We start from the raw sequence: 72089 nt of genomic DNA on the forward strand, positions 1-72089 counted from the left end.
GAGGGAAGTGGAAACTCAAAGATTTGGAGAAAAGTACCCGCCTGATCACTTCTACTTTCCCTATGGAGGCTTCAAGTCTAGTGGGATGATAAAGGATGAAGTTTGGGATTGCTATTGAACAGAAGGAAGATGGAATTAATTGGGCATTTTCAGATATATTACACGGTAATGCCGTGGACCCTATGATTGGGAGGGGGAGAGTAATAGCTCATATTCCTGGAGCAAATATTATAGGCCAGGCACTGGAGCTGGTGCCCTTCTTACTCGCCTTTCTTTCATCTTCGCATTCACCCAAGAGGCAGGTGCCTAAGTAAGGACGGCCCAGGTGATGTTGTAGCAATTAACAACAACAATAGAACATTCTAAGTGGCTTACAAATACAAACACTGTATTTCTTGCTTGAACTCTAGGTTCATCCATCAATGTGTCAGAAGAAGAGGATGGCAAGACTGTGATCAGAAAGGCTGGGGAGGGAAGGGAGGAGGTGCCCAGAGCCTGGAATTCAGGCAGAGGTCAAAGAGCCAGTGTGGTGAGAGAGTTCTGGAAAGATATGAGGGAGGGGTCGGAGAGTGGGACGCTGCTATTTGAGGTTTCAGGGGTGGAGCAGTAGCCAGCCAAGATAAGAGCCAGGTGTGGCTTTGCGTGTGGGTAGCTGGAGTGGCCTAAAGGTGAAGGTCCCCGGAAATCAGGAGGTCAAAGTTCTGACAGATGGAGCCATGCTTCCATTCCCTGGGGGAGAGCGAGGTCCCTGGAAGGCTATTCCAAGCCACTGGCTAAGTATCTTGCAGTATATTTGCAAGTATCCCTGGGCTGTACATTTTACCAGGAGATGAGGTTTAGAAATGATGTTTCAATAGTCAAACGTGGAGATATAAAGTACAAGGCCCCAAAGAAAGGTATGTGGGGAAGCCCATTCCCTTCTCCTGTGCAAAGGTGGAGAAGCACAGGATGTAGGAGAGTCACTGAAAAGCTGTAGATAATGACAACCAGGAGGATCCGAGATGCAAACATTGTACAGCCAGGGGTCTACTGAAATTTCCATTCAATGGTAATGATAATAAAAGTTCACAGTTCATGAGCCCTTATGCCATGCACTAGTCTGAACCCTTTACACCCATAGCTGCTTCAGTTCTGTTGGAATCCCCCCCCCCCCCCGCCGCCTCCAGAGACGCATCATCTTTATTCCCAGCACAGGAAGGGTTACATAACTGTGCCAAAGTTGCATACTAGTGTGTCAGAAATGGGATTTGAACTCGGGCCAACTTGCTTAGAGCCCATGCCCTTAAAGGCCATGTGAGGGGGTCTCCAACATGGGTGAGCATCAGAATCTCTGGAGGGCTTGTTAGGAATCCCCTTGGGCCCCTCCCTTGGAGGGCTGGGCTGGGACTCAAGAATTTTCATTTCTAAGAAGGTACCAGGTGACCTCAGGCTGCGGGTCCCAAGACTACACTTCTTACTGCCTCACAAATAGATACATAGCAACTGTTCAGGGCACAGCAGGTACAGCATCTCTTTCCAAACATGACTATCAAATGCCTGGGAGTGTGTGTGTGTGTGTGTGTGTGTATGTGTGTGTGTGTGTGTCACAGAGGGCAGAGGATTATGGCCTATGTAGCACTGGGAGACAAGGAAGAAACCTGATCCTGCCTCTTGGCCTTGAGGTATGCAGGATATGGAAAAACAAACCATCTCCACAGAGAGCAAGGGAAACAGGCTCTACTTAAGGTCTGGAGATGAGGCACACAGAGCAGGCAGCCCATGTATTAGGCACCTTACATGGGCTGTAGTGGGCAGAGTGGGAAGAGGGGCAGAGAGGGAAGAGGGGGCAGAGAAGGTGGCAGCCATAAGCCGGAATGCCTGGGAGTGGGGTATGGGTGGGTGGGTGGGTGGGGTGGATAAAGAAAATAGCAGTTGAAGATGGCCACACAGGGAAGAAGTGCAAACTGGAGGCCTTCCTGAAGCTGACACTCTCCCTTCCCCTTCTGGAACTTTCCAAGGGCCAGTGATGACAAATAAGACAAGAGCTGATATCTGGATAGCAACTGAAGAATTTGAAGCTTCTCCTGGAAAGGGGGGACCCACAAACAGGTGTCTGTCAGCCTCTGCAAAACCAGCCTTAAATCTTTTTTATTTCACATCCATGGCATGTGGAATTTCCAGGGATCAAACCCATGTCACAGAAGTGACCCAAACTGCTGCAGTGACAACACAGGATCCTTAATCCACTGCACCACAAGGGAACTCCCAGGCTTAAATCTTAAATTCAGGGGTCACCAAAACCACCAACTCTGCCTCTGGAAGAAAAAACCCCTGCCTTCCCCTTTCGTTGCCTTTGTGTGAGCGTGTGGGCCACCTCGGTTTCCCAGCCGCCGTCCCTCCCACAGCTTGGGGTGCAGCTTAATTAAGAGCCCAGCCGCTCGATTAGTCTTGATCACCTCTCTAATTGGGCACCAGCTGTGTTTTCTCACAACAAGGCCTCCTTTATGGGACTTCTCAAATGCCTTACATGAAAAACCCTAACAGTTTCAGGATTATAGAATCATAAAACCAGGAATGCCTGTTTTCTACAGAAGTGGAGAGTGCATCTCTCTCTGTGTTCCAGAAAATATTTTTTTGGGAAAGTTGGGAGGGAGAGTATTGAACGTCAACTTCTCCATTTGTTTATGTTCTGGATACGAAGGCCGATTGCGGTTTTAAACGGAGTTTTGCATAATCACAGGTGTTGGTGCATAAAGGACTCGGGAAGTTTCCTGGCAGAAATGTGAGACTTGAGAAAATTGAACCATGAATGGCTCCATTTATGAACAGACACCCATGATTGACAGAATGACTATTAATAGCTAACATTAGCTGAGCCATTCATATAGGCTCAACATTATGGCAAGAACTTGGAATGGATTGTCTCATTTAACCTGGCAACGGCCTTCTGAGATGAGTCTAAATGTTCTCCCCATTTTCATAATCAGGAAAGCAAGACCCAGAGAGGTGAAATAATTCATGTTCAAGGTCACATGGCTCACCATTTAGGGACTGAAAGGGGACTGAAACTCATGTGTGTTTCATCCCAAAATTCCCATCTGTCTCTCTCCAACTAAACAATGCAATTAACTTGGCAGAACTCAAGTGCTCTGTTTGCAACAATTACAGTATCAACCCTACTGTATATAAAATAGGTAACGAGGACGTACTGTAGAGCACAGGGAAATCTACTCACTACTGTGTAACACCCTGTATGGGAAAAGAACCTGAAAAGGAATGGATTATATGTACAATTGATGTACTTTGCTGCACACCTGAAATGAACACAACGCTGTAAGTCAACTATGCTCCAACATTTCAAAAAAAAACCAATATCAACAGCAATGACTCCTAATTTTTGTGCAGAGTTTCATAGCAATGAAATTCACTTATGTTTGCTCTCTCTCACTTATGATAGCACTGTGAGAGAAACAAAGCAATCTCTGTAACCCCATTATCACAAATTGGGAACCTAGGTAATAATAAGGTGCTCGGTTATAGACCCAGAGATGCACCACCAGCAAAGAACAGAGTCAGACTGTTCTAATTCCTACTCCAAACTCAGGGCCCCTTCCATTATTTCTCACCCCTCCCCCAAGGTGATACTTTGCCCGGAGGAAGCCAGAATATTTACGTATGTTTTTTCCATTCATTCATTTATTCATTCATTCACTCCTTCTTTTGTTCATAAAGTCATATTACATTTTTGTTTTCCGTATCCTGATTATTGCTATTTACTTAGTTGCTGTCTCTCTCCCCTCCTTGGAAGATAACCTGCATGACCCTTGCCCTTATTATGGACAATTACATTTCCTCCCAAACAGTGCCTAGAAGTTAAATTATTTTTCAGTGAATTCAAACAAATAGTAATTCATTCACTCAGACAGTACTTATTGAGCATCTACTATGTGCCAGGTATAGGTAGGTCCTAGGCATACTGCACAGAATAAGACAGGCATAATTTCTCACATCCATGGAGTTTATATTCTAATTTGGGTGGGTGCGTGGGAACTAATACACAAGTAAATAAACAAGATAATTTGTGCAGTGTGGAGACGTCACAGAGTGATGTGATGGAAAGTCACAAGTCACTGGGTACTTGTCCCAGAGCTGTTCCCATGCTGGTTGGACAGACCACGCAACCAACAAGGCAGCTTCCATTTCCCAGGAACAGTGGGGGGTGGGGGGGGGTTGCAAGCTCAGAGGCAGTGCCCTTTGCTCAGAAGACTTGGACTGGGTGGAGGCAGGGAAGACTTCCTGAGAAGGCAGCACCCAGTGGTTTTAAGACAAATAGAAGTCATCTAGGAAAGGGGAGGGTAAGATTCCAAGCCTGAGCAGGGACAGGTGGCAGGAGGCCAACTGGCACAGGACAAGGGGTGACTGAGCCTAGAGTGTGAGGTGGGGACCAGGGGAAGAAAAGAGGTGAGGGCGATGAGGATGGACCAGATCCAAGAGTATCACGCTGTGATGCTCAGTTTTATGTGTCGACTTTGTGAGGCTACAGCTCCCAGTTATTCAATCAACACTAATCTGGGTGTTGCTGTGAAGGTATTTTGTAGACCCAGGTAACATCTACAATCAGTTGACTTGGAGATTTATCCTCAGTAATCTGGATGGGACTCATCTAATCCATTGACAGCCCTTAAGAATAAAACTGAGGTTTCCCTGAGAAGGGAGAAATTCTGCTTGCGGACTGCAGCGTCAGCTCCAGCCTGGCCTTCCCAGCCTTCAGCCTGACCTACACCTCTGGGGCTGGCTTAGCCAGACTCCATGACTGCAGAAGCCAATTCCTTGAACTCTATCTCTAGAGATAGTTAGAGATAAATAGGTAGATAGGTAAATAGACTGCTAATCCCCTCCCAGTTTTCTTTCTCTAGTGGACACCTGGCTGATGGACAGCCAACTAGCCAGCTAAGTGGACTTTATCCTTAAGGTGGAGGCTTTGAGCAAAGGAGAATAACCAGATTTGTGTTTCTAAAACATACTGGCTGCAGTGTCAAGTGAGTTAGAAGGGCAAGACTGGAGGGTGATAGATCATGTCAGAACCCAAACTAAGTCACTGGCAGTGAGAATGGCCTGGAAGAACAAGACCCATTCAAGTGATATTAGGAAAGCAGAATTGACAAGTCCTACTGTGCAGTTTCATATAGATGGTGAAGGCAGTACCAGTAAGTGCCAGGTCACTGGACATCTTGGTAGATGGAACATACATGCCACGAGAGCAGAAACTCTGACCTGTTCCCTGCTGTCCCCTTGGCACCTGGAGCAGTGCCTGTCACCCTGAAGCTGCTCCTTGTGCATTTAATGACCGGATGGTGGTGCAGTTCCCTGAGACTCAGTGCGGTGTGTATGGCTGGGTGGTGAGAATGAGGGATCTACAAGTGCAGCATAGGGCGGGCAGAGTTCAAGGTAGCTGTCACACAGCCAGAAGAGAGGCTCAGATGGAAGCTGGAGAGATGGTCTGAGAACGTGGAGACCTGTAGGATGCAGGCTGAGCATTGTGTCCTAAATACGGAGATGGACTTGAAACCAGGGCTCAGGGTACCCTTTGGGGGTGTGGAGTATGGAGAAGAGAGGTTGGGGACTGGATCTTGGAGAAATTGCAACTTTTAAGGACTGGGGCAGGGGAAGGACCCCTCAAAGGAGAATGAGAAGGAGTGGCCAGAGTGGGGGGGAAGCAAACCAGAGAACACAGTGGCAGGGAGCCAGCAAGAAGAGAGAACTCCCACTGCTGCTGAGAGGTAAGAGCCATTTGGACTTCTAGTAGTGATCTTGGCCAGCTCTGTTGCAGTGGGGGTGGAGGGGACAGAGGTCAGAGAGCAAATGCAGACATTTGAGGGGGGCAGGGCCAGTGCAGTCGGATAGAGGGTGTCTGTAGACCTTTCTCCCGGCCTCCCTTCCCAAGAGTTGACCAGACATTACCAGCCCACACTCAAGAGTGTAAAACTGAGGTCTGGAGAGATGAGGTTGGTGAAAAGTCATCAAAGACCAAAGGCGACTGTACTCTAAGACAGCAGCTAAACAGGACGCACTCTGCCTTTTATGACTTGGCAGGAGGCAGACTTTGAAAAGAATGATGCTTGGGCAGGGCAGGGCCGGGCCCTGTCGGGGCTGATCTGGCTGATCTCTGCCGACTACGTGCTGGGCAAGAGCCTCCAGGGCGTGCGAGAACATTTTCTCAAGGGGAACCACCTTCTCTTGAGACAGCCTGTTCTGCTGAGTTGACAGGAGAGAGGGCTGGGGACTCCTCAGTCCCAGGCCGGGTGCCAAAACTGGCGAGAAGGTGGAAGGCGCTGAGAGACTGGTCGGGCTGCAGTTTCCCTGGGCCCTGCATGGGTCAGACCAGCTTCTCTGCTTTCTCCGGGGACTGCAGAGAGGCTGCCTGTGCTCGATTTGTTTTTAACTAACATCGGTGAAGCACTTACTATGAACAACACTCTGTAATCACTTTTACATACTTGAGTTTATTTGATCCTCCCAGCTTTTCTTGAGGAATGTATGCTGATTGTTCTTAGTTAAGAGTGAAAAAACTAAGGCCCAGAGAGGTTATGTCGCCTGCCCAGGGCTTCATGGCTTGGGCAGGTGACATAACCTGCCCAGGACAGGACAGGAAGGCTTAACTCCTGACTCTGTGGAGTGGACGACTATTTAGCCCTGGAGTGTGGGCTCAGATTCTCAGTGGGGGTAGGGATGAGGCTTCAGGCTTCTCTCTCCAGCTCTGGGATCTTAGGTGAAGGCCATCACGGCTCTGTTTCCTCATCTGTCCAATGGAGGTAATACTGCCTACTTCATGAGGCTAGCATGAGGATCAAAGGAGGTGCCTTTTGTTTGTGAAGCAGCTCTCAGAGAGTGTGCAGCCCAGGGAAGGTGCTCCATAGAGGTTCTCTGCCCCCCACCCCGTCCCACCCTTTCTTTCTGTAGAAGCTTTGTTTTGAACCTATAGGTCAGAAAACTAAGGCAGGAGCACTAGACTCTGAATCAAATTGTCAGGAATCGAGTGTTGCTTGTGTTATCTATTAGTTACTTGATTTTAAACAAGCCATTCTTCCTGGCTGGGGCCACAGTGTCCCCAGCTATAGAATATGTGTTCAATTTTGTGCAAGATGGCACTCAAGCCCCCACACCCTCTTCCACCCCCATGCAGGAATCACTAATTGATCACATCTTGGTTTCCACTGAGCCACGGCAATACCTGAGAACCCTTTTGGTATGAACTTCCTATAATTTGGCTCTAACTCTACTAGTAGGCAATTATGCATGGATTATATTAGCATGTTTCGAGAAAGCACCTCCTGAAGTACAAGGCCCCCTGATGAATAGAACATATTAACCTTGGCATAGATTTGGATCACTAAGGACAATGCTTTCTAGAGCTCCTTCTTATCACTGAGGAGCTCTAGAAAGCACAGGTCAGGTTGTTGTCGTAGCTGTATATTTTGTATTTCATTCTGTTTCAAGTAGTGTAGAATGCAGATGACTAATCCTAGGACAGAGGGTTCATCTGTCTGTTTGGAGGAAAACAAGTAAAGTGGCTATTAGGCTGCCGTCCTGGGCTCTTGGCCTCCTTCATCAATGGAAATTGATAAGAGGCCAGGCAGGAAAGTTCAGGTAAAGCTTTACTGGGGCTGCAGCAGGGGGAGTGACAACAAACAGCAGGTTTCCTTGCTTGCCTGCTCACCGGAGGCTGGGGCAAGCTGATGCCTTGTATGGGGCAAAGGGAGGGGAAGGTCCCGGGGTAGGGCCAGAGGAGTGGCTTAGGAGGTCTGCTAACCCCTTTAGCACTGTTGGGTGCAGAGAGCATGCATAGTACCCTGCTTTTGCCCCAGACACCATGCTTTTGCTCTCAGCTCTTCAGAAGTGGCAGTTGGGTTTTTAGATTTTTTTATACTTTCTTACTCATAATTTGCTCCAACTGCACATGCTGGCAGTTACTTTTAGTCTCTTATAGTTTCTTGGTATTTTGTTACTTGAGGAGATGTTTGTCTAGGGGCAAGCATCACAGCCACTGCAGCAAAGGATCCCAGGTCCCAAGTCCCAGCTCATCTCAGTTAGTGTGAGAGAAATTACCATTGACCACAATGTACAAATGAGAAAAGTGTACAGAAACATGAACCTGCTGAATGACTTGCCTGTGGTCACAGCTAGTAAATGGAAGAGCTGAGAGGCAAACCCCAGCACGTCTGCCTCCAGAGCTGCAATCATGCCATCAATGCAAAATCCACTGATTTAGTCTGAAAGTGATTACTGGTTGTCTGTTCTGTACAAGGCCCTGCTTTCAGTGTGAAAACTCAGGAGTGAATAAAATCTTCCAAATGCCTTGCCTTCAGAGAGCTTACAGTCTGGGGTCACATTTATTAGCACTCATTACATGCCTCGTACTTCACCAGCACCGAAGGCAGACAACAAACACAATGTCAGTGGCTCATCTGGACAGAAACATGCATTTGAATCTTAGCTCTGTGGCTACTAATTAGGTGAGGGAAGCTATTCCCTCACTTTTCTCCTCAGTTTTCTCATCTGAAACATGAAGATAGTAATAGCTACTTCCAGGGGGTTCGATGAGGTTTAAAAGGAAGAAATATTTATAAATCATGCAATACTGAAATTTTTATAGAGTCAATCAATAGTAGTTGGTATCATTAATTCTGTACCCTCTTAACAACGTTGTGATGGTACTATTTTCTCCGTGTTACATGGAAAAAAAGTGTCAGCGAGTTTAAATCTCAGAGAGGTTAGGTCACTTGCCCAAACTCACACAGCTAAGCAGTGGCAGAACTGAGATTCAAATCCGAGTCTACTTGACTCCATTACCCAAATGTGATGCTGGGGCCACATGTTTCCCAGCCTCACAGTTGGACTAGCTACAGGGCAACAGAAAACCGTGTTCCTCTTTGGCATCTTATGCAACAAACCATATGGACCCTCAAGCTCTTACATAACGGGCCCAATGCTAACGAGAGGAAGTTTAACAACAACACAAAAAACAGATCGCATTCACAACAGACCACCATATGTCGTCCCATTCCCTGACAGCAGCCATCCCGCCGCCTACATGGGCGCCCACAGAAATCTTCTCGACAAAAACAGTTTTATTCCCAAGTGACTCAAAGGATGGATGCCTCTAGAAAAAAGAAGGAAGGGATGCAAGAACCTGAGCTTCTTCAAAAGAAATTAATTGTGTTAACTCCTCAGGAAAGCCCGGAAACCTCAGCCTCCCACTCCTTGGCCCTGGAACCTGGGGAAAGTCTGGCCTCTGTGACCTGGTGGCTGCCTCGCTCAGAGTGAGGGCACCTATGGCGATGTCTGGTTGCTGAGTCTCCACGTAAAACTGCCCAGGTGCCTTGGGTCATCCTCTTCCCTTGGTCTCCACCACCTTGTTATGCTCATGCTCATTTTAAGAGTCTCAATTTGGGGAGTTCCCCGGTGGCCTAGTGGTTCGGACTTGGCACTTTCACTGCTGTGGCCAGGGTTCAATCCCTGGTCTGGGAACTGAGAATGTTTGCTGAAGGTTTCTGGAACTGCCCCTCTGGAACAGTTCTAGAAGGGTGGTTTCACCTGTGGACCCTGGAAAGAGGGTTTCTGCAGATGGTTCCGGGCCAGCCACCATCTCTCTGCTCTTTGTCTTGTGCTTAGTCTCCCACCTCTTTGACTCCCTCCCATCCATCTCCCTGTCTTGCAGCCAAAGCAACCCTGATAATATGCAAATCTGACCCTGCCACTCCAAACTCCTTATAGCCCTGTGATCCAGCATGCGCCACCTCCTCACCCCACTTGACACTACTCTTCTGCTTGTCCTCCCGGCTCCAGTCACTTGGGTGTTCTTCCCATTCGTGACTTTGCAGTGCACTTCCTTCTGCTCCATCCACTCACCCCCCTTCAACTTATTCTTCATCTTCCGAACCTCAGCCACATGTGGCCACCAGACCCTTGACATATGGTTTTGAAGACTGAGGAATTAAACTTTTCATACAATTAGTTTAAATTCATTGAAAATAATTTTGGATTAATTCTCAGGTTGCAAAGGAATTTTCTGCCATATTTTCTTCCTATATTTAGGGATTCACTGTTTCTATTAGAATACATTGGTTTCTTCTTATTTATTTATTTATTTATCGTCCTTTTAGGGCCGCACCCGTGGCATATGGAGGTTCCCAGGCTAGAGGTCAAATTGGAGCTGTAGCCACCGGCCTACACCACAGCCACAGCAACACAGGATTCAGCCTGCATCTGCGACCTACACCACAGCTTATGGCAACATCGGATCCTTAACCCACTGAGTGAGGCCAGGGATCGAACCTGCATCCTCATGGATGCTGGTCAGATTCATTTCCACTGAGCTACAATGGGAACTCCTGGTTTCTTATCTTAATATGAGGTGGGATACACAAAAGTCTGCCTGTGACACTTTATATTTTCCAAAAAATGCCCTTGTGCATGTCTGAAGGTAGAAGCTGAAGCATTGATTTGGGATTGTTCTTCTTTACTAATATAGGCAGTCAGTGCTGTATATTTTCCAATAAACACTGCTTCAGAAGCATTCTACAAGTCTTAGTATTTTTGCTTTCATTAAGTTCTAAGTACTTTATAATTTCCCTTTTACTCATGCCAGAGACTGAAAACTATCTCAAGCTGGTAAACCAGGACAGGTGCGAAGCTCACCTCATTAGTTTCCTGTCTTTCAGAGGTCACTCTTCTTTGTTTCCAGATATCTAGAGTCTTGAAAGACACTGTTTCATGTGCTTTGTCTGTTTTTTTTTTTTGTTGTTGTTGTTGTTTCTGGGTGGGAGAGTAATTCAGTCCCTCTTATTCATCCTGGCTGTAATCAGAAGTTAAGATAGTTAGCTTTTATTTACTATTTATGTATGTATTTATGTCATTCACTATAAAAACTCTTTTGATTGGTTATTTTTTGCATATAGTTTTTCTGCTCTTTAGGATGGTTTGTATTTATGATCCGGTGATTACCATGTTAATTGTATCTTTATATAACACCCTTAGTTCTACTTTTTTGACAGTGTCTCTTAGTTCATTACTCTAAGCGATGCCGCAATCAGTGTGCTTTTCTTTCTCTTTCTCTTCTTAAAAATAAATTTCAGGAGTTCCCATTGTGGCTCAGCAGAAATGAATTTGACTAGTATCCATGAGGATGCAGGTTCGATCCCTGGCCTGGCTCAGTGGGTTAAGGATCCAGCCTTGCCATGAGCTGTAGTGTAGGTCACAGACATGGCTCGGATCTGCCATTGCTGTGGCTGTGGCATAGGCCAGTGGCTACAGCTCTGATTTGACCCCTAACCGGGGAAACTCCATGTGCCATGGGTACGGCCCTAAAAAGACAAAAACAAACAAACAAACAAATAAATAAATAAATAAATTTATTTCAGTCAATAATATTACCTTTCTTAATATGTATGTTTTCATAGATACTTAGGTAATTAAGCTTCTGTTTCACGTACTTGAATCGTCAGTCTTTTCTCCTCCTGTTCTTATTGTCTTAGCATACTTTCTTAGTAGAATAACGGGGGAAATGTTGACTTAGACATATTTGCATTGAAAAATCCCAAATGCATCAGTTTAGGGTATAGACACACACATCTGAGCCCAAGATCTCTTAATTACTAGCTCTATTGTCACCTTGGAGTCACTTAGCCTATTAAAACCTCCATGTCCTAGCCTCTAGGATGGGATAATAATATCTTATTTTTTAAAGTTGTGATGAGACTTAAACAATACATTACATGTAAAATGCTTAGCATAAAGCCTGATGTATAGAAATCACTTAGAAAGTGTTAGACATTGTTATTATTAGTGCAAACAAAGATCCATAAGCCAACATCAATGTAGAATGTACCACATACCAGGTTCTATGCTAACCGCCTTACATTGCTTGTTTCACTCACTGTTTACAGGGAATCTGTGGCAGATGTATCTCCTTCGTATTACAGGTCAGGGAGGGAGGCTACAAGAGGTTTAAGAACATAACCAAAGTCATCCGGTACAGAAGTGACAATGGTGGGAATTAAGACTCCAATATTCTGATGCCAAGTTCAGGGCTCTCACCACTGCTCCACAGCTGACTTTATTATCCTGAACTCTGCCCTGCTAATGAAAGCACACACGCACGTGTGCATGTACACACACACAAACACACACACTATTCTGAGAACAAACTTGGCCTCACAGCTCAGTATATAGACAGGATACACCTGGACGAATATAATTTGCCTGTTTTTCCAAACTCTAGGTTCAGAGTCTGGCGGCCAGACAAGGTACAGATGGAAATCTTCCTGGACTCAGACCAAGAAGAGGAGAAAGGGTGGGAAAGGTTTGCCCCATGGCCTTAATGGCACTGAGTAAACCCAACTTAGTCTGATACTTGGAGATTAGCTAGAGCCTGGAAGAATGATGCTTTTGACCCCCCACTGACCTATCTGGCCCTTCACAAAATTCTTCAGCATCTATGCCCTTTTGGTCTTTTCATAGCAGTATTATAGCTGGGGAAATGGAGGATCAGAAATGCTAATGTCGGAGTTCCCATTGTGGCTCATCGGAAATGAATCTGACTAGCATCTATGAGGATGCAGGTTCGATCCCTGGCCCCGCTCAGTAGGTTAAGGATCCAGCATTGTCATGAGCTATGGTGTAGGTCGCAGACGCTGCTCAGATCCTGTGTTGCTGTGGCTGTGGTGTAGGCCAGTGGCTATAGCTCCGATTTGACCCTTAGCCTGGGAACCTCCATATGCCACAGGAGCAGCCATAAAAAGATAAAAAAAAAAGTTAATGACTTGACCAGGGCCACAGAGTTAATTGGTGGTAGGGCCCAGACAGCAACCTCAGATCTCCTAACTACTTGTTCAGTGCTCTTCTCATGATCTGTTTCTGACTTCCATAGTTCTGACTGTACCCCACAGACGTATTAAGTCCATATTTGATAAATATGTCCATGCCTGCCACACTATACTGTGAGCTGCAAGAAATAAAAAGATACAAAAGTCCTTGTTCTCAATCTAGGTGCCAGGCCCTGTTAGGAGGGCCTAATACTCCTCAAGGGGCTCACAGTGTAACGGAGGAGACAGAATCAGAGGTCAACTGCTCAAATTCAGGGGAAGAAGCTAAAATAAAATATCTGGGATGCGATGAACGTGCTGTTGGCAGTACTTCACTTTGACTGTGGGATGCAGGGAGGTGTCCTGGGAAGGAGTTAGGCCTGGAAGGATCCACAGGAGCTGAGGGAGTGGGATCTGACACCTGACACTGACAAAGCCAGAACTGAGTCCTTTGCACTAGAGCTCAGAGGACCACAAGTGCTTCCCTGTGACTGAGGCCAGGGTGGGGGTGCTGGGGGTGGGGGTGGGGGCATAGGGGAGCGAAGCTGAGTGCGAGGCAGTGGTTCTATGGGCTTTAGACTCTCTTCAGTAGATGGGAAAGACATTCTAAAACAAAAGCAGAAGAGTGGTAAGACGGTTGGATTTTTTTAAAAATTGAGGTAATGTATATATAATATCATATAAGCTTCAGGCATGCAACATAGTGATTCACAATTTTTAAAGGTTATATTCCATTTGTAGGTATTATAAAATGTTAGCTATGTCCCCTGTGCTGTACAATATATCCTTATATCTTATTTATTTTACACATAATAGTTTCTTCTTTTTCTTTTCTTTTCTTTTCTTTCTTTCTTTTTTTTGGGGGGGTCTTCCTAGGGCCACACCCTCAGCATATGGAGGATGCCAGATCCTTAACCCAGTGAGCAAGGCCAGGGATTGAACCTATGTCCTCATGGATACCAGTTGGGTTCATTACTGCTGAGCCACAATGGGAACTCCCCATAATAGTTTCTATCTCTTAATCCTCTACCCCTATCCTGCCCCTCCCCCAAGACCCTCTACCCACTGGTAATGACTGGTTGGTTCTCTTTACCCATTAGTCTGATTGGATTTGACTAGAAAGCTCAATGGTTCAGATAGGAAGAATGTACTAACAGAGAGGGCCAGTGAAGAGGTTGGTCCAGATTAGGGCCCACGCTGGGGGGTGGCAGTAGGAATGGGGAGGATTGCTCTGGTTGACTAACCTCTACTCACATCTTAAGGCTCAGCACAGACAGCAGCTCAATGGACCTTCAGTCTTAGGAGCTCTTCCTCTGGCGCCCTGAAACCCTTCTCCCATAGCCATAAGCACGGGCAGAGTTTGGTGGTGGTTAATAGCAATAGTTCAGCTGGCTTTAAAGCTTTTTAAGCCATTGCTTCTTGCCTGAACTGCTGACTAGTTGTGTGACCTTAGGCCAATTGCTTATTTGCTCTGTTGCCTAGGTTACCTTATCTATGAAGTAAAGATAATAATAGTACCTATCCTTTAGGGTTATTGTGATGATTAAACGACTTAATGAGTTTAAAGCACTTACACAGTGTCTAGCTGTGATTAAGTGTGCAGTAAAAGTGGGTTTTATTACCATCACACCACTCTGCTGCAGGGGAATCGCGTGTTTACGGTTCTGTCTGACCAGATGGAAGCTTCTTGGGGATAGGTCTCCTTGTGTCCAGCAGAAAGCCTGGAACAGAGCAGGCTGTTGAATGGAACGGAGATGATGGGGAAGACACATTCAAGATCCATTTAGGAATTAACTCATGAATCCTTGGGGGACTAATGGACATGAAGGAGAGGGTTCATGAGGAGAATAAAATCATTCCCAGGTTCTGGGACAGGAGGGTGATGGGGATGCCATGGCTGAGACAGGGAGTTTGGGAGAAGGAGTTGGTTCAGAGGATAAGTGGCTAATCTGTCCAAGATCAAATCTATAGGAACTAATGAAGCTGAGCTTGGAACCCAGGTCTGTTCACATTCCATAGACAGTTTATATAACCTGCATGTCTACACCTGGCACGGTACCTAACACAGTGGGTGTTTAATAATATATACCAGATGAGCTTGTGAATGCTTGAATGAATGGATTTCTTTGGTAGATGCCAGGGTATCAGGGTTGCTTTTATTTTATGGCCAAACAGAGGTCTGTAGAGGTGGAGGGGGTGGGGCGAAGAAAAACAGAAAGAAGAAAAGAAAGTCACCATGAAAGATGAATGAAGGAAAAACTGGTCACCACTATTTCATGTGAATAAACACGAGGAGCCATCTTCCTTCTTGTCCCCTTTTTCTGACATTTCAGGACTTTTTTTTTATGATCTCCAGCTTCATAACATACTCTTGCAAACTGCTAGGAGGGATGACTAAAACTACCCACCAGGAAGTTTTGCAAAGTCCAAGCCAAAAAAAAACACAATATCAAGGACTCTAGGAACATAGGAAAAAAATGCCTGATGACAAAGGAACCAGTCACATAGGCTCCTCTCTGTACAATTCCTGTGTCAATCACCACCTCCTCTGAAACAGGTTTCTTAGGTCAAGCTGCTTGTGGGACTGGCCTCTGAATGTGAGGGCAGGAAGAACTGTCCACCAAGTGCATCTCTGAAACTGATACCCTCTCCTCCAGTGCAAGTCTGGGGAGTAGGGTAGTCACAATTACAATAATTCTAATATAAAAGATAATTATATATTACAATAGTTAATATATTAATAGAGCAAGATCATGTAATTATATTCATATCTATAATTTTTGAATGTTTACTGCTTCCAGAAACTGGTGAGTGCTTTCCATAGGCTATTTCATTTAAACCTCACCAAATCCTACAAGAAACATACTCTTCTCCCCATCTGAGATGGGGAAACTATGCCTCTGTGAGATTAAGTAACCTAAGCCTCAGAGAGGTTAAGTAACTTGACCAAAGTCACTCAGCAAGTAAGTGGGGAATCAGGATCTGAACCCCAGCTTGCCTAGTTCCAAAGCTCATGATGCAAACCCTAACCATGCACAATTTTTCTCGACACCCCTGAATTTGGAGCTGTGCAGAGTTTAACTTTATCCACGTAAACCTAGTTGTAGCAGGGAGCTCACCATTCTAACTCCAGGTAGGACAAGGGTGTCCCAGCTCAAATGCTCTTTGTCAGTCCAAAAGCATTAAAAGGGTGTTGTGCAGGGCTCAAGAGACATGGATTCAAAGAAATGGGTCCACATAGTGACTTTGCTGCTTACTGGCTGTGAGGCTCTGCCGTGTGACTTAAATACTCTGGGCCCTTGTTAGTTTCTTAGTTTTCACGTGCCCCCTCCCATCCCCCAGTGCACACACTCTTTGGAATATAGAATGAAAGAATTTATCTAAAGAATCTCCAAAGTTTTTAGAAAACTGATTTTTCTCTCATTTCAACATCTGTATCTTTTCTGATAAAAACTTCTCTAGTTAAAATACAAAACATACTTACTAAAGAAAAAACATACTCAAGGAAAAGTATAAGACAAAGGAATACATACTTGCTTACGAAGGATACAGAAGAGGGAGTTCCTGTTGTGGCTCAGTGGTAATGAGCCCAACTGGTATCCATGAGGACTCGGGTTCAATCACTGGTCTTGCTCAGTGCGTTAAGGATCCAGCATTGCTGTGAGGCTCTGCTGCATGACTTAAATACTCTGGGCCCTTGTTAGTTTCTTAGTTTTCATGTGCCCCCTCCCTTCCCCCAGTGCACACACTCTTTGGAATATAGAATGAAAGAGTGTGTGCACTGTGGTGTAGGCCGGAGATGCGGCTCAGATCCCGAGTTGCTGTGGCTGTGGTGTCGGCTGGCAGCTGCAGCTCCGATTCAGCTCCTAGCCTGGGAACTTCCATATGCCATGGGTGAGGCCCTAAAAAGACAAAAAAAGACCAAAAAAAAAAAAGTAGAAGTTTGATTCTTTTTAGTGCAAGTGCAGTGACTATTCAAATGATGGATTTAAAGGACTATCAAAGAGGTTGGATATGTATTTAACAACAATGAAAAATCATGTTTGGGCACTTGTCATTTGCCTAAATATTTCATATTTAAAGGCTTTTGTATTTCATATCTACTTTCTGTGTTTAGATATAAAGACAAGTTCTTATAAAGCCTTTTTCATTCTTTTGATGAATGCAAATAAAATAAATACAAACAAAAACCTCTTGGGGAATTTTTTTTTTTTTTCCAGAATAACTCACTCCACAACCTCTTGCTAAGAACCCGCTGTGTCTAGGACTTACACAAGGAAATGGTAGTTGATGAGGAGGCCCAATGCCTCATGGGAGAAAGAATGAATAAAGGTAAGTGTCCTGAGCATGTGTAGGCAAGGTTATTAATCTGTCACAGAGGCGGGGACGACGTCTGGATCTGGAAAAGTGGACTGGCATCCAAGATGTGGCCCAGGCTTAGAAAAGCAACCACCTAGACAAGTTCCTGTTTAGTCATCTAGCGCTGGAGTGACATACCATTTATCTTCCACATTACGGTACTTGATAATAAAAGGGGAATTACTGATAATGATGTCGGGACACTGGGTGAAAACCAGACCTCCCTGGGCGAATAAGATCAGATGGCTACCTGACTTCATGCTAACGCGCTGTTATTGTGAAGAACTGGGCTCTGAATCACCTACCTTCCACCTTGGAACCTGTGATGAAACGGCATGTTCAAAATGTCCCCGGGAAAGCTTCCCCCTGGCTAACATCCTGAACAAGTTACAGAGGCTCCCCTAATGATGCCTCTTAGACCTGTCATTGGACAGCAACATAATATCAACACAGCAAACTGTTCACACGTAGGAGCACATTTTTGGATCATCCTTAAATCAGCTTCGAAGTCATGCAAGATTTTCCAAACCACACTGATATACAGCTTTCTGAGTTTTGGTTTTACCACTATGATTTGGGGGACCCACTCAATGTTTCCCCTCGACATCCCCTTGATTTTGTGTGGACATGTTTTCAGACGGGACTGATGTCATCTGGATGTGACATCCTTTGGTGTGTCATGGGCAGAAGGAAGAGCATGTCAAAGACATGGGGGCGGGAACAAACATGGGGTATTTAGGGGACCGCGTGGAATTCTCTGGCTTGGAATGGGATGGAGAACATGATGGGAGAAGAGGCGGGAAGAGTGAGTTGAGACTACATAGTGAAGGGCCTTGAGTGCTGCTCTGAGGAGTCTGGATTTCATCCTGTTGGGAATGAAGGCTTTCAATAGCTACTCAAGAGGGATATTTATTTTTGGTAAAAGGGCAAACCCAGCAAGGCAGGGCCAGGCAGAGTCAGTCACCCTGGAGCCAATGGCTCCCTTCAGTTTTGCAGTCCTGATTTGCTCCAAACTTCTTGTTAACCTGCTCCCTGAGATATTACCCCCAAGGGAAGGTATCTCGATTGACTGGTGATGACAGATACAAATTTCTGATGTTTTGCTTTCAGCCCAATCTCAGTCTAGGCTGTACTGGGATATTTCAGCATCCACCCTCCCACCCCCCCAGCTCTATCCCAGGCCACATCTGTGGATCAGGGGCCTGGGCCAAGCCCAGAAAGGTGAGAGCAGAGGCTTCGGTCTTCTGACCTCTCTGTTGTAAACAGCTCTGGAAGACTTCCCTGGGGGGGAATTTATAACCTTCCTTCTCTTAACCCTCTACCCAAACCATGTCTGCCTTTGTTTTTTTCTTTTCTTTTCCTTTTACGGCCGCACGCATGGCATATGGAAGTTCCCAGGCTAGGGGTTAAATCATAGCTGCAGCTGCTGGCCTATGTCACATCTATGACCTACACATCTATGACCTACACCATGGCTTTGCAGTCACACTGGATCCTTAACCCACTGAGCAAAGCCAGGGATCAAACCCACATCCTCAGAGACTACGTCGGGTCCTTAACATGCTGAGTCACAATGGAAATTCCTTATGTCTGCCTTGAGTCTAAGTCTAAAATCATGAAGCGAATGTAAAAATGACATCTTTACCCTTTCCAGCTATTCAAGATGCTTTATAATGGACAGGCTTGAATGCTAATAGCTTCCTTGTCTCAGAGGGTATTGAACAGGCAGGCTCTAGGAAGGATTATTGTAGGCAGCAGGGAACTGGAGTCTGAAAAACAAGGACTCTACTCCCTGTCCAACTACTTCCAACCTCTAAGCCTCTGTTTTCTTAGCTGTAAAATAAGGATCACAGTAATCCTTCTTTATGGGGTTCTCGAGAAAAAATAAACAGGACCACAATGGGACATTGCCGAATGCCTGGCCTTAGTACATGCTCAGTAAAAGCTGGCTATAATCAAGTTAGCGCCATCACCTACCAGCGGTTGAGGTTTGTGCTTCCAGTGGTGAGCCGGTCCTTTATTTCTGGGTATGACCTCTAACTTAGAACACGACTCAAGTAAAAGTCCTACAGGCAAGGGACCGGTCATTAATACCATTGAATATTACCCTTCAAAGTCCATCTACCTATAGGAGCCAAACTTCTCTTTTGGCAGAAGAAATAACTTCCGAGAGAGGAAGAGTTAGGTCCAAGTCCACACATTAAATTAAGAGACAGGTTCAGGACCAGATCTTGGGTCCCTTGACACTGACCCCATGCTCAGTGACAGTCTTTTTACATTTCACTTTCTGTTAACAAGGAAAATTCAAGACTTTAGCAATCTTGTCTTCATTCATTGGACATCTATCACTCAAGAGATTCACAGTAGGGTATCTAGATCTATATTGATCTAGATCTAAATGTCCATTCAATCCAACAGCAAGTCCACACAAGATGGATTTTTTTTTTTTTTTTTTTTGGCCATGCCCAGAGTATGGGAAACTTCCTGGGCTAGGGATCAAACCCTTGCCACAGCAGTGACTGGAACCAAAGCAGTGATAAGGCCAGATCCTTAACCACTAGGCCACCAGGGAATTCCCATGAGGCTGTTTTTAGTGTTAATTTCCATTTTTACGGATAAGGGGCGTGAGGCAGAGAGAACTTAAGTTTCTTACTCAAGCCCACAGCCAGCAAGTAGTAAAGCCACGATTTGAGCCAGGGTTTGAGCCCAGGCAGTTGGGCTCCTAAGTCTGTACTTAACAACAACAGCGTACAGACCTTCCCAACATGCAAAAAAGTGTACAGTGTCTGCCTCTGAGAAGCACACTCCCTGGAGAAGAGAGATAGCCCACAAGGGTGTGTAGTCACATGCTACCCGCACCAGGAGAACAAAAGAGGGAGCGTTTGTTCTACTAGGGGAGGAGAGAGAGAATTAAGAAAGCAGCCTGAAGGAGGTGACTTCTATCCAGTTTCCAGAGTTTTCCTTTGTTGAGGTGGGGAAGTTTGAGGTAGCTAAGGCTTAGGGAATATCATCACAGAGCTCCGGAGGCCAGGATACCAGGTATGAACAGTGTGTGACATGGCCTAGTTACTTAACTTCCAGGGGCCTCAGCTTCCTCACCTGTATAATGGGGATAATAACACCTGCCTTGTGAAGCTGTTTGAATACTAAATGAGATCATGTGCTCGCGACCCAGTGTTATTCCAATCTTTATTTACCTCTCATAAAACTATTTACCTCAGTAAAAAATTTTAATTGAGCCCATTTTTTTTTTACACCCATGCTCCCAGTTGCATTAGTAATAATAATCCTAAGTGTCATTATTAGTCATTTGTAGTAACAATATGATAAATAATAATGTTAATTGGCATTGATTGAGGGCACTAAATACTTAATATGTATAATCTGTATTTATCTAATCGACTCCACAGAACCTATCTTAGAGATAGGTAGCATTATCCCCATTTTAGAGATGAGAATAATGAGCCTCAGAGAGATGAAGAAATTTACACGAAGGTCTCCTGGATAGGAAGTGGCAGAACTAGTATTCAGACCCGAGTCTGTCTGGCCCGAAAAATGTCCGACAGAGAATGCCCTGGGTTTGGAGTTCACGCCGGCCTTGGCCTGTCCCTCAGCCTCTTTCTCAGAAAGAAAACAAACATTCTAAGCGTTCTGCGTACACGTTGGAACAGGAACGCCCTGGAGAGGCAGGCTGAAGCAGGAAGATCTGTCCTTATTTGGAGGGTGGGGTTGGGGCCGTCCCTCAGCCTTGTCACCCAGCCTGGAGGTCCCGGCCAGAGCCGGACTGGAACTGGCACCGAGGTCGTCTTGGCGGGTCAGCGTGTGCCTTCTCCGGCTTCGGGTGGCTCTGGGCAGCCAGGGGCGACCGGCCCCCCGCAGGGACTGTCTGCCTGCCAGGGAGGCCGCTTGCTGGTGACCCAGCCCGTCCCCACGTGGGTGGCTCCCAGGCAGCAGCGAGTTAATCTGCTATCTGTTGGGAAGGCTTCCAGAACCCTCCTCCCAGCCCGTGTTTGCTCAGGGCTGGGCTCTTCAGAAACTGAAACCAGCGGGGCGCCAGGCCCCGCCAGCTCTCATGGGATCCTGCCTGGGTTTACCTTCTATGGGGAGGCCCGCGAGGGCTGGGCGGAGCGCGGTGTGCAGCCAGGCCAGGGCCGGCGACGTGGCGACCGGGATCCCTCCCCTCCTCCCAGGAGTCACCCCGCCCCCACCCCGGGGACCTGCTCCAGGCCCGGGGGAAGCACGTGGGCTAACCGGCCACCAGGGGTGGCTGGAATCCTGGCCCAGCCCTGCACCCTCTGAGACACTGAATGCTCCACTAAACCTCAGGAGTTTGGCTTTCTTTCACTATAAAATGGGGGTAAATAATACCTAGCCGCCAGAATCAGTAGCATCTGTACCTTAGTACCTCTGATCCAAAAGAAGGAGTTCCCCTCATGGCTCAGTGGATACGAATCTGACTAGCATCCATGAGAACACAGGTTTGATCCCTGGCCTTAGTCAGTGGGTTAAGGATTCCGGGTTGCAGTGAGCTGGGGTGTAGGTAGCAGCGCAGCTAGGATCTGGCGTTGGCTGTGACAGTGGCGTAGGCTGGCAGCTGTAGCTCAGATTCAACCCCTAGCCTGGGAACCTCCATATGCCATGGGTGCAGCCCTAGAAAGACAAAAAAAAAAAAAAAAAAACCTCTATATATGGTCACTGTACTGGTGTGCTTATTATCAGTATGGCTGTTGGGTTGGGCAGCCTGCCTTGTGAGGTGGTAAGCTCCCATCACTCAAAGTGTCAAGCACGAGCTGAGTGAGATGGGGACAAAAAAGGAAAAATTAGGACATTAAGGGACCCGTACTTGCCAGAGCCAGGTACTGACTTGGTCATCTCAGAATCACCCGGGAAGCTCACTCCATCTCAGATCCACTGAATCAAAACCCCCGGTGGCAAGTGTTTTAAAAGTACAGCTTTGCTTTCTTTTTAAAACCACTGATCTAGACCAATAATCCCAACATTGTTCCTCTTCAAAAGACCCTTATGTTCTTCCCTCCTACCCCACTGATTGCACAGTGGGAAAGATTTTATTGACCAAACTAGATTGGTTAACTCGCAATTAATTTATTTGCTTTCTACATAAATTATTAACCAAAGACCCAGAGTCGTTCATTCAACAAATTTATTTCCTAAGCAACTGCTTGTGCCAGGCACTGTGCTGCGTACTGGGGGACAGTATGGGAGCTCTGTCCTCAGGGGCTCTCCAGTCTGGTGTGGGATGTAGACAGGGAATGAGGATTCAGATACTGGCCCTGAAGCCAAGAGAATGTCACTGAACATGACACCCAGAAGCCTCACAGCGACCAGATAGAGTTCTAGTCAAAGGCAAAGTTGATGCACCATTCCTCTTTATGGCCTCGTTATACAGAAAGTTGGATGGCCCTCTCTGACACACACACACACACACACACACCTGCACTCATAAAAACACCTACATACACATATAATGTACAATGGCATTATTACTTTTACGGATTCCATAAAGTCCAGGACCCTTAGATCACGAACATCTAAGGCCTTATGAAGAAAAGAAGACCTTTTGGACCTAATTCCTACTTATGTGGCCAGGCTCCTCACCTGCCATGCACCCCTGAACACTCAGAGCAGAGTGGCTGAGAGTATGGGCTCAGAAGCAAGACTGCCTGGGGTTGAATTCCAACTAGACTCCTTACTAGCCATCTGGAGTTATCATGGGCCAGTTACTGTGTGATCCTAGGCACACAGGCAAGATCTCTATGTGCCCGGGTTTCCTCTTTGGTAAAGTGGTCCAAACAGAAGTACCTGCCTCACAGAGTGGTGGGAATTATAAACAGGGCCCTGAAAGCAGGTGCTGGGCACTCACTATCTGAGCTGTTACCATACTATATCACGGGTTGCCTTTGATGCTCTCTCTGCCTAAACAACCCCACCCTTTCTCTACCTGGAGAGCATATAGTTATTGGTGTGATGTCTCCTCCTCTCTAGAGCTTTCCTTGCTTTACTTCACTAAGCAATTGGATACTTTTTCCTCTAAGTCCCCAGAGCTCTTTTTATAGACTTCTTAGGTGCCTCTCATCCTGCAATCATGTTTCTAATTGTGGTTTAGGTGTTTCCCTTCCTTGCTGGATGATGAGTTCTTGAAGAGCAGGGGCCATATTTTATACATCTTTTCATCTCTAGGGACATGACAGTCTCTGGGACAAAATAAGCTCTTGCCATTACCTGTTGAATTAATGAATGGGCAGATGATGGATGGATGCATGGATGGATGGATGGATAGATGGGCAAAGCGACTTGCCCAGGAGCACAGATTTCAAATGGATCTGCATATAGTTTATGTGGGGAAATTACTTTTCTGAGCTTTTAGTTTCCGTCTGGAAAAGAGTTCTGATAATAATAGTCAATAATAAGGTCTTGGGGTTGGGAGGGCTAAACCAGGTAGGTATAGGTCAGCGTTCAAGAGTATGAGCTCTGGAATCAAATTGTTTTGGTTGAAGTCCCAGCTCTACCACTCAGGAGCTGTGTGATTTCTGACAAGTTCCTAACCTTGCTGTGCCTGGAGAAGAAAGATCTTAAACCAGCCAAAGAACACATTAATGGGCTGTTCAGAGAATTGAAAGAGCAATGTTTTATAAAGATGCTTGGTACAGGGGAGTTCCTGCAGTGCCAGGACACAAGTTCGATCCCTGGTCCATCACAGTAGGTTAAAGGATCTGGCATTACCATAGCTGCAGTGTAGGTTGCAACTGTGGTTCAGATCTGATCCCTGACCTGGGAACTTCATATGCCACGGGGCTGCTAAAAAAAAAAAAAAAAAAGCAAGGAGTTCCTGTCGTGTTTCAGCGGGTGATGAACTTGACTAGTCTCCTTGAGGTTGCAAGTTCAATTCCTGGCCTTGCTCATTGGGTTAAGGATCCTGCATTTCTGCAAGCCAGGGTAATTTCCATATGCTGCAGGTGTGGCCCTGGGGAAAAAAAAAAAAAAAAAAAAAAAGCCTGCACAGGGTAGGTATTAGGTAAATAACTCTTGGTTCCCTCCCCCAACTGTCTCCAAACCTGGACTCTGAATGCCTGGAACAGCTGTTCAGATGCCACATTTTGCTCCCAGTGACTAATGTCCCTTAAGCCAAGGTTAGAAAGCTGACTCCAGAACTAAGCTTACATTTGAGCGCTGAATTAGGAGGAGGGAATGTGGCTGACTGGGTTATTTAATTAATAAGGAAATTTTTAAAAGGGGGCAGTTTCGAATCAACACACATGCCAAGGAAACTGAAAAGCAAGAGCTAACCCACAATTTCATATGTGGGTTCCATTCATCATTGGAAGGGTCCCTTACGTGGAGTCATGAATAACAGCATCATCCAAACCCAAGTTAATGTTTTACAAACTATAACAGCAGCCAACCAAATTGCTTCTGGACCAGATTAACCAACTAATCAGTGTGCACCAGTGTAACGATGCTTGAGTTTCTTCTTGCTGTATGACAATATAGTTGAAGAAAGTCATTATTCAAAATTTTCCAGTGATTGTGTGTCTATTTACTAAGCCAAAGGGTACGAAAGGGAAAAAAAAGCTATTTTCATTTTGTACCTAGAATCGCATCACACACCCACATGCATCCCCCCAAACCTCCTTCTTTTTGCGGGATTTGGAAGGGACTGAAATAAGGGTGCCCGGGGCCCTGGGAGCTGGGGCTGTCGATGGCTCACCCAGCAAGCACTTGGCAGTTCAGTTAAGAGAGGAAATCGGAGAGGGCAGAGAGGGGGCCCAGCCAGACCTAAAGGGATGAGTTGCACAGTGGGGGAGGGAGAAGGGCAGGAGTCTTATTAGCAAAAGCAGCTGCCCGCCAAGTAGGGCAGGTGTCTGACTTTCCGAAGAAAAGGAGAGAATAGCGGCTGTTTTAACCTCAGGCCTTTAAGGATGCAGAAGAAAGTGGGGGACGGGGAGGAGGAGCGCACCCCGCTCTATTCCCTCAACTCCTTGCATCATCCACCTTCGTCTTCCTTGACCACACACCTCCCTATCCATCCCTAGAGCCACATGGGACACCTGTTTCAAGAACTCTTTCCTGATCTTTACAACTCAGAAAAGAATCTCTTCTCTCCCAAGTGCCTGCGGAACTCTGTGTCCCCTTTTAAGTCTTCTCAGGGTTCTTTAATTACTCTGCCAAACTCCTGCATTCTTTTTCTTCTCTTCTCTTTCTCTTTTTTAATAGCTTTATGGAGGTATCATTGAGTGCAATAAACTGTGTGAATTGAAGCACACAATTCACTACCTACACACCTGTGAACCCATCACCCCCACCTCCAAGTGTCCTCCTGTCCCCTTGCATTCTCTCCTCCTCCCTCCCTTCTCCAACCACGGCCCATCTGCTTTCTAACCCTGTACATCAGCCTGCGTTTTCTAGAGTTCTAGATGCAGGAAATGATAGAGTATGACAGTTTTTGGACTGGCTTCATTCACTGAATTATGTTGAAATCCACCCATTTGGCACTCACTCCTCCTGGGAATGTGGGTTCCCGGTGGTGGTGGGGCGGTAGGGGGGCGGGGCGGGGCACAGATGCTGGGCACAAAGGAAGACCACAATAGAGGACACTGGTGTGATGGGCAGACCTCTGGATTTGGTGCCAGAACAGATGTGGATCTCAGCCCAGACTCGACCACTGCCAGCTGTGTAGCCAGGAGGAAGTCATTCAGGGTCCAAGCCTCAGTTTCCTCATTTAGAAGTTGGGGGCAGTGATCTAGTCCCTTCTCTCAGCAGAGCCCTGTGAGACACCACTGAGCCAAGAGATAAAGTGCTCTGTAAACTGTGAAAGGTCAGTCCTGGGCAAGGGATTAGGCCTGGATCAAGGCAGAAGCACACTGGGAATGCCCCAGCTCCCAGGGCTATTTAAAGGCTGCCTTGAATCCAGGGATTGGCAACTCCTCACAGAAATGGCCAATAAGAGCTAGGCCTGGTGGCCTTTAATCCCGGCCCAGTCACCAAAATGTCAAGGATTCTTTTCCAGCGACCCTCCTCCCTCCTCTGCTGGGGTTGTGCTTATTTACAAGGTCTCCTGCCCTGCGGGGAGCCGCATGTGACCTGAGGATTCCTCCTCTGGCCTGGAGCTGGCTGATAAGGGCGGCCCATCTGCTGGGGGCTCTGAGAACCACAGGAACAGGAACTGGGAGGAGGAGGGGAGGAGAGGGGAGCCCGCCAGGCCCCCCCTGCCGCTTCCTTTGGCCGGGATTGACACAGAGGGGACAAGGCTGGAGGGAGAGAAGGAAATGGTTGTCTCCTGTTTAAAACCGACTTGACCTATAAAATCACACCAGATTTGAAGAGACTTCCCATCTCCTTTCATGAACTGGGTTTCTTTGCTGTTGATTTAGTAAAGAGAGGTGAGGTGAACCAGAAAGACCCAGAGAAGGAAACTCAAGGCTTAATACTGTCATTTCTTTTTTTCCTTTTTTTTTAAAATGATTTTTAAATTGCAGTATAGTTGATTGACAATGTTGTTTTCGTTTCAAGTGTCCAGAAAAGTGATTCGGTTATATACGTGTGTGTGTGTGTGTGTGTACACATATTTTTTCAGACTCTTTTCAGAATCTTTTCTCAGATTCTTTCCCCTCATAGGATATTACAAACCTGTAAGGTCCTTGTTAGTTATCTATTTTATATATAGTAGTGTTAATCTCAAACCGCTCTTTTATCTCTCCCAGCACCGTCATTTCTTGTGTGAGCTTAGCTTTAGTTAAGCCACTCAGGCTTTAGCTAATTAGAGCTGCCAATTTTTGAATACCTACTATGCCTCAGGCATGACACTGAATTTTCTATATACTTTTTCAATGTAACCCTCAAAGCTACACTGAGGTGAATAGTCTTCCTCTCATTTTACAGTTACTAAAGTGAAATAGCATGTCAAGGGTCATCTAGGACTTGAGCCAGAAATTTAACTCAGTGCTGTTTGATAACAGAACCTGTGGTTTTGTTTTGGTTTTTGTTTTTTCTCTTCAGTTGGTTGTTTCTTCGTTGTTGGTTTTGTTTGTTTGTTTGTTTTTAAATTTATTGTATTGTCTTTTTAGGGCTACACCCGTGGCATATGGAAGTTCCCAGGCTAGGGATTGAATCAGAGCTACAATTGGCGGCCTACGCCACAGCCACAGCAACGCTAGATCTGAGACGCATCTTCGACCTACACCACAGCTCATGGCAATGCTGGATCCTTAACCCACTGAGCGAGGCCAAGGATTGAGCGAATCCTCTTTCCATGCATACTAGTCAGGTTCATTACCACTGAGCCACAATGGGAGCTCCCGAATCTATTTATTTATTTTAATTTTTTTTAAGAACTTGAGGCCAGCAATTCTTAAGGAATGAACTTAATAATAAATTATTTCCTGGTCATGTTCTGTGACCAATTTAATATGGGGAATGCTGACTACAGTGTCCCAGTCATAAAGACCCACAGTGTAATTTTGTATCTAGAAAGTTCTGTGAAGTCCTGGAGTGAGAAAAACTTAACTTTTTTTTTTCTCCAACCAAGAATTTCCCATATTAAATGGACCATCAGTATTTTTTCCTGTAACATCTTTTCATGGTCTAAGAGGCAAGTGCTCCTCGGAGACTCACAGCTGGGAACCACAACTGAAGCAGAATTAAAGGGATTACAGAGTTTATCCCACTAACTATAAGAATTCTATGAACAACAACTTTTTAAAACATCTCCAAGAATGAGAGGCTCACTACCTGGCCAGACAGCTTGTTCCATTGTTGTACAAATGCACTGGTTAGAACAGCACTGCCCAATAGAAAGATACTGCAAGCCCCAAGTATGGCTCTAAGCTTTCTAGAAGCCACAAGAAAAAAACTAAAAAGGACAAGCAAAATTCATTTTAACAATATATATTATTTACCCTCAATGGATCTAAAAATAACATTTCAGTATGGAACCAATAAAAAATGATGGCGATATTTTACCTTTTTTTATTATTGTCTTTAAAATCCAGACTAGCCACATTTCAGGCACCCCATGGCCACATCTAGCTAGTGTCTACCATACGTAGAACACAGGTTTAGAAGATTCTCCTTTAGGCCGAGCTAAGCTCTTCCTGCCTGTGCCTCTCCCTCATGGGTTCAAGGGTGCCGTCTGCAGTGATAACTCAGTCACCAGCCCTGGGGATGAGTTCTGCTAGGCGGTGGCCATCAAGTGTCCCCCATCTCAGAGTGCACCCTCTGTCAGTGATCTGAAGGCACCCATCTTCACCTTGGAAAGGGCTGTCCAACATTAAAGTGCTAACTGGATCACCTTACTGTACAGTAGAAAATTAACAGAACACTGTAAACCAGCTATAATGGAAAAAATAAAAATCATGATAAATGGGAAAAAAAAAAAAGAAAGAAAGAAAAGTGCTATATAATGCAAGGCCTCATTCTCCTAACTCCTAGCGGGGCAGCCTGCCTGTCACCAGGGTTTTTAGCGGCCTCATCACACCATTATTTTACATTAAACCTACAGCTGCTAAGACAATGCCTGGCCTGGCGCAACTTCTACTTTCTGCTCCCCGGGCCTCCGTTTCCCCATCTGTCCAATAGTGGATTTGACTTTTCTGTGATTCAGACCTTTCCCATCTCTTTGTATCCAATACCACTCCCTTGATCTTCTGACTAAATCTTCCTTTAAACTACATCTTAGAATTGAGGCACAGTTACAGCCTCCCACATACCCTAATAATAAGACCTTTCTGGGTGTTCACCACAGGTCAGGCATGGTGTGCTAAGAGCCTTATATATAGCACCTCATTTAATCCTCCCCACACCCGAGTGAAGTAAACATTATCATTATTCCCATTTATAATTGTGGAAACTGAGGCATCACATGCTGAGTCATAGTCACACACCTAAGAAGGGGAACAGCTAGAGATTCCAGCCTGGCCCTCCTCCCGGCTCCCTGATCCCAGGCTGTGAATGCATCTCTAGGCCTTAGACCTGAGCTGAGCCCAGACCTCAGATAACTACCAAAGGAACAAGGGAAGCTGCCTCTTGCCTTTTGTTGTTGTTGCTGCTAAAATCCGAGTGTCCCCCTTCTGTTTTGCAGAGGAAGGAAATATTGTTATCGTTTCCTCCCTAAGGAAATCCTACTCTTTACAAGTTGACTTTCCTCCCATCCCCTTGACCTTCCAGGGAAGGGGCTGAGGTCCCTGAAGACTCTGGAGCAGACCTGAGTTGCTCAGGGTGCCTGTCTGGAGCAGGGGTATTTTTAGAGTTGGCTGCACTGTTTACTAGGAAGCCAGCCTGTCCCCTGAACCTTCCCTCTGTCTACGGGGGAGCACTGGCTGCCGGTCCCACCCACTGCCTCTGCGGCCCTGGCCCTTCCTCCCTCCCTCCCAGCTGCTCCTTCCCTGTCCTCTCTGTCACTACGTGGAGTCTCTCAGCACATGGGTGCACTGTCATTACAACCCTGGGAGACAGCAGAGCAGGCAGAACTGCAGCCCATGGCGCTGAAAACCTCCTAGGGTGGCCAGCTGTGCCCTGGCCTCCAGACTCCTCAGAGGAAGCGTCACCCTCCTCTGTCCTGTGGGCAGGCTGGACTTCTCCAGCGGCTGAAAGAGGTTCGGGGATTGTTACTAGAAGCCACTGAATTCCCACCATGCCTCCTCCTGCTCCCTCGTCCACCCCCCCACTTCTCTTCCCACTTCCCTGCCCCCCCCAGCCCCATCCCCATCCTCCTCCTCCTCTTCCCCACAGCTGTGCTTGTGACACAAGCAATGGCATATGTATTCCTAAGGAGGGGGAGTCCCAGCAGAGGGAAGAGGAATTGACTTCCCTCTGTGACTTCATGCCTCCCCATTCCCCACACTTGGTGGTCTCTGATGTGCCAGGCACTGGGCCAGGGGCGTGGCCAGGTGCAAACCCCACCCATGGGCTAGTTAGCCTGGTGGGCTGGAGTCAGGGTAGCCCTCCCAGTTGATTGGGAAAGTTGCACATTAAAAAAAAAAGTGTCACCTTTGACCACCTTGTCTGCTGTCTAAGGCCCTGCATTCGCACTTTCTCCAGTGTCATTTTACTGTCATACAGGTGCCACTATTGGAGACTATAACAACAGAAAGAGGTGGCCCTTGTCCCCTCCCCCTGACCACCAGGCACAAGAAATGGCTTGTTTAATGGGACAAAAGGCTGAAAGAGTAACAGTGCCAGCAACTAAGTTTGACAGGTGTGACTGGAGTATAGGGTCTGGCAAGGGAGAAAGTCAGGTGAGCAGACTGGAGACCTAGGATGGAACTGTCATACCAGGAGCCCACCACGGGAAGCCACGGCCACTCCTGTCCTGCGTCAGGGGCCGCCTCAGCAAGAATGTCAGGCTGGGCTGCAGGAGGGAGAAACAGCAGCAGGGAGGCCCCCCAGGACACAGCGACAGGACTTCTGGGCTTAATCCTTCATCCTTCCTTCTAACACCCTAGACTTTGCAAACCCAAACATTCCTGGGATGTGCTCATTTCCAGTCCTCTCCTCACCCACATTCTTCGTCTTACTAGCTGGTGACCTTAGACAAGTTGTGTGGCTTGAGTTCCTTCACCTGTAACTCAGAGAAAGTGCGTGTGCCTATGTGCACACACTCAAGGGTATACACACACACACCCCCAAAGGGTTGTTATGAAGCTGCAGTAAATAAGACTGTGGAAGGAAGCCTTCTGGAAAGCACAGGCTGTACCGATCTCTCCTCGCCTGTCCTCAGCTGCTATTCCCATTCCACGAGGGGAAATCCTTGCCCGGAAAGCCCTGCTCGCCTTGGCGTGGGGCCCAGGGCGGGCGCCCCCGTGGAGGCCAGGTCTTTCCCTTCCCATTTCCCTTGTTGATTCCAGTGCAACGGTTGCTGGCTTGCAGGTGGACAGCCAGGGCTCTGGACTTGCCCTGCTGCAGGGATAAGGTCCCCCTTGGCTGCTCAGGCTCTATGGCTGACACTGGGGACCTGGAGAGGTTCAAGGGGACTTGGCGAGGGGGGGATCTCAGGTAACTCAACGGAGATGGACGGGGATTTTTTTTTTTTTTTTGTCTTTTTGCTATTTCTTGGGCCGCTCCCGCGGCATATGGAGGTTCCCAGGCTAGGGGTCTAATCGGAGCCGTAGCCACAGGCCTACGCCAGAGCCACAGCAACGCGGGATCCGAGCCGCGTCTGCAACCTACACCACAGCTCATGGCAACGCCTGATCGTTAACCCACTGAGCAAGGGCAGGGACCAAACCCGCAACCTCATGGTTCCTAGTCGGATTCGTTAACCACTGCGCCACGACAGGAACTCCAATATTTTTTTTGTTTTGTTTTGTTTTTGCTTTTGTTTTTGCTTTTTTTGTTTTTTTGGGGGATTTCTTATGTTCAGGTTATACAGCTCAGAGTTGATATGCCACCTCTACGAAGGCCTTTGGGCAAGATGAAGAGGCGATGCTGGGGAGGTGCTCTGAGCCAGGGAAGAGGGGCGACATGGCAGCGGGGCGGCGGGGGGAAGCAAGAATCCCAGGAAGCGGACAGAACTTCAGGAAGGCAGAGGTGTGGGTGAGCAGGGAGCAGGAGCACTTGCAGGTAGGCTGCAGCTCCTCCCCGCACCTACCTGCTGCTGAGCTGGCCTTTGGCTTTGACCTCTCCTTCTTCCCCCTGCCCCCACCCCACTGATTAACGAGTCCCCAGGTTTTCAGGTCTTAGATGTCTCCAGTACACTTCCTCTCTCCTCTAGTCCTGTGGCCACTGCCTGCAACTCACAGCCCTTTCTGGCTTCACCAGACTGCCTGTGGACTCCCTGCCATGAAAGGAGTTACCTTTTCTTTGGCAGAGACCTGTAACCCCCTCCATTGGACCTGTTGGTTTATCTTATCCATCTCTGTCAACTCTAAAGCCACACACCCTGTTCTTACCTGCAAATCTTCATACAGGGCATGGCACTTAGCATAGGCCAAAAAAACAATTTTTTTTTTCTCTTTTCTGGAATGGGGAAATAAATAAAGCCAAAAAAGAAGGAAGGAAAGAGAGTAAATTTGATCTTCAAAGAGCATCGGTTCCTCCCTGTATCTGGAACTCACTCCTACGTATCTCTAAGGCTTGCTGCCTTCCACCTTTACATCTTTGCTCCAATGGCACCTTCTCAGTGAAAGCTTCCTAGCACCACATTTAAATTTACCAGAGCCACTGCCCTAGGTAGGCTCTGTCCTTCCCCATGCTGTCCTCTTCACACTTATCACCATCTGACACCTTACATTTTCCTGATTTTGTATGCATTTACTGTCCGTCTCCCCTCACTAGAATATGAGCTTCCTGAAGGCAGGAACCTTTATCCTGTTGATTCATTTCTGTGCCTCTGGCGCCGGAAATAGCACCTAACAGATAATGAGCATTCAGTAAATACTTGGAGGATGGGTGGAAGGAAACAAGCAAGTAGTGAACACCAGTTAAGTCAGTCCCCACTCTGCAGATGAGGGAGCTGAAGCAGGGAGAGTTTATGGGCCCCAGGTCACAGAGGGAGTTGATTGCAGAGGTGAATGGATGTGAGTGGGTAGTGGGAAGAAGCATGGGTTGCTTGGATTGGGCATGAAAAGAAGGACCTGGAACCCCTAGGCGGAAAGTTTGGTTCTAAGACCTAGGGCATATTCTCAGTGGAGAAATGACAGAGCCCGGGGGAGACTGGTCTGACCTGCAGATTGGACGAAGGGGCAGTACAGAGTTTCACTGGAGACATATATTTAGGCTGTTGCTGTTTGATCAATAGCCTGGATTTATAGAAATCCTGCCACTCTGTCTTCCTATGGGAAAAGCCATTGCTTATTCACCCTGGAAGGGTTGACAGCTCAAAGGATTTCTGAAGGTTCAGGACCAGAGTGAGTGGGGCCCCTGGATGCCTAACAGCTCTCCCGCAAGCCTCCCCACCTAGGCTGGAATGTTCCTTTCTCCGTGAGGTCTCTGATAACCGAACTGCAACACAGACTTCTCTCTTTGGCAGTGAAAGGCCAGAGTCTGACACACAGTAAGATTTTAGGGACTACTTATTGAAGGAAAAATTGTAATTAGAAAATTGTTGAGGCGTTCTCTTGTGGTACAGTGGGTTAAGGATCTAGCATTGTCATAGCTGTGGCACAGGTTCGATCCCCGGCCTGGGAATTTCTACACGCCACAGGCACAGCCAATAAAATTAAATTAAATTAAATTAAAATAAACAAACCATCTCCTCATTCTCTGAACTCTTCTAAAAAGAAAAAGAAAACTGTTGCTGTTATGGTGATCATTAGATTCAATCATGGGGGAAAGTACTGAATTCTGATTGAGCTGTGCTGGGTACCTGAGCTATAGCGCTGAAAGAAATGGGGCCCCTGACCTCCAGGAGGTCATGGCAGAGGAAGGGACTGATGAGCAGGCAAGGACAAGGTAGTGTGCAAGGATGGAGGGGCTGCACCTGCTAAGTCCTCTGGCGCTTACCAAGCTGAAGGTATACTGTTCTTTACCACTTGTACTCTGACTGTCTTTCCACAGGATGCAAGTTCTAAGGAGACAAGGATGTCTTGTTCGGAGCGCTACTCCCCGCGAAGAGCAAGGGCGCACTTAGGAATTGTCTGTGAATGAGTGCGTGCTCAAGAAGGCACAGAACTGTAGGCGCTCAACCGGTTTCCGGGGAAGGGGTTGTAGAAGACTCCAGGGACAAAAGAAGCCTCGGTCAGGAGAATGGTGCTCCCCAACATACACCTCTTTCAGCAGCCCCTATTTCATGACTTCCTTAAGGCTCAGTGCTGTCAGAACTACTTTATGAATAAAGAAACAAATCTCAGAGAAGGGGACCCAGCTTGGTCAAGGTCACTCCGTTGGCAGAGCAAAGACGTGGGCCCAGATCTCCTAAGCCAAAAGCCTGTGCCTTCTCCACATGGGCATGGAAAACCATTCAAGAGGAGGCTAACCCAGAGGGCAGATCAGCATCACCAGCGTTAACATCGTCATCGTCATCAACTTCATCATCACCACCATCATCAGCATCAGCATCAGCATCAGCATCACCATCATCAGCATCAGCATCAGCATCACCATCATCAGCATCAGCATCACCATCATCAGCATCACCATCATCAGCATCAGCATCAGCATCATCAGCATCAACATCACCATCATCAGCATCAGCATCATCATCTTCATCATTTTCATGCAGCTAAATTTTAATGAGTTTTTACTTCACGCCAGACACCTTTCTGAGAACTCGACACTTGTTAACTCATCCTTCATAATCGCCTTAGGTTGTGGGTTCAATTATTTTTCTCCATTTATAGATGAGGAAACTGAGGCACCGTTAAGTCATTTTCTTAGGTCCCACTGGTAATAACTGAAAGGTCCAGAATTCAAACCCACACAGTCTGGTCTCAGAGCTTACACTCCTAACCATTTCATCCTCTGCTTCAACTGACAGTGCCCAACTTGTACAACCTTAGGAACCTTCTAGAGACTTCCCAGCTGAGTGCTCTTAATGTTCCAGACACTATATGAGGCACTCTGGGGAAAGCTACAAAGAAGACGGTGATAAAGTTCCTGCCTTCCAGAAGTGACCAATCCAGGATGGAAGATAGATAAGACATCAGGGAACCTAAAAGAGGAGACACACTGAAGAGTCCAGAGAAGAGGACATTTGAGCTGGACCTTGTGAAAGAAGGAAAGGTTATAGGCAGAATGGCACTCCAGGAAAAGGCCATGGCATGTACCATGTGTGATATCTCATCTGGGCACAGCAGACCCCGTATTAGGGGAATATCTATCCATTTAGTCTGTCTGGAGAACAGACAGTATGGAAAATGGGAGAACGGAGGCCTGCATCCTAGAGACTACCATATTAAATGGATTTACTCACTGTCAAGTAGATGATGAGCTGTCAAAAGTTTGGTGAAGAAGGCAGTAATATAAGCTGACCTGCATTTCTGGAAGATAACGGGATGTGTGGGGAGACACACTCATGAAGGAGAAGGCTGAAGGAAGCAGATTATTTTACTCTTGCTATGTAATTAACAACTTAGTGGCCTAGAATGTCCCTCATTTTATTGTTGCTCTCGAGTCTGTGAATCAAATGGGCAGTTCTGTAGTCAGCTTGTGGGCTGCTCACATACCCAGGGGGTACTGGCTACTGGCTAGGCAGGAGGAAGAGACAGACCTTTATTTATTTATTTATTTATTTAGTCTTTTTAGGTCCACAACCACAGTATATGGAAGTTCCCAGGCTAAGGCTCAAATTGAAGTTGCAGCTACTGGCCTAAGCCACAGCCACAGCAATGCAGGATCTCAGCTGAGTCGGCAACCTACACCATAGCTCACAGCAATACCAGATCCTTAACCCACTGAGCGAGGCCAGGGATTGAACCTGTGTCCTCATAGATACTAGTCGGGTCATAACCTCCTGAGCCACAACAGGAACTCCTCTGAAAGAGCTATGTTTTATAAAGATTCCTGGCCCAGAGGAGTTCTTGCCATGGCACAATGGGATAGGCAGTGCCTCTGCAGCACTAGGACTCAGGTTTGATCCCTGGGTGAAAGGACCCAGCGTTGCCACAGCAGCAGTGTAGGTCTTACCACTGAGCTACAATGGGAACTCTCAAGACCATTATTATTTTTAAGCAAAGAATTGCTTTATGAATACAAATTATTAATACATGCGCACAAACTAAAGGGCTAAGAAATGTAAATATCTAAGTCATAGCAAGCAGGTGCTTCCTTGGTAGTGGATGCAGGGTTACCAAAAACAGCAAGAGACAGCAAGCAAAGATGCACAAGCACTTTTCAAGCCTCTTCTTGTGTCATGTTTCTTAATGTCTCACTGACCAAGCCTAGATTCAAAGGGCTGAGCGATGGGCATTGCTTTTGGATGGTATGAATGGCGAACGTCACCTAACAAAGTGGACTGCCTACAGGGATAGGATGAATTGGTGGCCATTTTTATTAAAAGACTATTGCAATGAGCCAAGAAAGAAATAATAGTTGTTTCATGCAGGAGATGGCAGAGGAAATGGAGAGATGATTAGAATATATTTGAGATAGAGTCAAGAGATTTTTTTCAAGGGAGAGAAAAGAATAAAGACTATCTCTCAGGGTTTTGGCCAGAACATCTGGGCAGATGGCCCCTTGTATCAATGAAGGGAACCAATAAGAAAATCAGGTTTAGAAGTTGTAAACACATTCCAGCTCATATGATTCCCTTGGGATCTGTGAATACGCTACCTCCCTTTCTTAGAGAAAATGCTCCTTCTCTAATCTTCCTTCTACTCTGACCATATGGTCCAGATGGAAAGTGAGATCCCTTCAGTGACTCTGGATTCCTAGCAGTAGTTATTGGCCAAGTGTGAGCATCTGATTCAAATTAGGCTAATGAGAGTGCCCAGCCTCATCTCTGCTTCCAGCCAGGTCCACCACATACAGTTGTGCAGGTTGTGCACTGCACAAGATTGTCTAGCAGTGGGGATAAGTGGAGTCTGGAATCCAGCCCATGCCCTGCTGTACTTGTGAGCAAGCAGCCACCTAGAAAATGAGATGCCTTCTAATTCCTACAGAGGCACTCTGTGTGCTGCTAGCCCAGTGACTGGTCCAGGAATGGACCTTTGCGCCATGCTAGGCAAACTGGACTCTTGAATGAATTCTATTGGAGTGTGTGGAAGAGACTTTTCCCACTCTGGTCCTAGTATAGATGGGAGTCTATAAGCATCCACGTTGCTGTGATATGGAGGAAGCTGGTGAGAGATAATGAAACCAGTATGTCAAGGGACTCAGAAAAGGGACATAGAAGCGGGAGAGAGTTATCAGAATCAGCGCCCGGGTTCCAGCCAACCCTACCCTTCCATGGTTTGGTAGTTTGGTTTTACCTTCAATTTTTCAATTGTCCCTATATTCTTTAAAAAAAAAAAAAAATTTATGGCCACAGTCATGGCATATGGATGTTCCTGGGCCAGAGATCAAACCTGTGCCTCTGCAGAGAGCCAAGCTGCTGCAGTTGATTCTTAATCCACTGCATCACAGCAGCAACTCCATTTGTCCCTATATTCTTCTGATTTAAATCTTCCCTTTTTGCTTAAGCAAGCTGAAGATTTTGCTCTTTGTAACCAACACAGTTTTGAACAATACAGGTAAGAAGTTTGTAAGTCCCGGTTTGGAGAGGAGGGAATAGGCAGGAAAGACAGAGGCAGAATTAAAAGGATGTGGTGGCCAATTTGATGAGTTGTGTAAAAGAAGGGGTATTCAAGGGGAAGCCCCAGGCTTTTGGCTTGAGCGCTTGGAAGGGGATGGTGGTGCCTTTAGGAGAAGTAGGCAATCCAGACGGTAAACTATGGGGGTGGGGGTGGAAGAAGGGAAAATACGTGCCTCCATTTATTCATTCATCCATTCATTCATTCATCCATTTGCTGAGACCTTCCTAGGCACTGGGAACCCAACAGTGGATAAGGTGAGTTCAGATTTGGATAGTATCTGCCAACCATCATTGCCATATTTATTTAAATAATAATAAGCACCAACTATGCACCATGCTCTGTCCAGAGAACTGAGCATATATCTAGGCAGTGATGTCCAGCAGGCAGCAGGAAGAAGGGTTGAGCTGGCATTTCTGTTGTAAGTATCATCCCCACGAGGATAATTTTGGAAGTCGTGGGAGAGAGTGCTTAGAGAGGAGAAGTCTAGTTCCACCAGCCTTATCCAAGACCCTGGGCTCCGTCTAAACTGAGAACACAGTGATTTTTTTGGCCCTTGTGACTGAGAGGCTGACACAGAAAAAGCATGGGTTTAGGAGTCCAACCAGAGGCCAGCCTGGGTTCATACACCACCCCTATCAGGTAACCTTGGGAATAACCCTGAATGAATGAGTTGGCTTGGCTCTTAGAGTCTCAGCTACAAAATGAGGCTATAAAACTTATCCCAGTGTTGAGAGTAAAAAAAACAGATAAAAGTGTATTCCATCAACCGCAAGCCTGTAGCAAAGACCTATATGTCCCAGGTTCTAGAGTAAAGGACTTAAATGGAAGTTGATCTTAGGGGGTGCATCTGGGAGGAATATGTGAATCTTTGGGGCTGCCATGGCTCAGTTCTGATTTACCTAAAACAGTCAATCTCTCTCTGCCTGCCACAAATTGATACCGATCTGCCCCCATCTCCACCCCATACAAAAGGCAGTATTTTTTGCAATTGTAGAAAAGGAGAAAAATGAACATTCTGCTGTCCTCTGCAGAGCTGTTTTCCAGAGCTGCAGAAAAAGGGCCCACGTGAACCATGCTGTTCTTGGCAGCCACGACTCCGCTCCTCACAGCCAGAGGCTTAAAGCTTTATTTGTGGTTTAAGTTACAAGCAAGGGTGAAAACCCCAGAAAAGGCGGGGGGGGGGGGCGGAGAACAGGGGGAGGGAGGACATTTTAAAAGTTGAGAAAATTGCCTTGTGTGCTCAAGTGCGGGCAATTTGTCCAAACACCTGAGCTCTGTAGAATCCTAGTGGTCTGACTGTGGTTTATATTCTGGGGCTCTGGGCCCAGGGTTGGAAGTGGGGGATGTATTTTTCATACATTAAGAAAATCACAAAATCACTTTTTACGAGATATTAATGAGTAGCTTTACTGCTTCAATGGTGACATTGTTGAGGGTTTTTTTTTTTTTTTAAATCCAGGTCCAGGTTTGGGGGGTGGTTTTGTTCTGAAGATCACTAACATAAAGCATTGCATAGTCATGACCTGGGGAATTTGAGTGATGCCTCCCAGGATCCAGAGCAGAGGATGTTACACATTTTAGGGACAGAAGTAGCCATTAAGGTCTTCGAGGCCAACCTTCTCCTTACACTGGTGACAAAAAGAAGACCCAGAGAAAGCAGGCAACATGCCCAGGGCAGGACAGTATGTTTGTGGTCGAAACAAGTCTAGACTCCCAGCTCCTGGACATCGAAGATCTTTCTGGCAGGTTTTGAGGCAGCCCAGAGGTGACATTCCACTTCAGAAACTATGACAGGCCTCCCCTCATGTTGACATTTCTGCAGCAGTGACTTTGAAAGCTGCCTTTTATGGCCCTGGCTTTGGAAGGACAAACACTGTTATCAGTAGAACAACACAGGTGGCTTCTGGAGCTGGGTCCAGGTGGAGCCAGGCAGGAAGGGAGGCCTCCCTGCACAGGCAGACATGACCCAATCACCTGTCTGGGTTCAGGAGGGTGCACGGACCCTTCCTGGGGAGTAGGACAAGAGGCTAGTGTGGTGTCGAAGGAAGGGCTTGGCTTTGGGGAAAGACAGGATGGTTTGAGTCCTGGCAACACAATTTGCCAATAAGCTCCCTGACTGAGCTGTAAAACAGGGGTGATGATGGCTCAGCCACAAGTGCTCAAGAGCCCCAGGTTGCTAGTGGCTCCTGTATTGGCTAGCACAGGTAGAAGACTGTCACACAAAGTTCTGTTGGAGAGTGTGGTAAGAGGTACAGGGCAGGCTCTTTTTTTTTTTTTTCTTTTTTTCTTTTTTTCCCTTGATTGTGCTCACAGCCTGCAGAAGTTCCTGGGCCAGGGATTAAATCCTTACCACAGCATTAACAACACCAGATCCTTAACCTGTGTGCCACCAGGGAACTCCAGCATTAGTTGTTTAGTACTGGTCTCAGCCACCTCAGCCACTTGAAAACAGAGGGCAGCCCAGGTCAGGTCTCCAGTTTTAAGGACTCAGGCTCCAGGCAGAGACAGCCGAGGTTCTAGACTCATCCCTCCTCCTCCATCCTCTCCAACACTACAGGGATTTGGTTTCAGGGTTTGGAGCCTGGTGGGGTGACCTTCTCATGCACCCTGAAGCAGAATACCCAGGCTGGGAGGATGTGTGGGGCCAGGGGCCAGGGACTGGGCAATGCTTGATAAACATGCTGCCGTTTAGAATCAGAAAGCCTTGAATTCAAGTCCTGCCTCACCTACTCAGGTTTCTGTGGTCCTGGGTGAGTTAGAGAACCTCTCTGAGCCTTGCTTTCCTCATCAGTTCTTTCTACCTACCAAGTTATGCACTGAGTGAAGTAATGGAGGCAGGAAATCTATAAAATACCCTAAGAATGGGAAACTTCCTTTTTTTCTTTTTCTGTTTCTTTTTTTTAAGGATTGCACTTGCAGCATGTGGAAGTTCTCAGGCTAGGGATCAAAAGGAGCTGAAGCTGCCAGCCTACACCACAGCCACAGCAATGACAGATCCGAGCTACGTCTGCAACCTACATCACAGCTCACGGCCATGCCGGATCCTTAACTCACTGAGGGAGGCCAGGGATCGAATCCACGTCCTCATGAATCAGGTTCATTACCACTGAGCCACAGTGGGAACTCCAAGAAAGGGAAACTTCTAATAGTAGGGGGTTGGCTTTCTTTTTCCTCTGCCTCTTCATGAAGACAGTATTTAGATCGAGGTAGGTAGCTGCTTTTGAATCTATACAAACAGATGTTGCACTATTTGGAAACATTCTCCAGAAGTCTAGAGATGAAAAGACTCTGTACCCCCAGAGACACCCTGAAAGAGTTCTCTGGTGGAAGAGGGAAGGGGAAGGAGAGAAAGAGGAAGCATTCTTTGAACGTCCATATATCCTAAATATTATGACAGTCACTTTCATACAGAGTGAGGGTGAGGATGATGGTGGCTGACTTTATTGACAGATACAGTTCTGAGTGCCTTATACATATTAACCCCCTTTTGCAGAGGAGGAAACTGAAGTACTGAAAAGGCAAAATAAATCAAAGGTCACCCTGCACTGAGGTTCAAGTCCCAGCAGTCTGAGTCCTGGGGCCATGTGTGTGACCATCCCACTGCACTGCTCCCATAGCCCGCAGCCTATTGGATCCTCATGGACCCCATGGGCGTCCTTCAGATGGGAAACTGGGGCTCTGAAAGCTGGGTAACTCGCAAGAGGTCACACAAAGAAAGATGGGAGGTTTCTTTTGCTCTTCAAAATCACTTCCTTCTTTTTTACTGGTAGAAAGACCATCGAGCATGAGTCCAAATGTAGCTTCCTATTATATCTTTGCTTGAGTCCGCTTTTCCGCTGTGGGTCAGGCAGAAGAAATCTACTGCCTCGTTCACAGGAAAACCTCTAGAAAAAAGCATCTAGCCCGAGCGTGGCATGTAGACAGAGGGGGCTGGTAGGCCTGCTCTCCCAACTTCCTCACCTCTCCTCTTCCTCCGGAAAAGAAATGCAGGTCCTTCCGCTTACCAGGACGACAACGCCATTCCCTTTTGTGTCCTGGTTCTGCGTGCTTTTGGACAAGTTCCAGTTTGACTATGATAATCTAAAAATGTGGAACCAGACCTTAACCTTGCAGTCCAGCTCCAGGCTGACCAAGGAGGAAGTGCAATGTCACCTTGTTATTTGACACTACCCTCCTAGTGATACAACCAGAGTTTACATTCTTTCTTTTGGCAGCCACCATACGCTGCTGACTCACGACTCTCTCATGTCCCAAGTTCCTGTCTATTGCCCTCTCTTCTACTTGGCCTGACGTCTCAAGACCTCTCCCATTGGTGTTATGCTGGGATTCACCAGGGATTCTTGCAGCCAGTAGCTCTCAGGTTAGGGGCTAATCTACACCCTCAACTATCAGCCTTCGTCTTTGGATCCTCCGGGGGGATACTCTCTGACTCTGCCAGGGGAACAATGGACAGAGGGATATTTCATATACAGTTAGAGCAGTAAGTGATCGGAAGACATCCCTGGCCGGGAGGGAACACTGCTGTGGTCTTGTGTGAGGTTCACTTCCCAGAGTTTGGGAGCCATGATTTATTCATGCATACATGCACATTAAAGTAATGGTGGGAAACTGATAGGCCTGGATTCAAAGCCACTTAGCACCTTTGTGACTTCAGGCCAAGACCCCACTTTTTTTTTTTTTTTTTTGTCTTTTTAGGGCCACACTCATGGCATATGGAGGCTCCCAGGCTAAGGGTCGAATTGGAGCTGTAGCTGCTGGCCTACACCACAGCCACAGCAACACCAAACCTGAGCCGAGTCTGCAACCTGCACCACAGCTCACGGTAACTCGGGATCTTTAACCCCCTGAGCAGGGCCAGGGATGGAACCCACATCCTCATGGATACTAGTCAGATTCATTTCTGCTGAGCCAAGATGAGAACTCCTAAGACCCAACATTTTAAAGCCTCAGTTTCTCTCTGAAACCTGGAGCGATCAGAGTGCTTACTTCATCATGACGTTGAGAGGATGAAAAAAGAAAGCATCAATATTTCACTGGCATCCATATTTCACTGGCACAAAGGGAGGGTTCAGCATTTGTGATGATCTCTGCCTGCCCTTGCTCTCCCATTCAAGCATTTATTCCGTAAGTACTCACCAACAGTCTTGAGGGGGTACAGTGAAAGAAACACAGATACAAATAAAGGCCTAAATGCAGGATTGGGCTCTGGTGGATAAAGATGCTTCCAGGGACCAGCCAAATGCTTTACAGGAGATTTGCTCTAGTTCTGGCTTTAGACTGCTGGACACTCCAGCCACTTCAACCCACCCCAATATACACATTATCTTTTCTGCGCCATGTGTGAGTTTGAATTCTCAGATTACTCTCAAAGTGACCTTGGGCAAATCCCATAACTCATCTCAGCCCCTGGCACATATGTAACAGATATGTGAATATGCACAGCACCCAAGTTTTGTAGTAGAGGTGAGAAGCCAAACCTGCACTTGGCTGATAACCCAGAACTTTGAGCTGCGTTCCTCCCACCACTCCCTCTGCCTGCCAATCCTCTATTACTATGTGCCAAGCTTGGGCTTGAGGCTAGTTGGTCAACAGACTCATGAGATGCTAGCCCTGCCCATAGAGAGTTTAAAGTTTGCAGGGGGGGATGGAGGGCACTCAACATGTGCACTTCCAGCCCTAATAGAGAGAGGGCTAAGGACTGTGATGGAATTACGTACAATGCAATGTAGGAATGCCAGGAAGGGCAAATCCCTTCATGGCCCTCAGTTTCTTCATCTGTCAAATGGGTGTAATTTGTTTCTACCTCCCATGAGATGACTTAAGGGAGTTAGTAAATGTGAAAGTATCTGTTGGAAAGTTTAGTTCTGTGCCAGTGTTTCTATTTATTTCCCTATTTCTCCATTAGAAGTCAAGCCTCTGGAGCACGAGCCTATGTCTTACCCATTCCCCTCTCCCCAGAACATTGACACAGAGCATGGACCAGTCAACAGTGGCTGAATGAACCAACGGAAGAATTTATTATCTGATTTTATTTTCCCAACCTCAGAGAGATACACCCATCTTATAGATGGAGAGAAAATACTATACAGGGTTCAACAAGCTGCTTGGCAGCCAATGACTGAATGGAGCCTCTCAGACCTGTTCTGATGACCTTTCTACTAGATTCACAACCCAGGCCACTGGCTTAGGTAGGAAGGTAGGAAGGCACTGCTCTGCTGAACATGACTCACCCTTCTCCTTGGGTCATGGAGCCAATCCCATCAGCCTCTCTGCTGAGTCCTGGGTGGAGGTGAAGCTGGGACTTGAGGAGAAAGCAGAGCTATCCTGCTGGACCGGTGTGCCCAGGGATCCCTCAGGCCACTAAGTACATTGCCTGGGAAATCCCTCATTTAGGGGTGATGATGGGGTGAGTACGCAGATGTCCACTCCCCTCTCTTGCAAGAGTGTCTGAAAGGCAACACCTAGCCAGGCGCTGTGCCCAGCTGCCTCTAACTCAGAGGCCTCCCTTCCCCCCCACTTCCAAGGCCAACACCTTGACTCATGCCCTTTTTTTTTGGCTGCTCCCGCAGCATACAGAAGTTTGGGACCAGGGATCAAACCCAAGCCACAGCAGTGACAATGCCCGATCCATAAACCACTGGGCCACCAGAAAACTCCTGCCAGCCCTGCTTTATTGACCTTCCTCTAAGAAATTAAGTCAATCACACATAATGAATATATTGTGTTTATGTTCAAAAATTTTTTAAAAGCTCCCTAGGAGGTAGGGAATGAAGTCAATATGCCTGGCTTAGCATTCACCTCTCCATCACACCTCAGCCTTCCTTCCCAGTCTCCTTCCTGCATATGCTCCCCCAGATCCCTCACTTTAGCCCAGTGTATGTGTCATTCTTCCTTAGAGTTGCATTTTCCCTGTTGTTCTTCTTGACCTGGTAAATACACTTTCTGTCACCTTGAGGGCCCTTCGCTTGTTTCACGCCTCCTTCAAATCTGAGCTTAAAAGCCACCTCCTTTAGAAAGCAGATCCGGATCTCCTCAGCCCCAAAATGATAATATTAATTATGTTTATTGGTCTTTGGCCCAAGTCATAGTGATTAGTACTTTAATATGCTTTCTTTCATTTGATTCTTCCAACAATCTTACATGGTCATGAACAATAGGATTCCACTCTTAGAGAAGTGGAAACTGAGACTCAGAAAGAGGAGCTAACCCGCCCACACTCCCAACCTCAAGAGATTGCAAATCTCTACCTGACTCCAAAGTCACTCCACGAGATTACTTCTTATTTAGCACGTTCCTTGTACCTCTTTGGGGCCCTCATCTTCTTGGGTGTTATGTTTTCCTACATGGCTCATCTACTCAATTCTACTGATCTTCGTGAAGACAAGGAACTATTCTTGTACACCTTCAGCTCTCCGTGTTGTGTCTGACTCATATCAGGCAGTGAAACAGAAAGCAAGAGTTAATGAGTGCTTATTGTGTGCAGCCAGCCCTGTGCTAGTTGCCATGCCTTCCCATACACCCATGTACACACACACACACACACACATTTTATTTCAGTATTATTAGTCCCATTTTACAGTGGAAGAAACAGAGCCACAGAGAGGTTAAATAACTTTTCATCACATACAAAGTTTATTTTTGAGGAGTTCCCACTGTGGCTCAGTGGTATCGAATCTGACTAGTATCTGTAAGGAGACGGGTTCAATCCCTGGCCTCACTCAGTGGGTTAAGGATCCAGCATTACCATGAGCTGTGGTGTAGGCTAGGAGGTACAGCTGATTCGACCCCTAGCCTGGGAACTTCCGTATGACATAGGTGCAGCCCTAAAAAGACCAAAAAAAAAAAGTGTTTGAAATAATTGTAATCCTTTGCATATATTTCTTTTTCAAAAATAAAATTCTTCACTTTGAAATATAGACTCATACAAATTTTTGAAGCTTACACATCCTAAGAGGAATTCAAACTTGGGCCTTTCTGACTCCAAGGAGCATTCCACTATAGCCATCTCATTTTTGACATATTTGGAGGAAATTTTTGATACGTGGTGTTAGGATTAAGGTCAGCTGTATGTGACAGAAATCTCATGGTCCCCGTGAGGTTTAATTCTTTCACACATAAAAGAAGCCCAGAGGGAGGTGATGCCCACCACGGTGGCAAAAGGCCATCCTCTACCTGGAGTTTCCACCTTCTGGCCCAGGCTGGCTGCACCCCCAACAAGACAGAGAAAGAGCAGGAGGGAGGCCATGTCTCCCGCAGTTAAGGCCACTTCCCAGAAGTCTCACGTGCCCCTTCTGCTTACACCCCATCCCGTGGACCAGAACTTAGTTACTCAGCAACACGCAGCCATAACGAAGGCCAGGCAAGGCCGACTTCATTTCCAGCAGCCACGAGCCCAGCGCAACACCAGAAGCTCTACTGTTAAGGAGGAAGGGGAGAGCAGTTCTGTGGGGACAACCAGCTGTCCCCTGACACAGGTATGAGTGGTTGGCTTTTAGAATGTATTTGCCCCGCTCTCTAAAACTGATTCATGATTGGTAACATCTCATCCTTCTGACATACTCTGGAGCCCTCTGTGGAGAAGATTAATACACACTGAGGAAAGAGAAAAGGTGCCTGCTCTTCAAAGACCCCCATTTCCAAACCAAATGATCAGTGATCATTCTCTGATGGTCTAGTTGTCTGTTCTTGGGCAAATCAATTCCCCTCCCTAAATCGCGTGACCTTCGGCAAGTCATTTTACCACTGTGAGCCCCTTCTCTACCAGTTAAATGGAGATAAGCTAGAAATGATATCTGCTTCATATAGGGTTGCTGGGCAGCTTAAATGACATCATAAGAAATGTGAGAAATTAATCTTGATAATAGATTATTTAACTCAGTATATCCCAAATAATATCATTTCAACATGTAATCAATTTAAATTGCTAATGGGATATTTAACACTCAGTTTTTCATACTTGAGTTTTTTCTTTTTAATTTTTTAATTGAAATATAGATGACTTACAATGTTCCATGTATGCAGCAAAGTGATCCAGTTACACATATATGTGTATGTATATATGTGTGTGTATATATGTGTGTGTGTATATATGTATGTATATATGTGTGTGTATATATGTGTATGTATATATGTGTGTGTGTATATGTGTGTGTATATATGTGTGTGTGTATATATGTATGTATATGTGTGTGTATATATGTGTATGTATATGTGTGTGTGTATATGTGTATGTATATATGTGTGTGTGTATGTGTGTGTATATATGTGTATGTATATATGTGTGTGTATATATACATATTCTTCTTCAGAATCTTTTCCATTTTAGGTTATTACAAGTATTGAATGTTGCTCCTTGTGCTATATAGTAAGGCCTTGCTATTTATCTATTTTACATATAGCAGTGTGGATCTGTTGATGCCAATTCCCATTATCCCTCTCCCTCCCCTCTTTCCTCTTTGGTAACTATAAGTGTGTTTTCTATGTCTGTGAGTTTATTTCTGTCTTATAAATTAGTATCTCCGCATCATTTCTCTCAGTTACACATATAAGTGATATCCTATGATATTTCTCTTTCTCTGCCTGACTTACTTCACTCATTCATACTTAGACTTTGAAATGCAGTGTGTGTTTCACATGTACAAGCATCTCCATTCAGACCAGGCACATTTCAAGTGGCTGCTGGCTCCTAAGGTGAACAGTACAGACTGAGACTAATTTACATGCCCTTTCCGAATGCTCCCCTAGCATCTTAAACTTACAAGTGCAAGTATCTGTTTACTTGACTTATGCACAAGCAACTCTCTTGAGGAGAGGAAAAAAGTACTGTCCCCAGGGCCTAACATAGTACCTGGCACAGAGCACTCAATCAATACTTGTTAAACAAATATTATTCATTTCTCTGCCCCCAATGCCCAGCCCAGTGCTTGACCTTCAGTAGGCACTTAATAAAGACTTATTACATTACTGAAGTAATAACCTGGTATTTTAATGGTAAGCGAATTTGTGACTTGCCAGCAGGTGAAAACCAGGCAGTTTATTGCAGAAGAGACAATGGTACCTTTCTAGCCCTCAAAGTAACACCTGCTATTAAGTCAAGTTTCCTTCACCACCTCCATCCCCCCAAACTGAGCTGGAGCCAGATGGTAGGCCTGCACATTCTGGTAAGATCACACAATGCCTGGCCTGCCGTGATAAGGAGGCCTATCAAGTTGCCATGAGCAAATAACACAAACTCCCAGCTAAGGCTTCATTTCTCTGGTTCACCGTATTCTATTTCTTCCAAGATTGACTCAGCACAGAGCCAGGTGAGAGGCTCTGAAAAGTTGCCAGCCCTTGTGCAATAGAAATCTAGGGAACTTTACAAAAATATCAATAAAATCCATAATGATGGGACATTCAGCCTCAACAGCATCACTAGCTAGCACGATGCCCGGAAGCAACTTGTGGCCCCTCCCTGAGCCTGAACTTTACAAAAATATCAATAAAATCCATAATGATGGGACATTCAGCCTCAGCAGCATCACTAGCTAGCACGATGCCCGGAAGCAACTTGTGGCCCCTCCCTGAGCCCCTTCCTCACCGGTAAGCTGGGAGTGGCCCCACAGACTTCTTTGGCCTTGAAGTCACAAAGACCCTATGAGACCAGAGCTCCCTGCACAGGGAGGGCTCCCTGGACTTGTTCCTGCAAGGCTCTCCTAGGGCATTTGCAAAGTGAGACAGCATTATTTTTGTCTTGCCAATCAGCCACAGGCTGGATGGTTGCCTTACAGTTATGTAGAACTCCCCCGCCCCCACCCCCTTGTGGACAACTAAAACACAAACACTATTTAGAAAGATCTGGGCCGAGTCATCTCTTTGGAGCCTGGTGGCAAGCCAGGAGGCCTGTCACAAAGGCTGCATTCAGCGGGAAACAGCAGCCTGATGGGCAGGAGCCTTGTCCCAAACATTCTTTACTAGGCTTGGTGGGGGGTGGGAGTGGGGAGGGGTTACCAGTCTCCCAGTGTTTGTTGCTGCGTCTCCACAGCAACGCGTTGGTGGTAGTGAAACCTTGAAACTGCACACTGAAACTTGGGAGGTGCTGCTAAGACAGGCCTGCTTGGGAGAAGGTTTTCTCCTGCACCTTCCCTTCCCTCTCTAACGGAAGAGTTTTCTGAGCTCCTTTCAAAAGGCATTAAAGAGATGCTATTATGCTAACAGCACACAGCCCACTTACCTGCTCTAAGGAAAGTGATATGTGCAAAGACTGTAGCAGTTGCCCATTGAGCAGCCTTGTATGGTCTGCAGAGCTTAGCAGCATGGTGTGCTGACTCTGGTTCTGGTACAGGTAAATTCTACTTACCTGGGGGACCTTGGGCAAGTCACTTTCAGTAACTGAGCCCTTTCTTCAGAAAAAAAAAAAAAAAAAGTTTAATGAAATTAAACCCAATTCCCAATCCAATAAGCTCTTATTGATGCCTACCCTGAATTAGTGCTGGAATTGCAAAGTTAAATCATGTAATTATTGATGGGAGAGGGATAAATTGGGAATTTGGGGTTAGCAGATACACACTAATAGATAAACAACAAGGACCTACTGTCTAGCATTGGGAACGATATCAACATCTTGTAATAACCCAAAATGGAAAAGAATATGAAAAAGAATATGTACATATATGTAAATGAATCACTTTGCTGTACACCTGAAAACACTGTAAATCAACTATACTTTAATTCAAAAAAAAAGGCACCACATATGGCCATTGCCCTCAAGGAGCTCATGTAACCTGCCAGGCATATTTGTATTAAATAGTAGAGTGAATCACACCACATGCCTCCTGCCTGGCTCCCAGTGGAGACCGTTCATCTCAGAGAAGTTTATTTCTCTCCCGTCTTCATTCTAGGCCACTTCAAACAAAGCCCCGAAAGATGAATAAGAGCCCATGTACTTTCATAATGGTTCTACTTGTATTCAAGATACATTTACCAATTTGGACAAACTGGGAAGGAACTGATCTTTCATTGATTACACCTTATGTCTTCATTACAGCATGCTTTCACATTCCATATTCGTTGGTTTTCTTAACTGCCTGCTGAACTTGGAAGGGCAAGATGTTGTTTCCGCCCTAGACTGAAGGTGCTGAGGTATGAAGGGAAATCATCTGCCCAGATCACAGAGGGAGATGGAGGCAGAGCTGGGATTCAAATTCTCGTTTCCCAATTTCTTCCTTCAAAAAATATTTCTTGAGCAGCTACTAGGTGCCAACATTTTTCCAGATGCTGGGGTAATAGCCATGACCACAACATATTTCTATTAAGGAGCTTAAATTCCAGAGGAAAGAAGCAGACTGTTAACAATCTCATAGAGGTCCTGTTGTCAGTCAAGAATCTGACTAGTACCCATGAGGATGTGGGTTCCAACCCTGGCCTCATTCAGTGGGTTAAGGATCCAGCGTTGCTGTGAGCTGTGGTGTAGGTTGCAGATGTAGCTTGGATCCCGAGTCGCTGTTGCTGTAGCCCAGGAGCTGCAGCTCCAATTCGACCTCTAGCCTGGGAACGCCCATAATGCTGCAGGTGTGGCCCTAAAAAAGAAAATAGAAAAAAAAAAAAAAAGAACAATCCCATAAATACATACTCTATCAGGAAGTGATAAGCATGATGGAGAAAAAAACAAGCAGAGTGAAGAAAATAGTGATGCCCAGTACCATTTTCTATAGTGTCATCTGGGAAGTTCTTTGAGGAGCCCTGAGAGAAGTGAGAAGCCAGCCATGTGGGTATTACAGTGGAAGAGAATCTGGATAGAAGGGAAAGGAAGACTTGAGGTCCTCTGGTGGGAACACGTTGGCCTGTTTGTGGAACAGCCAGAAGACCAGTGTGGCTAAAGCAAAGAGAAGAATGAGGAGACAGTCAGGAGATGAAACCAGAGAATAAGTGAGGGGTCCAGTTCATGACAGCCTCTTGGGGGATGGAGTGAACTTTGGATTCTACATAGAGTGAGACTGCGGCCATTGGAAGGCTTTTGACAAAGGAGTGACATGCTGTTCCCTGGCTTGGTGAGAGATCCCTCTGGCTCAGCACGAGCTACCGTCTGGGAAGAGCAGTCATGGAGAGGGAGGCCAGTTAGGGGACTGTTGCAACAATTGAGGCAAGAAAGGACACTGGTACAGAGGGAGTGGTAGCAGTGAGGGGGTGAGAAGTGGCAGATTCTGGACCTATTTCTCAGAAAGAGGCAGCAGGATTTGCTGATGGTGGAAGGTGGAGTTCGAACAAGAAGAGGCAGTAATGGTGCCACAGCCCTTGGCCTGAGTCACTGGGAGAATGAGGCTGCCATGTCCTCATTCTGGAAAATTCTGGGGGAGGAGCAGGTTGGGGAGTGATTGATATTAAAGAGTTTTTGCTTTAAATATGGTACATTTGAGATGCATGTTGGTGATCCAATAGGAGAAAACAGAGAAGGTGGAGAGAAAGGCAAGCTGGAGCTATCCATTTGTCATTCTTCAGAACACGTTATTCAAAGCTATCAGGAGTTCCTGTTGTGACCCAGGGGTTGTCAACCCGACTTGTATCCATGAGGATGCAGGTTTGATCCTTGGCCTTACTTGGTGGTTTAAGGATCTGGTGTTGAAACTGACAGCATTAACCACCTGAACCTAGCCAGAACACAGATTAGGACTAGAACCCATGTGCCAGGACTCGAACCCAGCCTAAACCCAGATTGGCACTTGAACCCACATGCCAGGACTCAAATCCAGCCTAAACCCAGTTTGGGACTTGAACCCAAGGTTTTAAGTTAGAATCACTCACCCTGTGTCTGGACTCACTGAGGTTCAGGTTCTTCATGTCTCTGTGCAGAAGAAATTCAGCAAGAGACAAAGTGATAGGCAAGAAATAGATTTTTTTTTTGTCTTTTTGCCTTTTCTGGGGCCACTCCTGTGGCATGTGGAGGTTCCCAGGCTAGGGGTCTAATCTGAGCTGTAGCTGCCGGCCTACGCCAGAGCCACAGCAACGTGGGATCCAAGCCGCGTCTGCAACCTACACCACAGCTCACGGCAATGCTGGATCCTTAACGCACTGAGCAAGGCCAGGGATCGAACCCGCAACCTCATGGTTCCTAGTCGGATTCGTTAACCACTGAGCCATGATGGGAACTCCAGGAAGAAATAGATTTATTAAGATATGACACTTGTGAGGGATGCAAGCAGGCAGGCACGGAAGCTCTGCCCCAAGGATCCAAGGATCCACTGGGCTAGTTTTGTCATCCAAGGGGGTTGGAAAAGCCCACCTCTTCCTTTCTGGGAGTAGTAGCTCCTCCTTAATATCCGGTAAGGTGTGTATTCAAATCAGCAGGAGGGTGGTCCTCAAACTCTTGCCCTTGGTCTGAATATGAATGCAGGCCTCATCTCAGCCCCCACCCAATGACCTGAGGCCATTCTCAAGGCTCCACTAAATGAAGCAAGCCAGCCTTGTGCTAATGGTTTTCTTGAGCAATTTATTAACTTACGGTGATCTCCCAATGTCCCCTAAGTTTCCCTCTTTAAGTATGGTCCTTTATCGGGACTTCTACAACTACCTGAACTTCCACATGCCACAGGTGTGGCCCTAAGGGCAATAAGTAAGTAAGTAAGTAAATAAATAAATATATATATAAATAAATAAAGCTATCAGGCTGGATTGAAATCCTAAAGGGAGTGAATGGGGTTATAAAAGAGGACCAAACCTTGGAGCATTCCAATGGCTACAGCAACTAGAGAGAAGGAACCAGCAGGAAAGCTGTGCAGGAGAGGCCCCTTAAGAAGGAAAACCCAAAGACTCCAGTCCTAGCAGCCAAACGAAGGAAGCCTTTCAAGAAAAGAGTGACCCATAAGGTCAAATCAGTGGGTGATCAGTTAGGATGAGGACGGAGAATTGAATTGACCTTCACATTTGCCACAGCTCCCCCTCTCTGGACACTGATAATATCTGTGTCAGTTAAGCGGTGAGGGCAAAAGACTGAGCGGGTTCAAGAGAGGACACAGGGGCTAAGGATCCCACGCGAGGCCAGAGCCGTGGCTTACGCCCTAACCACAGCTTGGATCTCATCCTTGGTGGGGGAACTCTTCTTTGGGGAGCAGCCAAAGAAAGAAAAATAGAAAGAGAGAGAATATAGGGAAGTGGAGATGGCGAGTAGATTCACCTCTTCAGAGAGTCTGTCTGGAAAGGGGAACAGCGAAATGAGCGGGAGAAGGCGGGTCAATGAGGATATTTTTTACAGATGGCTGTGTCCTCGCTTGTTGGGTGCTGATGGGTGTGGCCTGCTGGAGAGGGACAGATGCATGAGGCTTGAGACGCAGTGGGCTCTATTCAAGGAACAGTGCCTTCCAGCAGATAAGGGCACTGGGATTGCTTCTCATCCTTGACATCTTCTACTCTAAGGACATGGCCTCCAATGAATACAATTACACACTGGGGAATCATTTTAAACAGCTTTCAAATGCAAACATTTCTTTCAATTACACAGAGTTTACCAAGAGGTGAAAAAAAATATTGCCCAATGGGTCTTGGAGACCCTGTCTTGGGGAACACAGTGAGTCAGCCACTCCTCCGACTGCTGGCTTTCCAGAGCATCTGTATCTGTTTGTAACCACAGGTTATTGATGTAACCAGTTCCCAAGGCAGATGGAACTCCCCAAAGACAGGGACTGTGTTCTAGGCCTTTCCACAGTCTCATGACTAGCAAATGACTGGTACATATGTAGTCACAATCCCTTGGGAAAGGAAGGAGAAAAATAATTATTGCTTTTTTTTAAAAGGTGAGAATTTGGACCTTCCTGCCTACTAAACCTCTCACCTTTCACATGAGGCATAAGCTTGGTAAGATTTTATACATACACCTTCCTGACTGTATGGTGAGCAAACAACTTTTATCTTTTCTTTTTAATTTGTGAAAGACACAGGAGAAAGGAGGAAGGGAATGAAGATACCTCGAGTGCCCGAAGTGTTCTAGGCACTCTGCTAGGCACAGTCACATGAACTAGCTCTTTCATACATAATAATTAGGAAAAAGCTGTGTTTTGCAACACAGAGTCATTAGCACTACTATTGAGTTAAATAGTCACTTAATGGAATGGGATGCCTCAGACAGTAGTGAGCTTCCCATCAGTGGATATATGCAAGCAGAGTGTGGATAATGTCAGCAGAGAATCCCAGCACCATCAGTTTTTGGACCAACCCAATCCTGGGAGTCAACTGGTCCAAGTTCAATCACTCTGTAACTGCACACTTGATGAGATACCTCCAGGTTTCTCATTGTCAAAATACAAGCACATAAAACCTATTGTATCAGGAGGCACCACAGCACAGTATTGAAACATGCAGATTCTGAAGTCAGACTGCCAGGGACAAAATCCAGCTCTGCTATTTATGCATCATGCTACCTGCTTCAGTTTCCTCATCTGCAAAATTAGAATAATAACAGGATACACTCACTCTAAAATTCTTCTAAATGTTTAGAACTGCATCTAGCACATAGTAAGTGCTCCATAAATGTTAGCGATTATTTATTCAGTTCAACCATCTCTTACAGAGTGCACCGACAGTGTCTTGGGCCATCTGTTATGACCCGTGTTTATACATTAAACCTAAATTAATTCCAGTTAGAAACAGGGGGCCCAGCAGCCAGAAGCTCTTGGGGATTAGGGTGCTTTGATAGGGGTACCTGCGGCCCTAGCCAAGCCAGCCACACCCCCACCAACCGCTCCATGAATGCACCCATCTGCCCTGGATGGGCAACCGGGCAACATGCAGAAATGTTTATGGCGACCTCATTTGTTTTCTTTTCTGTTACTGCTGCCTTCCGAAGGCCAAGAACTGCTGAAATTAAACCAAGGCAGGGGCCAGGGGAGCAGACGGGGCCTGGGCCTGGGCCAGGAGTAATGAAGTGGAAAATGTTCACACCACAGGCAGCGTTACAATGCACCTGTACAAATAGAATGAGACCTGCCCCCTCGTCCCTCTCAGGGGCCCAACTGCCTCAAGACTTCTCTTTATGCCTTTGCTCTCTCCCCTGCTCCATCAAGCTTAGGCCTACAATGGAGATAAGAAACAAAGGCATTCAGAGTGGAGAGGTTAGGGGAGGGACAGAATGAGAGAGACACCCTTAGCCCAAGGGTTTCCTGTAAGTTCTGGTGTGTTCTCTGAAAGCCACGTTGCCCAAAACAGGGGAGAAACGCACAGTCAATGAATGTCAACTAGGTGTTGGGCAGGATTTTAGCAGGAAATTTTCACACACCTTTGCCCATGTCATTCACCCAATATGATTTCAACCTATTTCATAGACAAGGCGACAGAGATCCAAGGAAACAAAGCTGGGATGTGACAGAATCAAAGTTTGACTCCAGGTATTACCACTCCTATTTTATAACGAAGCCACTCCAAGCCAGAATGTTGAGTGACTTTCTCAAAGCCATACAGCTATTGAATAGAAATCCAGAGGTGCTCTGCTTCCAGCATGGTAGCCACCATTGAGCCCTGAACAAGTGGGGCAGTGAAGTCAAAGGGCCTGGCTTTCCATCAGGAGGGGAAGACAGAGGGCTAAACGAAGACCAGCCTTTGATCAGTGCTATATCATTTTTGAAGCAAAGTGACTCTGGAGGAGTCTCCCAGTCTTGGGGAGTTTCGGGGTTCCTCATGTCTGAAATGGGAATTCTGTGAGCATGAAGTGAGAGGGCCTTTCTGAAAGTTCAAAGCTCTGTTGCACTTCACCCCTCTCAGGCTTGATCTGCAGTCATTCCCAACTCCTACTGTCGATGGAACCAGAAGCTTCCTTGGCACCATAGGGGAAAAAAGTCAAGGTGAGAGTAAAGGTCTTTGTGCCTACATATACCCTGGGAGTTCACCTTTCAGCACCATCTCTTACATAAGTTGTTAGGACCCTTAGAAGACCAAACTGATATAGAAGTTCATCCACATAGAATAAACCTTCAATACATGCTACCTCCCTTGGAAAACTTAGGAGTTCTTTGCAGACCAAAATATATGCTGCTTTTAACCTTCTAATATGTAGCACTGTGTAGTTCTTAACTTAATAAATGTCTATCAAATCTGTCAGGCACTTCCAGAGCTTGCATTATTGTGCCCTTGGTACCCACACTCATGGTTTGGTCCACATCTATTGGACCAATACAATTTGGTCCTTTCCAGGTGCTTGATGAAGGAATCTGGGGGCCAATTTGATGCAGTTCTCCAAGGAGGTGCTTCAAAATACTCAGCTAATTCGATATCAGGAATGAACTGCTTTTTGTTTTTGTTTGTGGTTGTCAATGCTTTTGCTGTTGTCACTGGCTTTTCTGATGATGTTGTTTGCATCAAGGAGGAAGCCTAAACTTTGAGATATATAAAAGTCAGGGTTGGCATGTGCTCGTAAAACCCTTTGCACTTACTGACTTTTCCCTGTTCAGTACACTTGCTCTGGTCTCTCACTAGGTGCCCAGCAGATCAATGAACTCACTGCTGGAGAGGCAGACACTGGAGTAAACACCTTTCATACAGTGTGACTCCTGGAACCATAGAAACATATATAGGTGGGAGAGATGAACTCAGTTCAGGAGTTCTGTCCCAAAAGTGGTCATTTGAGCTGGGTTCAAATTCCATTCTGGGATGGTCCCTCAATAGACCATATAGCCTTGGCTAGATTTTCTGAGCAAATGACCTGAATCCTTATGGTGAAAAATATCCAACTATACATGGTCTGTTTCCCTCCATTTAGTATGTAATGTTACACCTAGAATGGGCACCTAATTGGATGCTATTCAGTGTTATCATTTACCAGTTTTTCACATGAAGACTGTGCATAATGAGAGCTCCATAAAATTCTGTTGACCCATCTGAACTGAATTTCAAAGTCCAGGCCCACTACTAGAAGAAAGCAACCTTCTTAAGAGTACAGGCAAGCCTTAATACTTGTAATCTCTATTTCTGCAGTGTGATTTCTTTGTCCCCCAGCAGCTGGGTCCTGATAGTCCATCAAACTCAGATGGTCAGCTTCTCCCCAGGAGTCTTGCCTGATCCTGGGGCTAGTTTTCAGTAGACACATATTGAGTGAATGAAAAAATAAAGATACAGATTCCTCTAATAGGGTTGAATTTCCCTGAATGGATTTTGAGTTCCCCATGGACAGGGTGATGCTGCCCATTGAGAGTTGGAGTAAGCCCAGGCTCTGGGGGAAGAATTTTGATATCAGAAGAGCAGGAGGGGGCTAAAGGGTAGAGGGAAAGGACTCCTATTTTTTTTTTCCCAGATTTTATTCACCTTTGGGATTCTTCCTGAAACCTGGGAATAGGTCTTCAAGGAGAACTTGGTATGTGATTTCAAAAGATAGGCCAGGTGTTTCCTGCAATAGTGCTGGTCCAATCAGCTCAGCTTAGTTGCTATGGCTGGGAGAATGTTCTGGGCTTGGATTACTGCACAGGATTTGGAGTGACTCAATCTCTATGGAGAAGGGAGGTTTTGAACCCTCAGAAACAAATGCTTTTTTGCCATGCCTCTGACACCATTACCAAAGGTTGACATTTCTGGATTTTAGAATTTTTTAGGTTGTTTTATAAAACCAAAAGGTGAAAACCCAAAGATTTCCTGTTCACTGTGGGGAACTCACTTAATTGAGCTAATACTCAGTATGATCCATTTAAGAAAAAATAGACCTCAAAAACACCACAGAAAAAAAATCACAGGGTGCTTACCTGAAATACAGAAGAGCTGTCTATCTGCAAATAGAATCACCGCAACCTTCCTTTAAATGGCAAGCAACCCTACAACTTTGAAATATTTAGATTTCAAAAATGTGAGAGTCTCAAGAAACACCAGGGACGCACTGGGGGCCAGGGGTGTGTAGATGCAAACTATTGTATTTGGAGTGGAAAAGCAATGAGATCCTGCAGTATAGCACAGGGAACTATATCCAGTCACTTGTGATGAAACATGATGGAAGATAATGTGAGAAAAAGCATATGTATTTATGTATGACTGGGTCACTTTGCTATACAGTAGAAATTGACAGAACAATGTAAATCAATTATAATGGAAAAATAAAAAATATTTAAAAATAGATTAAAATAAAATGCCCCAAAGTTATACAATGTCAAGCAAACAAACAGAAAAATATCTACTGTTCCTTATTCCTATTGAGTATATAAACTTAAATCATTCTTACTTTCAAGACTGCAACATGTCAAAGATAGTTTGACTTATCTTTGTTCACATATAAACTATATGCACTGAGTATTTTTCTACCTTTCTTAAAAACAAAATGTTAGAACCAAAAGTAACATCAGAAATCAGGGAAAACATGAGGGCTTTATCTGGCAGCAACTACATGGAGCAGTGTGGAGAAAGGATTCTGAAACCATATTTGGATTCAGCAGGAGAGCATGCAGCAATTGATTGAGAATGTCTGTCCTAGATGTATGGATGGAGAATAATAACACATCAGGCATATATGTCATCTCTGATCCCCTTTGTAAATTTCAAATTACAGATGATGAAACTGAAGCTCAGAAAGATGGCTTGTCTAGGTCACACAGTGAATTTCTTTTAAAAGGACTTGGAATGGGGCCATTTTTATAAGCAGAAGAACCACTTGTATTCAATCTGTAGGGCTTATGAAAGTCATCTGGCCTTGGTATGAAGGATCTCAAGGCAACTGGGATTTCACACCTCACTTGGGCCAAGCCCCATCCAGCATCTGAGAATATATACCCCCATTGACTAGCAACATACCACCCACTGGCCAGCCCTTTTCAGCTGTATTTGAAGTTTAATGAAGAAATCACCAATATCACCCATCATTCTCTACCTGGGGCCCTTGGTACACACCACACCCAAAATTCTTGAAACGCCTCCATGAGTATCAGTCTGGGACACAGAGAGGGGGTGACACTTGCTCTCACACTGAGCGCATGGGCCCTTTGGTCCATGTACAGCCAGGAGCATCCTCACAGACCATGCACAGCTGGAGGACCTCCCTCTCTGTGCTTGAGGGGTCGCTCTAGTTCCTTTTCTATAAAACACTCTCTTAATCATTCCGGCTTTCTATCGGCCTGCTCTCTCATGCCCTTGTTAGGTGAGGGTGCTTCTCCATGCTTCCTTCATCCCCTGTGAGTCCCTCTATTATGGCATCCATCCCACCTTCTTCTGACCATGCACTGGAGACAGAGGCATGTTCAGAAGGCCAGAAGTACGCCTTATTCATCTTCAAATCTCTGCTAGGTAAGCACAATGTCTGACCTGGAGGAAGTGCTTCATAAGTAACCATTGTAAGAATGAATGACTAGATGGGTGAATAATGTCTTCTTCAAGTTCATCAGCACAGGGTGGTTTTATTTTTCCAAGGACGATTATAAGCCGGTGGTCCCTAAGGTGGATTTTCCCAAATTAAATTTTGTGAAATCTTATAATTCATAAGATAAGCATTGTCCTCCAAAATTAATAAATAAAAAGTAAAACAATATTCTTGGGATTTTTTTCCCTAAAATGTAATTTAACACATATATCTAAGGAACGTGTGTATGTGTGTGTGTGTTTTCATACAGAGTATGATGCATGATACTCTGGTCAGAAGAAATGGAAAAACGGCATACCCTACTATAGAATACCTGGTGGTCTCATGAGAAATTCCTGATTCACAAATCTGGAACAAGCCACAGCAACATGATGCGGAGGCCGCTCAAACCCACTCGTGTATTTCCTGTTGGATGACGGTTGTTCTCCGTTACACATATTTTTCATAAAGGCACCATATATTCTGATATTATTCAATGTTTGTTGTGCATGAAACATATGGATCAAAATGTGATCATTTCTTATAACGAATAAATCACACAGAAAACTTTTTATTCCTGTCTGTTTTCATCCAAATGCACATGACATTTGTAAGGTCTTTGGTACCTATCTATCTATCTATCTATCCATCTATCTATCTAAATTTCTTAGATACCTAAGCCTGAGAAGTACTACTCTTACATAAGCACATCATTAAATTGTTCCTGCTCCAATTTGCTGGTTTCCTTGGGGAAATAAGCAGAGATTTGGAGACAAAGGGAAGAGTGGATGGAGGCAGGGGGGAGGGGAGGGTGGAGATAATAAAATGAAATGACACAAAAGTTGACATTTAAAAAGGCGTGAAGCTCTTATAAATCCGCTATTAACCAGTATTGTGAAGGATGTGTAAAACATACATGAATAATTAGAAATAAGCTTGTAAAGATAAAAATTCTTGGGTTAGATTTTTTTTTGTCTTTTTGTTGTTGTTGTTGCTATTTCTTGGGCCACTCCCGCGGCATATGGAGGTTCCCAGGCTAGGGGTTGAATCGGAGCTGTAGCCACCGGCCTACTCCAGAGCCACAGCAACGTGGGATCCGAGCCGCATCTGCAACCTACACCACAGCTCACGGCAACACCGGATCGCCAACCCACTGAGCAAGGTCAGGGACCGAACCCGCAACCTCATGGTTCCTAGTCGGATTCGTTAACCACTGCGCCACGACGGGAACTCCCTTGGGTTAGATTTTAAAACAAAAACTAGTGACTTTTTTTTTTTTAACATAAAAGACTGGCACATGAATGTCATGGAAAGTTTAAAATACTAAGTATGCAACAGTGTAAGTCAGATAAACGTAAAGAGAAAGAAGGAAAAATTAAAAATTAGACAAAATTTTGAAATGGCAAAAGGTAACAAAAATAATTTCTTATTGATGAAATTAACAATTCCCAAAGAGGACATGAATCATAAGCTCATTGAAACTAAAAAAAAAAAAAAACAGCAATTTTAAAAAATAACCAAAAGAAGTTGAGAATTTCTTATAGTCACTAAAGATCTACTTAGATAATTTATTACTTTTAAATAAGAAAATGGAATGACTAAACATTTTAACTTAACAAATTTTTCTTAATGAACCCTCCACACTAAAGAAAGAGTAATGGGAAGTAGAAAAGAAACTATAAAGGCTAGAATTAATTAATTTGAAATCAAGAATAGGGTATACAGCATATATAGTGACATACATAAATCCATAATATGCCATATATACATATGTGTGTGTGCGTATCTTAATAACCAAGTAATTAGTCAAGAAAATTATCTTTAGGGTCACCCTCTCCATAATCCTTGGAGTTTCCGTCGTGGCGCAGTGGTTAACGAATCCGACTAGGAACCATGAGGTTACGGGTTTGGTCCCTGCCCTTGCTCAGTGGGTTAAAGATCCGGCGTTGCCGTGAGCTGTGGTGTAGGTTGCAGACGCAGCTCGGATCCCGCGTTGCTGTGGCTCTGGCGTAGGCCAGTGGTTACAGCTCCGATTTGACCCCTAGCCTGGGAACCTCCATATGCCGCAGGAGTGGCCCAAAGAAATAGCAAAAAAAAAAAAAAAAAAAAAAGAAAAGAAATTGCCATGCTGTCAGAAATTCCCAGAACACAGGAAAATATGAAAAGTTATGTCCTTTACTTTATATAGCTATCATAAATCCTATATTAAAATATGAAAGATATCAAAACCAGCAGTTCTAATTTAATCTCACATATTACTATATCTGTGAAAATTCTAAATAAGATAGTAGTGAATTGAATTCAGTAGTGTATTAAGGGGAGTTCCCTTTGTGGCACAGTGGAAATGAATCCGAATAGGAATCATGAGGTTGTGGGTTCAATCCCTGGCCTCGCTCAGTGGCTTAACGATCTGGCATTGCTGTGAGCTGTGGTGTAGGTTGCAGACATGGATCGGATCTGGCACTGCTGTGGCTCTGGCACAGCCAGCAGCTACAGCTCTGATTAGACCCCTAGCCTGGGAACCTCCATATGCCACGGGTGCAGCCCTAAAAATACAAAAAGACCAAAAAAAAAAAAATAGTGTTTTAAGGAGTTCCCATTGTGGCCCAGTGGGTTATGAACTCAACATAGTGTCCATGAGGATGCATGTTCAGTGCCTGGCCTCCCTCACTGGGTTAAGGATCCAGTGTTGCCACAAGCAGAGGCATAGGTCGCAGATGTGGCTTGGCTCTAGCATTGCTGTGGCTGTGGTGAGGGCCTGCAGCTGCAGCTCTGATTTGACCCCTAGCCTGGAAACTTCCATATGCTGCCCATGTGGGCCTAAAAAAAATAGTGTATTAAAAAGAATAATCCACTATGACTAAGTAGGGTTTATCCCAGGAATGTGATGATTCTAAAGCTCCTCTTGATAAACAAAGAGGGGAGAAATACAAAGATGATTTGGATGATAATAATAGTTGGAGAACTAATCTTGATAAATTTTAAAGCATATCACAAGACTGTAATTAATAAAAGAGTATAATATTAGTACAAAAACACAGGGAGACAAATGGAATACAATAATAGGAGAAACAGGCGTCATTTTACATTCAAATAAAATATATAATGATGACATTGCAAATCAGTGGAGAGGGAAAAGAGCTGAGAGGATATGAGTGAGGAGGGGAGAAGAACATAGCTGTCTTTATTTTATATTTTTTTCCCATAGTTGTCTTTAAATGACTTAGGACCATTGGTTTAAAGAGGAATCCTTCTTCTAGCTTAGGCTTCAAAATCAACTTAGAACAAATGGGCGCCAGGGAGGGAGATTTCTGCTCAATAAGCAGAAAAGCATCCTACCTATCAGCCTAGTCCAAAGAAGGATGGAGCTTCCTCCAGAAAGCACCTGCAGAATTTGATACTTAACTATATTAGCACTAGTGCCAAATGAAAATGTGGGACTCCTTGTTTGAAATTATGGAACATTTAAGAGGGTGGCAGCATTGCATTGAAGCAAACATGGTCATGGAAATGCACGGGTTGCAGTGGCCCTGGGTGTGTTTCCATCTTGGGGAGACAGGAACCCGAGGAAACCTTGGTGTTGACATTACCAAGTGACTTCAAGTAAGAAACTGAAAGCCTAAGTGTTTCATTCTTTTTTTTTCTTTTTTTTGCCATTTCTTGGGCCGCTCCTGCGGCATATGGAGGTTCCCAGGCTAGGGGTCTAATTGGAGCTGTAGCCGCCGGCCTACACCACAGCCACAGCAATGCAGGATCCGACCGAGCCACATCTGCAACCTACACCACAGCTCACGGCAACACCAGATCCTTAACCCACTGAGCGAGGCCAGGGATCGAACCTGCAACCTCATGGTTCCTAGTCAGATTCGTTAACCACTGAGCCACGATGGGAACTCCCTAAGTGTTTCATTCTAAGTTAATCAATGATAACCATTTGCCTCACACTCACATTTTTGTCAAAACTAAGAGATATGACATAGATACACCCTCCTAACCCAGGATTTTGAGATGCATGTCTTTCTCCATTGAATTGCCTGGAACTGTACCAGTTACCTAATGCTTGCTCATTATATGTTGAAATATAAAACATTACTTTGCATTATTTACTGTTTCACAGCATTTCTACATACATTACCTCTTTTGGCCATGATAGAAAAATCATCATTTTGCCCACTTTATGTGAAAGGAGAGTCAGACCCAAGTAAGTTCTGCTGTGCCCAAGTCATGCTGTGCCCACCTGGTGACCTACCATCTAGGCTCTTCTGATGCTAAGACATTCTGTTGTGTATTTATCTGTCCTGTTTGTCTGAACACATGCTCTGTACAAGGCCCCTAGTAGGCCCTGGGAACTTCACAGTTCCTGGCCTGAAGAGCTGATGCTTTAGTAGGGAAGACTGCGAAACAAAACAAGTTCTCCCATACTCTGAGAACAATAAGAGGAAAACAATGAAGGAATGCAAAGAGCAGAAGCAGCAGAGAATGCTGAACTCTAAAGGAACCGCAGAGTTCCCCAGTGGCTCAGCGGTTAAGGATACAGCATTGTCACTGCTGTGGCTTGGGTCATTACTGTGACACAGGTTTGATCCCTGGCCCAGGAACTTCTGCATGTCATGGGCATGGCCAGAATATGTGTGTGTGTGTGTGTGTGTGCACATGCGCGTGCATAATATATATATATATATAAAGGGACAAAAGGAGGCTTCATAGAGAAATCAGTTGCCTAGCAGGCTTTGAAGGGTGAAACTGAGTGTTTCCCATTGCACAGCTGAATTGAACAAGCACAAAGAAGGCATAAGTACAAGGTCCCTGGGTTCTCAAGGGAATGTTACTGTCTCAAAAAACTTCTCATCAGTTGATTTGTCCCATCAATGGGAACTTTATGCCACAGAGAACCATTTGTGGAACCAATTCTCTTGCAAGTGAGCTCAGGTTAGGTGGGGACCAGGAGTTGGGAACAGCCAGGAGCCCAGTGACGTCCACACCTGAGAATTGCTTTCTAAGTGTTGGATAGCTGCAATGCATATCCTTTGACCCTCACCCAGCCAGGTCAGAGGGGCAGGATCCTTCTCAAGGTTCATTGGCAGCAACCACACGGAGCACATCCAGGACCTGTTCTGGGCCATCCACTAGCAAGTATCAGAACCTATGTGGCTTACCTCCTACTTCAGAGCTCTTTTCACTCTCTTCACCTTTGTAGTTCACACACCTCCAGGGAAAATATGACTGATAGTGTCAGCCACCTGCCTGTTAATCATAATAACCTATTTGAGTTATCATCTGAAGAACACAACAGATTTACATCAGACACCTGGCCAACAGGGATTACGTCCATGGCTAGAATGAGTTTCCATCAGGTAGAGCACTGTTATGAAAATAACAATAGTCACAGTAGCATTTATTTAGTGTTCAAAGCAGTGCAGATATGAAGATGGATGATTGCATTCCAGCTTTGACTCTGCCACTCGATGGTTCTAACTGGGTGCCTTGGATGACGCTGTGCCTCAGTTTTCTCTTACGGAAAATGAACATAAGGCTACCTACCCTATCAGGCCATCTTGAGAATGAAACAACATGATAGATGGGAAATAGTCTTTAATTTATAAAGTGTTACAGAAACCTTGACTTTTATTACTGTTAGTGATGTTACTCCATTATACTCAGAGGAAATTTGTATATAATTATAATCACAGTCTCCAAAACTTCATTCCCTGTGTGAGGTCCACAATACTTCTAGGAAATAATCATACTGATGCAAGATAAATTTATTGCAGCACTATTCACAATAGCCAAGACATGGAAAGAATCTAAATGTCCATTGACAGATGATTGGACTAGGAAGATGTATACAGTATATATACACAATGGAATACTACTCAGCCATAAAAAAGAACAAAATAATGCCATTTGCAGCAACATGGATGGAAGTAGAGACTCTCATACTGAGTGAAGTAAGTTGGAAAAAGAAAGACAAATACCATATGGTATCACTTATATCTGGAATCTAATATACGGCACAAATGAAACTTTCCACAGAAAAGAAAATCATGAACTTGAAGAATAGACTTGTGGTTGCCAAGGGGGAGGGGGAGTGAGCGGGATGGATTGGGAACTTTGGGTTAATAGATGTAGACTATTGCCTTTGGACTGGATAAGCAATGAGTGCTGTGTAGCACTGGGAATTGTATCTTGTCACTTATGATGGAGCATGATAATATGAGAAAAAAGAATCTATACATGTATGTGTAACTGGGTCACCATGCTATACAGTAGTAAATTGACAGCACACTGTAAACCAGCTATAATGGGGGAAAAAATCATTATACATATTTTAAAAAGAGAGAAAAAAATGTCAATAGTTCCTGGATGCATAGACTGATAGGACCTCAGTTGGGACCAGAATCCCATCTTTGCGTCACAGATTAGCCACATAGTGCCAAATCTTAAATTATGTTTTAAAAAGGAAATATAAGATCTTAGGAAAGGTGCCAACATCTCCTAATAGAGGCTGGTCTCTTAGCTACCTCCTCAGGAACAGGTATGTCTCTGATGGTGGAAACCAAGACATGCATAAAGTACCATAATGCAAGGCATAAGCCATCAAGGCCATTAGCTCGACCCAGGTGGAGTATTAGGGAGGCGTAGAGAAGATAAAGGTCACCATTATCTGGGGAAGGGAACCAAAGAAGTCTTCCTGGAAGAGTACGTTTTGAATCAGGCTTTGCAAGACACACAGATGACCAGTTTGGCACAGTGGCAAGAGCATCTCAGCTCAGCAAACGCCGAGTTGCTGGCCCTGCTCAAAAAACAGCTTCTCCCTCTGTACCTCAGTTTCCTCATCCACAAAAAGCTGCCTACTGAGAAAGGGTGGCTGTTAGGGCTAATTTTTGTTGTTTGTTTGTTTTTTGTTTTGTCTTTTTAGGGCCTCACCCACAGCATATGGAGGTTCCCAGGCTAGGGGTCGAATTGGAGTTACAGCTGCTGGCCCATGCCAGAGCCACAGCACGCCAGATCCGAGCCACGTCTGTGACCTACAGCACAGTTCACGGCAACACTGGATCCTTAACCCACTGAGCGAGGCCGGGGATCCAAACCACAACCTCATGGTTTCTAGTCGGATTTGTTTCTGCTGTGCCACAACCGGAACTCCATGTTAGGGCTAAATTGGTAAACAAATGTTTATTTCAACTGCAGATACAAGATTTTAGTTAGTTTCCATCTAATATTCTTGCCCCAGAGTGAATCCAAATTATGTTTCTAAAACCTGAAGGTAATAAACCAGCCAGGGGTATTTATGGAACACTCTATATGTGTCCAATGGGGTGCTGAGAGCAATTTGAGTATCTTAGAATTACAATATTTCTTACATTCTAAGATGCCATTGATTTTGAGAAACATTGCTGATTTAATAACTTTTAGGTTGACGAGGGGAAAACAGAAAGATTACATCAGATGCACATATCAATAGTAAGATCCATACTGGTTTCAGGAAAATTACATTTGCAAGAAAAGGCATGTCTTTGAATTTGAGAAAACATGGTCTAAGATGTGGCCTCTCTTCTCCAAAAGGAAACAGCCCCATTGGCAAGATGAGATTACCCAGATGACACAGGGAGAAGAACAGCCCGAGCAAGTGCATGGTTAAATACTGGGGGTCTCAGGCAGCCTCTCTCTTTCTGCAAAACACTTGGAGATCTGCAAAGGGAAGCCTACCGTGTATTGCTTTCAGCCTACGTACGACTGCAGGCCTCATGCTCAGAGATTCTTGACCAGGATTGAGGATCCCTGTAGAGAGGCGCCCCATTTGGTAGCCTGCAGAATTGCAAATGCTCACTCAAAGCAAATCTGAATGCAACAACATTTCCTGAACATTCTCTGCCCATCATTGAGCTGAGTGCTGAGTGTGGGAAGACCCAATGCCTTGCTCATCCCTATATCCTCCGTAGCTCCTGGCAGACCACACAACACATAGCAGATGTGACTGGTGTTTTGCCAAACTGAGTTAAACTGATTCTACTGTCCAAGTGAAATTCAGATTCTCATACTCACGAAATGGAACCAGTTGATCATTGAGCAAATAGCCTGCCTCACTGCTTCTCAGAGTGTCTGCGGTGAAGGACCAGGTATTTTTTTCTCCATCTGTGGCTAGCTGATACTTTTGTAAAACACCATACCACATGATTGGATGCCATGGAGACATCCAATTGCTATAATATTTCTCAACTGACTCTAAATTCCTGTACTTATCTCATCAAGGATCTATAACTGTTTGCAGGCTGACACCAGCACATAGACCACGCTTTGAGTAATACTCGTCCATAGGATTCCAAACCCCTCATTATATGGATTTTTCAGAACAACTTGGAAAACAAACCAATTGGCAAATTTGCTAAAGCATTTAATAACGATGATGATGAAAACTGAGTCTTATGGTTTAAATGCCTCTTAATGTGAAAGACACTGCCAGGTGATTAGGAACTAGCTTCATCACGTCTTCTCATGGAAGAAGTTGCCATTCAGTGGGGGAGCTTGTGCCGTGCACACCTCTGTTCTTTTTTTCCACATCTTGACTGGAGAAAGAGAAGGCATCATTGACAGTAGAAAACACTGGCTCTGGAAGCCACTTGGCTCTGGGCATAATCCCTACTTTGCTGTTTACCATCCATATGAAGTAAGGCAAGCAGACACCTAGCAAAACCTCAGTTATCCTATCTGGACCTGGGAGGTTCCCCATAACACGGAGTTATTGTTTTAGAGGTACGATGGCTTGCTGTAGTGTTGATATCCTAAAGGGGGGCCATTGAGTGGTTTGGCACAGGTTTGACTGAGGAATACTAGTAGACAGAAAAACTCCCCCCCCCTTTTTTCTATTGTTTTTTAGGACCACACCAACAGCATATGGAAGTTCCCACGCTAGGGGTTAAATCGGAGCTGCAGCTGCCAGCCAACACCACAGACACAGCAACGCAGGATCCACGTCTGTGACCTACACCGCAGCTCACGGCAATGCTGGATCCTTAACCTACTGAGCAAGGGCAGGGATCGAACTGGCATCATCACGGATAATAGTCAGATTCATTTCTACTGAGCCACAACTGGAACTCCCAGAAAAATTCTGATGAAACCTTCAGAGTTAGAAAAGGCCTCAAAGACTCCATGATAAAGAACATCTGAAGGTTGAGAAATACTTGGCTTGGAGGAGAGTAATTCAGAGGACAACAGAGTTGCCCTCATTTCAGAAGAGCTGTGACTTTGGAATGAGCATAGACCTTTTTAGGTCCCAAAGCCTAGAGCCACAGCCAGTATGAAAAAATTATAGAGAGATAGGTTTTTTTCTCAGAGGAAGAAGTTTCTGGTAGCCAGAGTTTTCTAAAGACGGAAGGGGCTGGCTGGACTGGAGTGAGCTGCCAGAGGTTTCTACTTGTCAGGGGAAACTCTAGTGGGTGACTCTGGCATCAGACCAGAGACTGGACCAAGTGGTCTCCAAGGATCTTCTAGACCTGCCTTTACAACCCTAAAAATCCAAGAAGCAACTTTCTCACTGTGGGAGGAGCCTCCTCATCCTCCTGTTTGGACATTCAAGGTAGGACAGCTGGGGAGATGTCAGTCAATCAATGAGAACTACTCAACAGAGCTGTGTGTGCTGGAAAGTGGTCCTAATATCCCTTTTATTTGTCTGTCCCTGCATAGTACATGAAAGATCTTCATATACTGCCTCCCCAACAACTCTGGGAGGTAAGTGTCATTATTATGCCCAATTTACAGAGAGGTAGCAAAGACTCAGGAAAGCTCTTAGTTCAGAAAAGAACTCACATCCCAAAAGTTAGAGACCTGGAGCTCAAATCTAATCCACTTATTCCCAATCCCCAGCTCTTCTTAGTGCCAAGCCTCCTCCCATTCTTTCTGAGACTTAGTGTCCTTATCTCAGGTAACCATCCCTGCCCCAGCACTTAGACTACTTGTGAAGATCAGAGGAGGCAAGGTGCTTGAAAATGCTTTGAGGAGCTGGAATGATTTCCTTCCTCCATTCTTCCCTCTCTTCCTCCCTACTTTCTTTTCTTCCTTAAATATCTGCTTAACAGATTTCATACTCTAAGTGCTAGGACAATCAGCTGGGATGCCAAGATGCATGATACACAGTCTTTGCCTTCAAGGAGCAGCCATTCTGGCTCGAGGATACAGACGGGTTCAAGACCATTCACAAAGAATGTCAATAGTGTAAAAAGAAAAGTAGATATAATAAAAATTGCTCAGAGGTAGGTGTGATGGACTCACGTAGAGAAGCAGGACAGTTAGAGATGTCTTCCTGGAGGAGGTGACTTCTGAACTAGGTTTGGAAGAAACCTAGTTCTTCAGGTAAATGGTGTTGGAAGATGTGGGTGGGCTGAGAGGGTATTCCAGGGAAAGAAAGGAACATTTACTAAGGCACAGAGATTTAGAACAGCATGGTGTATTCAGGGGCCTGGAAGTTATGCAATAGAGCTGGGGTATTGAGTAAGGACCAGGGGTGGTGAGAGATGGGACTAGAGAGGTCAGAAGGGGTCAAAGGAATATTTGATGACAGCTTAAGGAGCTTTGGTTTATTCTGGGTGCAAGGAAGAGTTTCAAAAGTGGTTCAGCTCCTAGAGGTAGGTGGGCAGGCAGTAGGTGAGGGGAGAAGAGGGTTTGAAGGACAGGGTGGTTTCATGGTACAACATGAAATTAGCGGTCTCAGACCAGAGACCACCCAGAGTGACACATTCCATGAACTGGAGAGGTGGCTCCCAGTCAACAGTGAGATGATGAATGCTCTCTGTGTGACTGAACCGGAAGTAAAAGACTCCAGGAAAAAAAAAAAAGCGGTTCAGTTCAAAGACAACATCATCCTGGTTTTAGAGCTAGCACATGGGTCTCAGAGTGCAGAACAGATATGCGGAGAGAGGCTATCCATCCTGTCACCCTTTTCCATGTTCCCAGATCCATTCTCAACCCCTCTGCCAGCTCTGAACACCCCTGCCCCAGGAGGCTGACGCTGCTGACTGGGCCTTCTGGCACCCTAGAACCAGACTTCTATACTCAAACAACAGGAAGCTCCAGCAAGGAGAAGGGAGGTGGGCAGACGAAGCATCATGTGATTTCTTCTGTTTCCTCCCTGCTTCTGCATAGACTTTCTAGTATTTCCCACGGGGCAACACTTCCTCACTGGTTCTAGTTTTCACTGAGCTTCAGTATCTTTATTTCTTCCCCTTGTCCCTCTAGTCCTAGAGATGGTAACAGCTTCCAGCTGTTGCTAGGCTCTGGGAAACGTGACATCTTCTTCTTGCCATGAACCCTGCCGCCACCTCTGTGTCCCTCCACTAATGGCTCTTCACTGAAATGATGTGAAGTGAGTTCTGCTTCCTGCTGTGACCCTGACTGATTCAGGGGTCAAGATTAGATACAGGCCTGGAGAGGGGCAGGGCCATGGCAGCAATCTGAAAGAAAGATGCAGTGATATTGGGAGTGAAGAAAAGGGAGCAGGGTGGAGATTCTTTCCAAGCAGGAAACCTTGAGTCCTGATTTCAGTTTGTGCTGGTCTCCAGGAAGGGGAAGGTCCTGGGGGACTGAGTGGGTGGTGGGATGCCCCCCAAAATGGAGAATTCAAGAGGAGAAGCTGGTTCCAGTGGGCTGATGAGGTCAGTTTTGATCAGAGGTGCATCAGGAAGAGATGTCCAAGAGACCAGTGGATCAAAGGATCTGACCTGGAGATTCAGCCAAGGTACCAGCAGCACAGAGCTGATAGTTGAGGCCCACAGACAACATAGAAATGCATTAAATTTGCCACAAACTCATCTCTTTGGTTCTTTCTTAATAATTATTGATATCTAAAGAAGTAGGGTTCTAATGATCCAAGATGTTATAGAAGACTCTATTCAGAAGTTGTCTGCCTTGCACCTTGATTAACTGCCCCCCTTTTAAAGACGAAGGGGTTTGTTTTTCAAATCCACAATTTTCCCTGGCTCTCCATTTTGTCATTCCTATTTTTCACCACCAGATTGTTTGCTGGGGAAAAGAACAAAAACAGCAACAGATGTCTTTGTTTGGGGGTTTTGCAAAACTCTCTGGTTAAGATAACACTTTCAATTAAAGAAATTATATCATCCAAATACCATATGCCGACAAGCCCTCATTTGCAAAAAATCACCTGCTTTCAGAAACTGTTTGAAGAGTCCTCTCAAACCAGCTCTCAATAACTCGGTTGGGCATCAAAACAGATCCCTCTCTTCTCTCCTCTGGATTCTGAAAGCCTCAGTGCAGAAAGCCAAAGTCAAGAGGGCAACCTCTGATTTGTCCTCAGAGGTCATCACCAATTCCTCCTAGCACATGCTCACACATACACACACACACACACACACACACACACACCCCTTCATGTGCGTAGCCTCTGCTATTCATTGAATATCAGGGCATGGCACCTTTTAGGCACTTAGCACATCAATGTAGAATAAAGTAATTCATTTCTTATTTCCTTCCTTTCTCCCTCTCTCCATCCTTGTTTCTTCTATAGCTTCACATTTCTGAAAGAAGTCTGTGTGCCACGGTTGCTAAGCACTGGAAGGACAGAGATAATTAAACAGATTCCCTGTCCTCAGGACACCCATAATCTAGACAGAATATAGCTGAGTAACCAGAGAGTGCTAATACCAGGAAGAATATGAGCTCCTTAAGGGCAAGAACCAGTCTTGATTCCCTGTGTAGCTCCTTTTCCATGTAGTGCCAGGAGCGCAATAAGCTTTCAGTGTCTGTTGAACAAAATATTTGATGAATGAAGCATATCCTACCATGACAAGCAAGCACCACACTGCAGAAGCACAAGGAAAAAAAATCCCTAAATTCTGAGTGGGGGTGTGCCCTTAGAGCTAGAAAAGAAGCAGGGAAGGCGGGAGGCCAGGGCCTGCTGGGCAGAAGGCAACAGTTCAACCAAGGCATGGATGACTTAAGTAACCAGTGCTTATGACTTAAGTGACCATCGACAGTGAGTGATCCAGCTTGGTCACAACATCAAGTGAGAAGATTTGACATAATCCAAGTCCCTATTTACCAACAATGAACAAATGGAATTTGAAATGAAAAACATTAGTGCTTCAGAAAATGAAGCACTTAGGTATAAATCAAACAAAACATGTATAAAATCTATATGAGGGAAACCACAAAATTCTCATGAATGAACTCAAAGAAGAACTAAATAAATGAAGACATATTCCATGTTCATGGATAGGTAGATTCAATATTGGTACTATATCAGTTCTTCCCAACTTGAGCTACCGATTCAATGAAATCCCAATAATAATCCCAGCAAGTTATTTTGTAGATATTGACAAACTGATTCTAAAGTTTATATGGAAAGGGAAAGATCCAGAATAACCAACACAATATTGAAGGAGAACAACGCTGGAGGATTGATGGTACCCAACTTCAAAA

The 72089-nt window shown here is 45.4% G+C and overlaps 1 pseudogene; it reads right to left on the reverse strand.

Annotated features, from left to right (window-relative positions):
* Positions 1-26144: 26144 nt before the first annotated feature.
* On the reverse strand, positions 26145-31678 carry LOC125133392 (uncharacterized; annotated as a pseudogene).
* Positions 31679-72089: the final 40411 nt, after the last annotated feature.

Source organism: Phacochoerus africanus, chromosome 8 (genome assembly GCF_016906955.1).
Source record: "Phacochoerus africanus isolate WHEZ1 chromosome 8, ROS_Pafr_v1, whole genome shotgun sequence".
In the NCBI taxonomy this organism is placed as follows: Eukaryota; Metazoa; Chordata; class Mammalia; order Artiodactyla; family Suidae; genus Phacochoerus; species Phacochoerus africanus.